The sequence below is a fragment of the Solanum stenotomum genome, chromosome 11, assembly GCF_019186545.1.
Source record: "Solanum stenotomum isolate F172 chromosome 11, ASM1918654v1, whole genome shotgun sequence".
NCBI classification, from domain to species: Eukaryota; Viridiplantae; Streptophyta; class Magnoliopsida; order Solanales; family Solanaceae; genus Solanum; species Solanum stenotomum.
The window spans coordinates 52,386,609-52,444,488 of NC_064292.1; the positions used below are offsets into that span (position 1 = coordinate 52,386,609).

At 32.8% G+C, this 57,880-nt stretch overlaps 7 protein-coding genes and 1 pseudogene across 8 annotated transcripts; 2 read left to right on the forward strand and 6 right to left on the reverse strand.

The window, feature by feature from the left end:
• Positions 1-913: 913 nt before the first annotated feature.
• Positions 914-10,989, reverse strand: LOC125844704 (glycerol-3-phosphate dehydrogenase SDP6, mitochondrial). 2 transcript variants are annotated; one of them, XM_049524032.1, is made up of 7 exons: positions 10,563-10,989; positions 6,701-7,174; positions 5,434-5,765; positions 3,690-3,850; positions 2,737-2,995; positions 1,304-1,599; positions 914-1,218 (listed from the first exon to the last, which is right to left on the reverse strand). In XM_049524032.1, coding segments are annotated over exons 1-7 (1,887 nt in total). In that variant the 5' UTR covers positions 10,927-10,989; the 3' UTR covers positions 914-1,217. The 2 variants fall into 2 exon arrangements, with proteins under 2 accessions (XP_049379989.1, XP_049379990.1); XM_049524033.1 differs by lacking the exon at positions 914-1,218 and having other exon boundaries at positions 1,303-1,599.
• A 3,108-nt stretch (positions 10,990-14,097) lies between these two features.
• LOC125844222 (U-box domain-containing protein 14) lies at positions 14,098-17,522 on the reverse strand. Its single transcript, XM_049523494.1, has 4 exons — positions 16,864-17,522; positions 16,162-16,278; positions 15,667-16,080; positions 14,098-15,552 (listed from the first exon to the last, which is right to left on the reverse strand). The coding sequence occupies exons 1-4, from the start codon at positions 17,134-17,136 to the stop codon at positions 14,482-14,484; spliced, it is 1,875 nt and encodes a 624-aa protein (XP_049379451.1). The 5' UTR covers positions 17,137-17,522; the 3' UTR covers positions 14,098-14,481.
• Positions 17,523-23,438: 5,916 nt separating this feature from the next.
• Positions 23,439-24,925, forward strand: LOC125844821 (SKP1-like protein 1). The gene is made up of 2 exons (XM_049524162.1): positions 23,439-23,721; positions 24,592-24,925. Exons 1-2 carry the CDS (start codon positions 23,457-23,459, stop codon positions 24,867-24,869), a joined length of 543 nt encoding a protein of 180 aa, XP_049380119.1. The 5' UTR covers positions 23,439-23,456; the 3' UTR covers positions 24,870-24,925.
• Positions 24,926-26,229: 1,304 nt separating this feature from the next.
• Positions 26,230-27,054, reverse strand: LOC125846061 (heat stress transcription factor A-6b-like). The gene is made up of 2 exons (XM_049525519.1): positions 26,788-27,054; positions 26,230-26,703 (listed from the first exon to the last, which is right to left on the reverse strand). The coding sequence occupies exons 1-2, from the start codon at positions 27,052-27,054 to the stop codon at positions 26,230-26,232; spliced, it is 741 nt and encodes a 246-aa protein (XP_049381476.1).
• Positions 27,055-29,566: 2,512 nt separating this feature from the next.
• LOC125844655 (SKP1-like protein 11) lies at positions 29,567-30,380 on the reverse strand. Its single transcript, XM_049523972.1, has one exon. The coding sequence runs from the start codon at positions 30,307-30,309 to the stop codon at positions 29,740-29,742; it is 570 nt and encodes a 189-aa protein (XP_049379929.1). The 5' UTR covers positions 30,310-30,380; the 3' UTR covers positions 29,567-29,739.
• A 1,671-nt stretch (positions 30,381-32,051) lies between these two features.
• Positions 32,052-32,526, reverse strand: LOC125846062 (SKP1-like protein 4; annotated as a pseudogene).
• A 1,545-nt stretch (positions 32,527-34,071) lies between these two features.
• Positions 34,072-41,125, reverse strand: LOC125845150 (ras-related protein RABF1). The gene is made up of 8 exons (XM_049524588.1): positions 40,925-41,125; positions 40,135-40,211; positions 37,914-37,997; positions 37,627-37,721; positions 37,336-37,441; positions 35,119-35,208; positions 34,945-35,031; positions 34,072-34,338 (listed from the first exon to the last, which is right to left on the reverse strand). The coding sequence occupies exons 1-8, from the start codon at positions 40,947-40,949 to the stop codon at positions 34,300-34,302; spliced, it is 603 nt and encodes a 200-aa protein (XP_049380545.1). The 5' UTR covers positions 40,950-41,125; the 3' UTR covers positions 34,072-34,299.
• Positions 41,126-49,151: 8,026 nt separating this feature from the next.
• Positions 49,152-50,853, forward strand: LOC125846063 (F-box protein CPR1-like). The gene is made up of 2 exons (XM_049525521.1): positions 49,152-49,358; positions 49,837-50,853. The coding sequence occupies exons 1-2, from the start codon at positions 49,152-49,154 to the stop codon at positions 50,851-50,853; spliced, it is 1,224 nt and encodes a 407-aa protein (XP_049381478.1).
• The last annotated feature ends 7,027 nt before the right edge of the window (positions 50,854-57,880 follow it).

Consider the following 57,880-nt stretch of genomic DNA (forward strand, 5'->3'; position numbering starts at 1 on the left):
TTTTTGTAGTTTAAATGCGATAGTATAATTGTTTTGTTTTGAAAAGATCATTGGATCAGAATCTTAATAAGACAACATTTCTCTTGTCCCAAGATGTAAAAGGATGTCATGTTCAAATGTCTTCTTCCAGTTGGTTGTTAAAAAATCAATTAAAAAAATAAACTCAATAAGCAAAATAAAATAAAATATTTAATTAAAAAAATTACAATATTCAAACCATAACTATCACAATTAAGTAAAAAATTACAACCATATTTTTTAGTGACTGAAAACTCTTTTTTTATTTACAATATCTTCTATTGTAGTTCTAAACACCAACTCTTCCTTTCCAAGTATTTTTACATTTTTATAACAAGCCAATTTTCTCTGCATCGTCTAATTGATTTTAAAGTGCGTTTCTCTTATCTTCTTCATCAAAATTTGTGTAATATCACTTGATAGTTTATCACTTATTGGATTTATTGAATTTTGTTGAAGTTGTTGACACAGTCATATGATTTTGCTTCGCCAGTCGCATCAGTAAGTGCCTTGAAACAAACTCCTCAGTCACCATATCATCCTAACTATGCTTTCTTCCATGCTTCTTTTTGTTGTTGCGTTATTGCATCGAAGAAATATCTGCATTTCTAGCTGCATTTGCAAAATAATAATCCAACATATCCTTCCTCTTCCTCACGTTCCTCAAAGATATCATCATCATCTAAGTTAGTAAATTTATTTGGGGACAAAGTACTACTACCATCAACTTGTAGTTGCAGTATAGAAAAAGAAAAATAATTCCATCTTCTTTGTTTTTTTATTGCTGAGTTTCCTCCTTATTTATGAAACTTGAAGACCATAGAGTAACAAAGTAGAGGAAGAACAACTATGCCTCAACGGCGGCTCAGTCCCAAACAAGTTGAGGTCACAAAAATAACATTAATCTATACTTAATTAAATTAATAATTATTACATCAGAGGGGCCAAATTTCAAGCCCTAGACATAATCCAATAACTATAAGATGATCAAGAGAAATGATCTTCGCAACGGATGAAAAGAAAAAATGAACTGTTCCTAAGAAACTTAAAAGCTTTGACAAAATAAGTCATTCTGCAGCTTTAATCCATATGAAATGCATACATGAAAAAGGTATGTGTGGTATTTTTGTCACTCTTTAACGCAGAAGAATGTAAAAGCAGAACTCCGCGCCTTGAAGATTGATATACAACGTTAAGAACCTAGAACAATGAGCGGGTAAATGTCAGAAACGGGAAATATGACTCTAGAAGAACATGTTTCGTATTGGATTGAATAACTTACTACTAGTGCTTCCCATCATGGAATTGTGCATTTTTTGATGACTTGAAAGTTTCTAAAAATTCTTTTCCCTTGTGCAGTTCTTGTTTCTGCCTAGACTTGTCCCATTTGTGCTCTGCAGCCAGTATCTCTATTATTCGTGGCAGTGCACGTTGTGCAGCATCAGTGTCAAGGAAGGCAAGACGACATCTTCTAGCTACAAAATCTACAGCGGATTCACAGTATTCTTCCCGAGCACAGTATGCAACCTCAGCTTCCAAGAAAGGGTATCCATGAGCCAGTCGTTTTCCCAGATTTTCGTTCTGCAATTCAGACCAATCAAATTAAGCTTGGAAACTCATAGTAGACATGAAAATGCCAAAAAAGAACTACCTCACTAAATGAGTTTGAAGTGAAGATTAAAGAGCTAATTGAACAACTTTGAGATAAACACTTAGAAAAAACTTCTTTTGGCAAAAAAATATGAAAATAGAAAACTGTGTTTGAAGATTTCTGAGCATTGTGAGTGTAGAGAAGAAACTTTTCTTTGGGACACAAATCACAGGTTTTTTAGAAAGGTAAGCATTCAAAGCACATTATCATAAAACAGTTTTTTTTCAATTTTTTTTGCAATAACTTTTTGGAACAACTTAAATGAACAAGTTCTCAGGAATTTATTTTTTCAAGGTTACAAAATATCTTCCATGATACACCTTGGAAAGATCCTGAAATCATATTGAGGGACAGAGACTTCGTGTACATTTTCATAAAGTATATTCAAAATGTGCTAGACAAATTATTGAGAAGCGTTTTTAAGCCAGCATGTTCAATCTATCTTGCATCCTATTCAACAAGTTCTGATTCATATTGACAGTACAGGCTTCTCAACTAGCAAAAGTTCTTACTCCAGAGTGTTACTCTTTCATAACATAGGAAGCTTTTATCAAAAATCAAAATCTACTCCTCATGCAAGTGTTAATGAGAATGAATGTTGATTCAAAGTTAAGATGCTCCTCTAAAATAATGAATTTCAAGTTTAGAGTGATTCAGATATTCCTCCTCAAATCCACATTCATGAATAGACACATCCCAGATTCTATTCTTGGAGACCCATACATATCAGTCAATGACAATAGAAATACTTGGTTCTTTATTGATTCCCAGAAACTGGAATTTCATGCAATCTACAATAACTAAGCAAAAAAAGATAGAAGAAGCTTGCATATACCAGAAATTGCAAAAACTACTTTAAACAAGTGTCTAAATCAGCAAGCATGTTCTGCAGAACGCATTTCTATGTTTGTTTTTGTTCTGTTCATGTATTATTATAGAGTAGATTGTATTAACAATGAGCTACCTTAAGAAGCACTTGACATAAAATGCATTAAGGTTAAGTATAAAGACATCTAGCCAAAGTACCAGAAGAAAAAGGAACAATTGTAACTAAGAAGGAAGCAAACCTGAGCAATAGAAGCCACTCGTTCAGCCAATGCACCATATGCATGAGATAGATGTTTAGCGGCAGCTGTGTCCATCGCTCCCGGAACAACCTTCCCTGCATGAGACCTTTTCATGCGGACATATTGTTGAGCAAGTACCGTAAAAGATGCAGGATCCCATCCATCTGCACCTACAAGTTGTAGGTTGTATGTCAAGCATTTATTTGCTGGGTTCAATTTTCCAGATTTTATAGCCACATCAACCGCATCTTCTGCCATGCTGAAATGAGACAACTTTAAAATGTTAATAAAGGAGACCAAAAAACTTTGGAGATGTTCCATTTTAAATTGTGTATGGATTTAGAACCTTTTTTTTTCGTCTTCGCAATAAATGTATTTATTTGCATTTTTTCAGAAAACACTTGTGTTTCAGATTCAGTTTTTTGGAAAATGCTTTTGGTTGTCTTTTAGAAGTATAATTATACTCGCAAAACTTTTTATGAGGCTTTCATATGGGTGGATATTTTTTATATAAAAAACAAATTGATATCATGGATTTTACAATTCACACCAATGAGTGAAAAACCATCATATTCAATAAAAAGTTGAATAAACCTACTAAACATCTTTCAATGTTACAAATTATATCTCCTAGTAGTCTTTTATTGAAGAAAAGAAACAAGTTTCCGAATTTAGAGGAGAAAAGACTATGGTTCAAATTGCAATTCACAAAAGCTGAAAAGAGGGCACCCAAAGGAAAAAAGGTTGACCCACTGTTTCTGAAACAAAAAGCACCCTCTCTGGTTCTTTTATATAAAGTAGCCCAAGCTTCTTTCCATATTCAACAGAATTGCACCTCTAAAAAACAACTTGGGGATGCTTTCTGAACAAACAGGCCTCTTTTCCATATAGAAACACCTCCTCGTCTCACAAGACAACTAGCATTACCCATTAGTTCAGATATTATAAGTTACCTTCTATATGTAGTCCATTTTCCACCAGTAATTGTTATCAAACCAGGATGATCTTCAGTGACAACATGATCTCTGGAGATGCTCGCCGTACTATTTGCCTTGGGATCAATTGCTAGAGGGCGGATACCACTCCAAGCAGATAGGACATCAGTACGCCGTACCTAAATTTGAAATCTAACATCATTCTCCATAGGCAAGAAGGACACTATAGGTGACATATAAAACAAGAAAAGCTGTTTAAACTGGTTTGGTTGCCTTCATGGAAGTAGGGAAATTAAACAGTCAAATACAGGATGTCGCGATCTTACAAATACTGAATGAAAAAATAAGTAAACTGTTATAGCAATAACTGTGTATGACAAGCATGCTCATTGTATTGACAACTTCGATGCTGCTCACTAAACAAGAAATAAATCCATAAGCCACTGAGACATTTAGATTCATGTATCGAGCATGCCTGTGTACGTAGGAATTGTATCCCCCTCATCATAGAGAGTGTCACCACAGACATATCTACTAACAAGCAAAGCTCCTATGACTCACGAACAAAAGGATGGAGCTTTCTAATTGTCAAGAAGTTCATGATATGCCTCTTAAATTCATGTTATTCATAAAGGCCTTTTTCTTCTCTCTTTTTTTGCTTTGACCTTTCTCTGCCCCATCTCTCTCAAATTTTCCTAGGGTCAAACATTCTCCTCGTAAGATTTCTGGGTTCTCACACAATTTGTTGGCAACTTTATCACTGGAGTTGTTGATATTAGTCACTAAGTTTTCCTCATTTTGTCAATACAATCTTTTAACACAAAAAAGTATGAATAACAAGCCTACACATTACTCCAAGGGACTTAAAGCACAGCTTCGAGGAAGAAGTTTAGGAATCAAACAATAAAATCAAGGGACACCATCATCCACTGTTGTAAGTTGAAATGCTTCACCGCATAAGTACAGTTTGACCACAGCAGTAGTACTAATACCATCTCACAGTAGTTCTGCAATCTACTTGTGAGATTAACAATTTGCCTCACATAAGAAAGAGCACATATATTTGTTTTATCAAATATGAATTTGGCACATAATTCTTTATGCAAATATAGTTTAGATAACAAAAAGACTTTTCAACGCTATTACATAATATACAACAAACATGTACAGTAAAAAAAGTCTACATATGGAACATGTTGGATAGCAGTGATGCAATACTAGACTCCTTATGGGAAATGGTCTGATCTATTTATGCACTTGATACAATATACATCAAACTCTTGACTTTTTTTATAAGAACAATTTACATCGAACTCTGACTTAACTGATTGTTTAGTCAATAATCCAATATATAACCTGGAAGCCACTAAATGGCTAAAAGACAGTATACTGAATATCTCCTACACATTTACTGGAATAGCTTAATAAATTTCACCTTAATCCAAAAACTTAAGAAATTTCAGCTTCTTTACATCGACTCCGTTCAATGAAAAAGCATAAAAACCAATTATGGGATAATAGTTAGCTCAGCTTAAAGTGACAGAGAAATATGCTATTGATCAGGATAGTAACATTTGAATTCGATATCAAGCCAAAACAGAGATCAAGAGGCAAAAAGTGGTCACAATGTAGATCCTTTTTCCAGATGCCTAATGAGGAATAATGATTATATAAATATTTGACTTACAGGGATTTATATTAGAGGCACTCTATGATATTAAGAGAAAAAAATAAAAATCAGGATTGCTAGTAATCAACACACCTTAATATTAAGATAATCAGAGATGGCATCCAAAATGAATTCGATCTCATTCTCATGAGGTTCTGGCAGCATCGTTATGCTGGTGTTTGAATCAGTGGTACCAGCTACTGTTCTGCCCAACCATGGAAGCATAAAGACCACTCGACCATCCTTAGTTTTAGGGACAATCAAGCCCATTCCGTCTGGAGAATAGTAATCAGGAAGTACAATATGTACACCACTACTGGGACAAATCATGGGTTTTGCATCTTTATCAGCTAACACCCGTACAGAATCACAAAAAGGCCCAGCAGCATTAACAACAACTTTTGCATATGCATCAAATTCCTTCCCTGTCAGAAAAGGAGTGAGAACTTAGAGGCAGATGAGTGAACATGAACAAAAGGAGCAAACCATTAAAGGAGAAATTAATAAATAGTACTAAAAGCATTTTCTAATCGCCTAAAAGTTGAACAGAGATTCATGCCAGAGTGACTTGCCTTTGTTGGATCAAATGCTTGTTTAAAATTGATATTTCCACCCAACTCGAAAAGATTTATGCCAATTTTGGAAATGTTTGTCAATAACACCTCTACACAAATATTTTGACTCCACAAAAATATGGCAAGAAAATTCACATATGACCAGATATATATTTTGAAACATGATAACTCTAAGCCAAGCAACTTGTAAAAATTATGTCCGAAGCATCTGCTTATGTGATTGGTAATTAATTACCAATCTTTGATACTAGAACAGCCTCTTCACTCATGAGTCCAGCTGTGGACCACAACAAAAATATTTTAAGAGAAAGTTCAAAATTCTCAAAACCTCAGAAATCACTACACTTAAACCATAGGAGAAAGAAGAGATCAATAGCATCACGATGATCCCGCATGACAAATATTTCGAAGAAATGACAGGTTCAAAGACAAGCATAATAGATAATTGTACATACATGGAGATATAAAATGGGACTTCTAGGAGCAAGTGATACAACACATGATATCTTTTATGGTCACCCGTCCCCTTTTTGTCGTCTTGAGTAACTTTCTGCCATGTTTAACTACAACTCTAGTCTAGGTCCAAGGAAATGGGAAGCTGAAGTGTCAGCACCTAATCTGTTCAAATGTTTATTGCTTTATGCACAGTGAAACTATAATTTTTTCACAAATCAAGATATTGGAACTCTATTTATCAACCTTAATCCTTCCACTAGGATTACAAGCTAATTTTAACCACGGAACTGAGTAGGAACACAAATTCTACAATAAAATTCATGAAGTACCTGACAAGTTATTCCGAATACGTGCACCAATTATTCTACCATCACCCTCATCTTTGAGAAGGGATACAACTTCTGCATGGTTAAGCACAGCTGCACCAGCCAAAGCAGCAGAGCATGCTAATGCAACATTGAGGCGTGAGTCATTCATTTGTCCATCGTAATATACCACAGTTCCCTTCAGAGTTTTATCTTTACCATTTCGTGCGAGGGTAGGAAACAATTCAACAGACTCTTGTGCAGAATAATACCTAGACAAATGCAGTAGGTGTCGCCCAGCGACCAAATCATACATTTTCAGGCCGGCCCAGTAGTAGATCGCGTCAAACCAATCAAAGCACGGAGTCATGCACGGTAAAGCACGACAAAGGTGTGGAGCATTGTCAATGACCTGTTTACGCTCCTCAAGGGCATGGAAAACTAGCTTTAACTGCCCGTAATCCAAGTTGAAAACTGCTTTCTCCAAATAGCGAACTCCTGAAACAAGAATCTTAGTATAAGCAGTTTGCACGTCTTAGATAAAAGAAGATAACTGTGACAAATGAAGGAAAGCTTCAAGCAAATATCTAACTACTCCCTCCATTTCAATTTGATTGTCTGTTTTGACTTGACACACAGTTTAAGAAAGTAAAGAAGACTTTCGAATCTTGTGGTCTTAAATGAAAGATATGTAGAATGTACCAAAAATTCCCTTTAATCCTGTGGTCTTAAACATGCCATATGTAAAATTAGAAAATTAGAATTAAAGAGTTACTAAAAATGGAAAGAGGCATTCTTTTTTAAAGGAATAAAAAGGGAAGTAAGACAAATAAATTGAAATGGAGGGAATATTAATTAAGAGGTGTCTCAATGAAGAAATCAAAAGGGATCCTCTAAAATTTCCCAGTGCAGTTCTTCACATCATCTTAAGGGTCAAGTGAAGTCCAAAGTCCATTCTCAACCACTAAGCATTTAAGGTAGTAGTTAGTACAAAGAATAACAATTCAGCCTGTCGAGCACTCACTGGATATAGCATTCAAATCTTAGGAGTGGTCTTATAGAAGACAAATAATATAATTTTATGTGAGAATCTTAACTTTCTTTTCTTTTTTTTTTTGCCTTTCCCAAATTCCCTGGTCGAGATGCAGACCTATTAATCTGCTAGTGTTAGGAGTTCTAAAGGGCTAATGGGTAATGACTAATGAAAATTGCGTGGAGACAAAGCGCCTATTGCAAAGGTTTTACAGACATTTTCCTGCAGCATCAATAAATGTTTGAAGCATCTTATACCAAGCAGTGTCATTTGAAAAGAGTCTTGACTGTTCTTTCATTGAACCTATCCCAAAGACAATCCAGAGCTAAGGATACATCGAGATTTTTGGCCTATTAGTTTGTTCTGGAGTACATACAAAGTAAAAGCAAATGTATTAGCAGGGAGACTTAAAGATGATGAATTATCCCATATTACATTTCAGAATGCCTTTGAAGAACGAAGATGAATCCTTGATGCTATACTGATAGCAAAATTATTATTTTTTTGATGAAGTAAGTAGATTCATTTAAAGGCATCAAGAAGATGCAAGCTTTACAAGGATAGATCAGTTAAGCTCACGAAAAAGGATTTGTAGCCTCTTTCTAAACTATAGAGCTAACAAAATCCAAGAAGAGTTCTAAATTATTTACAGAGGTCAATTTGGACCAACTAAAAAGGCAAACTAGACATCTGCCTCGCAAAAGATTTCTAGAAGTTGAAATTCCATCAAAACATCTTTTGTTCCTCTCTGTCCATAAACACCAAAAGATAGCACCAGGGATCATCATCGACATACTCTTGATGGCTTTGTCAACTTCCAGTGAACTCCAACTTTCAAGAGCATCCCTAACAGAGAAAGGCATGACCCAGGAAAGACCAAAAAAGCAACAAAACATATTTCAGAGGTCTGAGGCAGCTGGGGCAGTGCAGTAGCCAGTGGTTGACACTTTCTGTGTAGTTGTGGCTGAAATAGCATCAGTTAGCAGGCTGGAATTTCTTTTTGGAGAGATTATCCTGTGTGAGGCATGAGTTATGCAGTGCAGTTGAGACAGTGGGTTTAAGATTAAGAAGCCTAGAGTAAGGATTATCGTGCAACTTGGATACCTGGGAAGCTAACAGATCATTTATCTGGAAGTTTCTAATCTAGATATTTGTGAGAATGGAGCATCAACAAAGAGGGAGAGCATGGGAAAGGAACCATCATGGTGAAATATTTCATCCGGTACTATGAAATTTTCCATCTTATTGAATACTACTCCATGAGGTTTCTTTAGTAGTTAAGCTCCTTCAAGGGGGATAACTAGAGACCCTTTGTCTTGTCACTGTTTCTTTTCATACGAGAGGCATTCAGTAGACTCATATAGAGGATAGTTAAAGGGAATTTTATCCAAGGATTTAAGGGTAGGTGAGAAGGAAATGAAAGAAAAACTATATCACAATTATTTTTTGCTGTTTGCATTCTAAGTTTGGGCCATAGACTACATAGATTTGGTATCTCTCTAAAGCTCTAATATGGTTCGCTATCTGCAGATTAGCAGAAATCACACCATTGTGCATTTATTGGGGTAAAAAGTTTGATCCAGAACAGCAAAAGATCTTTTTGTTTCACTCATCTACTTTTCTGTGCGGATCCAGATGATTGCTATAGTTGTCCCGAATTAGCTTGGGATTGCAACATATTTGATTTCTTAAAAGAGGAAATGCCCTTGTGTATAGATGGTTGGGATAGTTCTGTAGATGATTGTGTTGATCCAGTTGCATACTAAGAACATAATTTTGCCACCGCCATGGTATGATATTGTTAAATTATTGACTATAAAAATTGGTGATGACTTTGATTTTGATAATATCTATGCAAGGAGCCCGAAAACAACAAGACTGATTCCCTTAGGAATGAAATGGGAGGCTTAATCACTTTGATTAAATATTAAGAAATCATCGCAAACAAGTAACTATTGAGCATACTAAATTGACGATTTTAGTTTTCCTTCTGCTAAAACTCTTGAGATTCTTAAATGATAAGAGAAGCTTTCTAATTCCTTCTTATGTACCCTGTTGATGAGAGATGCATGTGTATCCAAGATCCAAAATCAACATTACAAAACAAATTCAGTTGGATAATACTTTAATAATTCTCTCACAAGGCCTTTCTCTTCAATCCGAATTTGCTGTGACATTGCCAACTCAGTCACACACAAAAATAGTGCCTTGAGTAACAATGTTCCTAACATCAAGATCCCTCCTCATCAAGGCTCACTCCCAGAGTTGTTAGAAACATAGACAAAAAGATTTTTTTTAATGAGCAAGCAACAATAAACAAAAAGATTCTTAAGGAAAGTTTTTGTAAACCAGACTAAATCAATTTAAAGATTTCATTTTGAACTTGTCATTAGTGCCACAAACAAGCATATATAGGGTATGACACTGCATAAATACAGTGTCCCAAAACTAATGCTGCTACAAGATTCCCAATTTTAAAGTTCCATCTTGTATATTGTCCTGAAACTATGTCCACTTTCATAAAAGGGAAAATAATGCTCAACACACACCTCAATCCCTTTTAAATATCTTTTTTGATGAACGTGGTGTCCTCGACTACTTCCACGGGATACCTGCCACCTCCCACCACAATCCCTTATCGAAAAAGACAATTTGCTTACCTTACTACTACTGCACCTCAATCACAATTCAGTTCCAATCAACTATATCCATAAAAAAAATCCTCTAATTTGACTATTTCTCACAGCTGGATGTGATCATCCTCTTACTTCAACGCTTTAAATTAACATGAGGCCAGTATACCAAAACCACCTGTTATAACAAAACTGATGAAAAATTTAAATTCTAACTAACCTCCATGAATTAGCTTAGTAGACCTTGAAGAAGTACCAGATGCAAAATCCTCGCGCTCAACCAATCCAACTCGGAGTCCTCGCGTCGCAGCATCAAGAGCAACACCGCAACCCGTAGCACCGCCTCCAACAACGAGTATATCAAGAGGATTAACCAAACTAGACCCGATCAGAGCCGCTTCCTGAGTATTCCGTGGTGGTACGACGGCGTAAGGATCAGCAATTTTCCGGCGAAAAGTATCGAGTGCGGTAGACTTGTCGCCGCGATCGTTTGAGGAGAATGAAGGCTGCCGCACAATTGTGTATGCTCCGCCGGCTACGGTGGCGATAGCGCCGAGACGACGGAGGCGAATTGAGGTGGCCATACGGTGGTGTAGGTAGAAGAACGGAAGATGGAGGTAATAAGTTTTTTTGAAGATTGAATTGTTTTTGTTATTTCAAAAAAGATGCATTGGGAATCCAAAAATAGTATATGTACCCTCTCAAATGACTAAAACACCCTCATCTGTAAAGTTATACTCCTATATTTGTTAAATTTCACAATTTTGGTAATGTTAAGATTCTTTCTATTTTAATATAAATAAAATATAAACATAGAGAAATCTTTTAAAAGATTTTTGTCAATATTAGATTAATAATCTTAGGGGTGTTCAAAATTCAACCGAACTCACTAATTCGAATCGACAAAATGTTGCTATAAATTATTAATTTTGACGGTTTGATAATTGTTTCAATTTTATTTTTTATCAAGTTATCAACTTCGTAATGATTTATAATTATTTTAATGGATTGACCAATAATAGTTGAGGAAAATCTTGTAAGTTCATTATGTTTTAGTATTCAAATTAAGCAAGTAATACAAAACCGAGTTGGTTCCTTTTGTATCATATGTTATGTTTTTGTAAGTGATTTTCAACAAAGAAAATTTTTCATGCATAATCATAATGACGATCAATAATCTAATCGATGTCTTAAAGATTTCTTAACGATTTAGCATATCTATCCATTCATATCTGAATAGTTAAATCAATAATTTTTAAATCTAATCGACTTGACTTGATCAAACTATCAAAATATATTTTTAAGGAGAAGGTACACTTTTCAATTTTCATACTACTCAATATAACAATTTCTTTTTTTTAAAAAAAAGTTTCCAAAAATTTGATCAAACTTACTTATTTTGAAATCCTTTCCATTCTTTTATTTTACTCTACATAAATATAGTTTTATATTGTTACATATGATAATGTTAAAATAGGAAAATCAACAAATATTGTCCATGATGGACCAATTTTGTCATTACAGGGTATAATATAAGGACATAAAAGTAATTTAAAAATATATTATTGGAAGAGGATAGAGCATTAGTGGGTCAACACTCTCCAAGGCTGCCGCGCAGACGAAGCATGGGCTCGTGACACGCACACCCACTACCTTTAGTAGGATGACGTTCTATATTCGGTTCAGTATTTTTTAAAGAGAAATATATTGAAAATATCTTTAAATTTGACGTAAATTATTTGTTTCATTTTTGAATTATTGAAAGTCTTATAACACGCATTTACGTGATTAATTAAACTTATGTATACAGACTCCTAATTTGTCATATGACAAAGTAAGTAGTCTCAAATTCTTGTACTAGTACGAAGCTATTAATCGAAAGTCGGAGGAAGTGTTGAAAATACCACTATTAGTGAAAATTTAAGGGTGTATTTTAGTCATGTTGCAAGATTGAATGTGTATTTAAGTTCAATTAATCAAATAAATAAGTGTTTTTAAGACTGTCAAATAATTCAGAGAAGAAACTAATAATCTGCATCGAATTTAAAAATATTTTCCATACCTTTTTCTTTTAAAATTTAACTCCGAAAATTTAAAGATAGATAAATAATATTAAAATTTTAAATTTTGAATTGATATGATAAATTGAATTTTCATAAATATTTCGATTTTGTTCGATTTTCGATGATTTATGTTCACCTCTAATAACAAACGTCTTGCTAACTACTTCTCAAATACTTTAATACTTTTGAATTTTTCAACCTCGTAGTTTCCATTAATGCCTTTCCGCCCCCTTAACTCAAGTATCTTGTGATCCTTCAATCCCTTGTTTCAATCAAATTTGTACTTCTTTCAATTTATTTGTTTGGTCATGATATATGTGTTTAATTTATTTAGATCTAGTATTAAAATCATTGGGATATAATTTCAACAAAGGTGGTCTTTTACGATCACTCTATTAAGTATGCTATTCGTTGCTAATAACCATTACATAATCACTATTATAGACAGTTATCACGTAATTATTATAGTATAGTCATCTTCATACTTATAACTATCATGGACAAGCATTTTGGCAGACTCTGAGACTAGTTTTGTTTTTTCGATGATTTCTCAATCTATGTTTGGTGTTTGTTTTGGAGGTCTGACTAAATTCAAAATCGCACATTAACGGCTCCATTAGGAAAGAGGTGCTCTGAGCAAGATTTTCTCCATTTTCAGAACTCAAATCCGAGAGGGGGTGCTCACCTATACAACTACTATAATTAGCTTTTAGAGTGTATTTCATCCAACAAATAAATTTTCAGCATCATATTTATTTGGATTTTCTTAATATTTTTGGATATGATAATTAATTCTTATTCTTAGTATATAGAGTACTCATATAAGAAAGTGATGATCTCAGAGGGACCAAACAATAATTTACTTGTTTGTTTCAAAATTCAAAGTCCAAATAGATGTTCAGCAGCTGGAGCTTTTGAATTTTAGGGTCCTACTCTTGTGACTATTGGCTATTGATCTACTGTTACTTTCACTCCGACGAAAACAGTATTTAGCGGCAATAAATATATACAGTATTAAAAAGTGCTAAAATCTTTGCCGGCATTAGTTAATTGTTCATTAGATTCAATATTGCTATATGCTTTAGAAAAACATTTACAAAGAGTACTAATTACCTCTAAAAATACATATTTAACAACAATTAAGTTATTTCTATTAATTAATTGTCGTTAAAGATCATTTTTGATGTAGTGTTTCTCTACCATTCATCTACTCTGGTGTACATTTACTTCTTGTTGTAAGTAATCTTAATCCGATAGTGTAGTGTGCAACTTGGTATTATTTGGTAGGGTGCATAAGAATATTAATACTAAATAGGTTGTATTAGTAATGATAGCTTAATAATACATGAATTAGTTATACTGACATTATTTCTTATCGATAACTTGGTTTAATGTATTAAAAATAACACGCATCGCATAATTTCTAATTTTTTTAATTTATTTATAAAAACACCCTCTATATTCTTTACCTTTTTACACTATCAGAAGCAATTGTGTCTTTAATCATGCTACATACATTAATAACCTTGATTCTACTAATACCATAATACATCAGATAATATCAAATATAGTTTATAACTTTTACTTGCATTAGTTATATATAAGTCGAGAAAGTGTACCAAACAAGAGATTAGTAATACCAAAACTAAATACATGCATTATTTTCTCGAATACCTTCTGCCAAACAACCCCTAAGAACAACAAATTTTTTTCTTCATTTCATCATCAAAAGTGGAAGTGACATTGCTTCCATAATCAAACACTAAGATGAAAGTATAAACAACAACATTATACAGATTACAGCTATAAACACTAATTTGAAAAACAAGCCTTTGCTCCTGGACCAAGCTGTCAAAATGAAGTGAAAAATATACATATAGAGAAAAACATTGCTGACTTTATAAGGGATCTTTCTCCGTTCGCGTGTCAGAATCGCGGAACAGTTAAGTTACTGGATTGTCTGACCTCCATGAAGTTCTCAGGTGGAAATAATTCTTCAAGATTCATACATTCTACTTCAATATAGATATTCTTCTTGATAGCTGCAAAAGAGTCTCAGCACAGATTAATCTAGTGTCATGATTCAACTGGATCGACTCGTTGGAGAAGTTCCAAAACACTTCCGGCTTTTCTTTTAGCTCTATCTGTACCATTCTCCGATAGTTCCTTCAGTACCTCTTCTGCTCCAAGCTCCCTAACGACCTTCAAGCTCTGTACATCACCTGTACATAGAGACCACAAAATAGCTGCAGCATTCTCTCGGTTACGAGGAGAACCTGTCCTAATTACCTCAACTAAGACGGGGAGTGGCTCAGATTGAGCAATAGCTGCCTTACCCTCTTGATGACTTGCTAGTATTGCCAATATAGCAAGTGCTTCATCCATCATTCCACCCCCGGGATCCTTGAGTAATCTCACTAGTGGTGGTACAATTCCTGCTCGTACTGCCCTCACTTTGTTTCCTTGATAGATTGAGAGGTTGAATATAGCAGTGGCAGCGTCCTTTTTTCCCCTTGGGGTTCCATGACAGAGCAAATCGATAAGCGCTGGGATAGCACCGGCTGCTCCTATTGCCACTTTGTTTTCATCAACTACTGATAAACTGAAAAGGGTAGCGGCTGCATTTTCCCTTGCTTCCATGCTTCCATTTCTTAGTACATCTACTATATCAGGTATAGCACCAGCATTTACGATAGTTCCCTTGTTACCTTCATTTATGGATAGGTTAAGAAGTGCGGTGACAGCATGCTCCTGAGTACGAGAATCTGATGATGATAGTAGTTCAACAAGTAGAGGAATTGCCCCGGCTCCAGCAATGCAGACTCTGTTATCAGCATTTCTTTTTGCTAGCAAACGGAGCTCACCAGCAGCTGCTCTTTGCTGCTCCGGATTACCATTAGCAAGTTTTTGTAATAACGCATCAATAGCAGCACGATCACAGTCCGAACCACCAGCTCCAGATCTTTTATTCCTACAAGTTCCTTGTTTTTTAGGCAGCTCAACACCATTATTCTCACACCACAAGGCAATCAGGCTTTTCAAAACATAGTTTGGAGTCAATGCAGTATGCAACAGTGTCTGCTGAGTCTTAGGGCAGGTCTTGTGTCCTGCATCCAGCCATTTTTGGATGCACGACCTTTCATAGGTCTGCACATGAAAACAAATAGCAGACAGCAATTAATCTTAAGCCAGTAATACGAGGAGCAATTAATTTAATCCATCAAGGTAAAATGAAATATCAAGAAACCAAAGACAATCAACCTGTCCGGTAGATACAATAACAGGATCTTTCATCAACTCAAGTGATATTGGACAGCGGAAGTCATCCGGAATAACGGGAGATCTGTGCCTAATCAAACTCTTGTCACCCTCAAGGGCATCCAGTTCAGGATTCTCTGTCATTGCACAGTCCTTTAGCTTTCTTAGGAGGTATGCTATTGTTTCAAAACACTCTTCGGGATCTCCACCACTAGAAATGACCATGTCATGGATGGCAAGCGACTCCTTCTTTAGATCATTTATGGTCCTGAGATGCAGTTTCTCAGACAGCCGTTTGAAAATCATGGGGTCAGGATATTGTTCCCTTTGTGCCAAAGCTAAATCCTTTTCAAGTTGCTCATCAGGTGACTCCATCTTTCCTTTGGCTCTTTTGAATTGAGCATGCACAAGTTCAATCTAGAAAAAAACAAACAATGTGTTCAGTAAAAGAGAATGGACATCAGGTATAACCATTAAAAGGACTGTTAGATGACGTACTTGTTCTCGAACTTCCTCAGATAAATCAAGCTTATTGTAAGGAATGTGGCTTAGTGCATCTTCAATTTGCTCTGTCACATTTAGGAACCTTGATGATATGTTCTCGATCTGTAAAGCCTGCAAGACGAAAAACACAGGTGACCCTTAGAAAAGATGAAGTAAGAGACAATGTCATTCATGATGATAATTTTCAGCACAGAGGCACAACGAGCTTGATGATACTGTACAAAAGTTATCCTCCATGCAGAATGTAAAGCTAAAGCAGAGAGCAGCCGCATAAGATTCATTCGACCCCTTGAGTTGCGTCTAACTCAACCTCAAAAACTAGCTCAATAGGGAAGGATTGTCTTAAGTCCAAGTAAGCTAACCACCAATCCATTCCCGCAACCAATATAGGACTCAAACCCACTCTAACAACCCCCTCCACGCCCAAGGCCAACTGGAGCTTGGATCGAGAACCCAAACAGGGTTGGACTTAGCTATAACACCATATAAAGATATGACACATGAACCTAACTTAACCCCAAAATCTAGCTCGAGAGGAGAGAACTACCCAAGTCCATATAAGCAAACCACGAGTCCATTCCCCAAACCAATATGAGTCTCTAACTACAACCAAGATTGATTACTCCTAAGCAATTGGCATAAATCATTCAACAGTGACAAAAATCAAATCAAAAGCCAAAACTAGCAAAACAATACCTGAAGAATCTTACTGCCTTCATTTACAGATTTGAGAAGCTCCAAACCTGAAATAAGAGCAATTCTCAACAACTCAAGTCCATGAACAACATCATCTCCAACCTCAACACCATCACTATCTTTCAAATCCTCAACTAAAGGGCTCAAAAGCTTCACCCTTCTCACCAAATTACTGTACATCCTCTTAGACACCGACCGGCACTCCGGCAAACCAGAAACCCCATCGATCAACTCCGTCAGCTCATTGATTAAATCCTCTTTCTGATGACCCATATGCACAAAAATCGATTCTTTAACCAAATTGAGCAAAACCCAGTGGGAAAAATCTATTCTTTAACCAAATTGAGCAAAACCCAGTTGGGAAAGTGGAATTTTTTATCAAATTGAGACACACCCAGATGGAAAAATGGAATATTTAATCAAATTTGGAGAGACCCAGATGGAAAAACAGCAATGATTAGGCAAATCCTTGCTGGGTTGGCAGTTGGTTGATGAGTTGACTGAGAAAAAACATGAGTTTTTTGGGTTCTTGAGGTGATTTCAAGCTCAAAGAATTGATGAATTTGAGAATCAAAAGAGAGAAAATTCAAAGCTCTCTTGTATGTTCACACAAGGAAACTAAGCAGGTGAAGCAAAGATGAAATGAAAAAATTGATTTGTTGAGCTTCTATTAGTCAATTGTAATAAGAGTTTGTCTTAATTTATTTATTTTTTGGTAGATTTGACAGATTAATGATGATTAATAATGACAATAATACAATAATAAGAACCTACTTTCACACCATATTTTGTGTTTTGATTATTTCATTACTACTTTTTTGCTCTTCGTCCTTTCTGGTAGGATTTGCACGGCACTTTGTTAGTTGCTATTTTTTTTTACGATTTTATTTTATACTTAAATTTATTGCTCCTGAGTTGATGTCTTTCGAAAATAACTTTTCTACTTTCACGAGATAGTAATAAGGTCTACGTACACTGTACCCTCCCTGAAAGCACTAGATTTGTTGCACTTGAGTCGGTTTCTTTTGAAAACAACTTGTGAAATTTCACTTTGTTATTATCTACTAGTATTTCTTATAGTATAGAAATAAATAATTGGTGTTGGTAAATATATTTATTGAATAATAATGTATTTTTAGTGAACATTTATAAAATATAGTGGATTTTATTGTTATGTGTGAACAACTGAACATGTAATTCAAGAAGTGGGGGTAGAAATTAGAGGGGTTTACTTGCATATTGTATGGGTCAATTTCAACATGAAATAAATTTCTAGCTGCCTTTTTTGGAAAACAATGTCCTTCTAATTTGGATTATATATATAGTCTTTTTTCATACTATATTTTTTGGGGTTATAAGAAGTTGAAGTTGCATTAGGAATATGTTAGAATAGGTCCACATCAAACTATATCAAAATAAAAATAAAATAGTAAGTATATATTATGTTACTAATATATATTGTAACATACTATGGTTTTTAATAATTAATAAGTCCTAACTTTGTTACTTTTTATGTAATGTTCATGAATATTCTTTGATCTGTCTTTTTTGTCCCAAAACTTAGAAAAGTTGATTTGATCATATAGGTAGACAATTTACTATAGGAATAGAGGATTCGTTAGTAAATACAATGTGTTATCTGATATAAATAAGAAATGAAATTTAAATTTTATTTATATAAATTAATATTTTATTTTCTAACAAACGAACTATTAAAATTGATTGACTTGATTTTTATGTAACCTTAGAGTCAGTAGTTCAAACGCATGATTCAATCTAGACTACTATTGACATTTTCTTCTTCAAAGTTTCATAAATTATTTGACCATTAAGGATTTTAATAGGAGAGATTGATTTAGAGGCAGTAATAATTAAGGGACTAACTATTGTGTTTTAGTAGTATAGGATTTTTATATATTTTTTTTTTGTTTTTTCCCAAAAAAAAATTATCCTTTTATGGTGAGTCGAAATATATTATGATAAGACAAGCAAACAACAAAAAAGCATTTTAGTCAATTTTTATAATTATCAAAATAGACCATGAATTTTTTAAAATAAAACAATATATTATGTACTATATTTGTTTGCAAGGAAAATATTGTACTAAAATTTGATAACGATTGGGATGCAATTAAGTATCAAAACATTAATTTCACTGGATTATGCTTAAAATTAAGAAAAACCTTACACATTAATAACACTAAGCATCATTTGTTGACTCTCTCAAAAAGATTATAATAATAAAAAAAAAAAAATTCTTAGAGCATAGAAGAAGTCTAATATAGATACTCTCTAACTCACCATAATTTGGTAATCTATCTAAATTTTGACGTATTCAAAAGGATTTAAAAAGTCATATATATAATCTTTCTATTCCGAATTAATATTTATATTATGATCTCGACTAATTTGATTGTGTGTCATATAAGACACATTAAAGGGGAAGTTCAAAAGTGTCTAACATGATTTTATTTTTTTCATCCTTAAACTTGGATGAATGTTAAAAATAAATATTGGGTCAGATCCACCCATAAGAGGTGCTAATTAGCTCGTTAGATTGTCCTTCTCCTTAACCCTAACTCTTGATGTATAAATGCACCATTAAGGATGTAGAAGAAGTGTTTTTTTTGTAGGTCGTAGACAAAGGAAATTTATCGCTCCATTTTGTGAGAATTTTTGATGATCTATGACACAAGTTGTGCTAGCTACATATCCATTTTTACTGCGGAGAAACTCTCAAGTGTCCCAACAAGTATATTACTACTATATTAGAAAAATCTTAGTCATCCACCTCAACCCTCAGTAACAGGGAGGAGCTAGAACCTCAAATATGAATTCGATCGAATCTAGTAATTTTTGCTTGGATAATATAATTGTGTTAATTTTTTTTTTTACTAAATATGTATAGATATTGATTTAAAACCTAGTTATTGTTAAATAAGAAACATATAAAATTTTGACCAAAAAAAAAGAAGAAACGTATAAAATTAAAATGTTGGCTTTGTCATGACTAATAATATAATCATAATGTATTTCTTCCTTTAACTCAAACTTAGTATTTTTTTTTGATAAATTCAAACTTAGTATTACTTCTAAAGAAAGTAGGGTCTATTGCATTTTATCAAACCAAGAAATTAAAGAAAACATAATGAATTGCACAAGGAAATGAACTATTTAGACTTTCAGCCACTTAATGAAATCTTTGATTGAGTTTTGATATATAATTTTTTTTTTGTTTGTTAAGAAAATGCAAAAAAATGCTCAAACTTTAATTTGTGAACAATAATCTTTTGTAACCTACAACACCAATAATAACATACATACTCATAGGTGAAGTCTGAAGAACTGGATCTTGTGTGTACACAGTCTTTTCAGCTTTAATTTATATGTACCTTACAAACGTAAGATTGAGAAACTGTTTCCATATTTGTACCTTACGAACGTAAGATTGAGAAACTGTTTCCATATTTGAGAAAGTCAAGTTCATCTAATTTGATTGAAAAGTTGGTCAATATTGTCAGAGATTCATCAAATTTGATTGAAAAGTTAGTCAATATTGTTAGTTGAGTACCAAATTTAACATATTATGTTATTTAGTCAAATTTATTACAGTACTGTTAAAGATAGAAAATAAACTTTGAATTACTTAATATTATGTAGTATTATATATATTTGTACACAATATCTCTCATAATTAGTATCCATGGAAAGCAAATTACCAACATCTAATTAACTTAGCAAAAGGTGAAATAATACAAATATTTCATGATTTATACTTTTAATGTCAAACTAATGAATACATGATATGTATCATATGTATATTTTTATTCCTTCATCGTAACTTCTTTTCATACCACACATTGCCAGTATCGTCAAAACAAAAGAACTAGTAAATTATGTTCGTCAATTAAGTTTATTCAATAGAAGCATAATTTGATTGAAATGTTCAATATTGGTGCGCACTAAAATTAACTATATGTACATACTTAAATTAATTAATTTACTATAATTACCTAATTTAGTAAAACAATTATATATAATTAAGTGATAGAAGCTTACGTGCAAATGTTTGTCATACATCAACTTGCTTTGTGTAACCAAGTAACTAAAGTGAGTTTATAAGTAAAATTTTTATGTTTTTCTTTAAGATAAATGAAAAAATGTCATCTCTTGGCCATATATAAATCTATTTATTAAGATAAAAAATTATTTTTACCTTAATTTTCAACATAGTTCTACTAATAAATATAATATCAACAGAATCAAAAATTTCGTTAAGAAGATTCAACTTCTATTATATATACATAAAATGACATTAATTGTTATTTTGGATATACAATATAGTTTTTCATCGAAGAAGATTAGAGATGGACTCGTTACACCCACGTGTCTCCACCCCGTCTTATTGAATGACACAAGCTGGGAAAGGCTGACTTGGCATGGGAGAATTGGTCCAAAATGGGAGCATGAAAAATGATGTGTTTAAGACAGTTGTCATATATTTATATTGACATGTCTGCCGGCATGCATATTGCCTTTGATTACTCCTATTATTATATTGTTGTTATGTTATTGTCATTAATAATTATTATAGTCTTTTTTTAAAAATGTGGATTAGAGGAAATAATCCCTACCAACTATACTTTGAATAAGGACATTATAAAGATTGTGTTAATTTGGAGATGGACCTTTGAATCTAAAAGTTTCAAAGTTAAACAACGTTGGAAGAGATTTAGTAGCTGAAGTGTAAGTTTAGTGACGACTTAACATATAAAATGGAGATGGAAGTGAAGATCAATGCATGAGTCTTATCTAAGAGAGGAAGTTACAAATAGGCAGGTTGAATGAGTTATAATTTTATGGACTAATTTTGCCACCTCTAATTTTAAGTACCTTTAGTTTGCGTCACCAAGGAGATTATGGGGAAACTCATTGATGATGACATAACACATCATATTGGAGTGGAATCGGTAAAAGATGCTTGCCTTTGTGGTATTGTGCTATAAAAATGTGTTACCAAGGCTTAAAGGTAAGAACTAGAGAGTAGTGCTTAATTAGACGACCATCATGTTGTATGCAGTAGACTGTTGGACATTCACGAACGCACATGTTCAGTAGATTAAACTAAGAGAAAATAGTCAAATGCCCCCTTAACCTATTATCGAATTTTTGTAATTAATGAAAAAAGGGATAAAGAGAAAAAAATAAATATAAATAATAAAAAATAACAGTTGTAGCGAGTGTGCATCACTACATGTTGAGAATGTGGTTGTCTAGTTTTAGGGTGGTATATATTTTGTTTTTAAAAAGTTTAGGGGGGTAATAGGACCCCGCAAAGTATAAGTGTATAGTTGAAAATTCGATAATAGGTTAGGAAGGCATTTGTCTATTTTCTCATTAAACTAACGAAGATAAGAATACTTAGATGTGTGGACTTACTTATAAGAAATGAAATCTTTTAATAATTTTCATAAATCATCAGATTTTTATGTTTATGAAATTCATTTGTTTCATTAGATTTTATTTCCTTAATTTTATTTTTAGAAATTGATCATTTGACTCACATTTCTTCTTCTTATTTTTTTGTGGTCAAAAGTAGAAAAAAGTCACGGCTGACGCGTTTTTTCTGCTTGACCCACTCTTGACATATTTTATTTTACGATAATTAAATTATATGAATTTTGATCAATATTTTAGGATATACTTTTTCATTAGATTAATGATTTTATAACTATTTAACATGTCTATAAATCGATAAGTCAAATTACTTCACTTTAAAATCGAACCAACCGATATATATCCCTAGCTCCGAGCTTACAAGATATAAAATCATCTTTGTTAAGAAGAGTTTACCCCTAACATGAAACTTTCCGTAAGCAAATCTCAATTCAGAATTAGTCCTACCCTCCAATGTACATAACATAAACATGAGTAGATCAAATAGATATTAAATTTTAATTTTCTTTCTTCATTTTACTTGTCACGTTTCACCTTACGAAAATCAAATTACATGGACTTTGATCAATATTTTAGGATATACTTTTTTATTAGATTAATAGTTCTATAACATTGTAGTTATAGTCATGTCTATAAATCGATAAGTTGAACCACTTAACTTCAAAATCGAACCAAACTGACTGATACACATTCTAGCTTCGAGCCCTACACGATATAAATTTATCTTTGTTAAAAAGAGTTTACCCCTAAAATCTCAATTCAGAGTTACTCATACCTTTCAATGTAGATAACAGACAACGGTAGTAAAAAAATAAAAAAATCTTTCCTAATGTAGACAAAAATAGAAAATAGAAAGAAAAAAAAAAGACCTCTTGTATCCATTATTTACGATCCATTTTGACCCTAAAAAAGCTAGAAAAAATGACAAATGATTTTATTTATTTATTTTCAGACCAAAAAAGAATTAGTCTTTAGGGAAATTCGTTACATTTTCAATCCCAAATTTTAACATTGATCCATTTTTATCGGACCGTTTTAACCTCAATAAATACCCCTAATTAAAAAAAAATAACACAAATAAACTAAATCATTATTTCATTTATTTTAGGAAAAAAAAAATCTCAAAATTTTCATCGATGGCAGAATCTGAAGACACAAAGAAAATGTTGACATTAAAATCAAACGACGATAAAGAATTTGAAGTTGAAGAAGCAGCAATTATTCAATCGGAAATGATTAAAAATATGATCGAAGATGGATGTGCTACGGGTGTAATTCCATTACCAAATATCGATAGTAAAACGTTAACTAAAGTAATTGAGTATCTGAATAAGCACATTACTAAGGATGAGGACGAGGATGAGGACGAAGCCGATGATAAAGGAAAGGCTGTGGAAACAGGTGAGTAATAATAATGTGGTAAATGGGTGAGTGGGGTCAAATTGGGAAGGGCAAAATGGGTAAAGTTCATGAATAGTCACTTTTCTGTTATATATTTGAAAAAAAAAGTAATCATTAACTAATAATCATGTTATATAGAAAAACTAACTTATTTCAAGTACTAATAAAAGCATTCATTACAAACTCTTGTGCTCACTTATCTCAAGTATAGGATGTTTTCCCTGAGCCTGTCTGTATTGAATACGTTTTTTCCGTGTAGAATAGAGAGTCTCTCTAAGATTGATAGAATATACGTTTTCTTTCTCTGATTAAAGATTGTCCAAAGAGGACTAAGGGACAGATCTTGTGCTTGCAAGTAAGCTTCCTTTTCTGATGAATCGTATAGTTATACGATTATATCGACTGGTGGAGTTTCAGATTCCACTAGTGAAGTTTCACAAGGTGGAAAAATGATAGTCATAACTTGCTTAAAATTTGCATGGACCAATATTGGTTGGTTCAAATAATAGATCATAAATCAAGTCGCGCCACATGGCCAAATCTCTCTTGAGCTTTGGTTGGATTTTGACTTGTCGTATTATATGGTCTGACCTGATATTTTGACAGGTTCTTTTGTTGGAGTAATGTATGCAATGAGCCTATATAGGCTCATTACATTCGAGATTTGACTTTAAGTAATTGAGCATGAGAGGCAAACGTATCGAAGGATTCATGTTAAACTAAGTAATTTATCAGATAATCGAAAATAGAGGATCTTGAAACATAAGTACTAACGAAAATTGAGATGAACTTAACTCGATATCTGTTAGATCAAGTCATAACTCAACTCGACTTACACATAAATGGATTAATTTCTACTACCTCTCGTAGGTGAGGAAGACGATCTCAAGGAGTTCGATGAGCAATTCGTGAGTGTGGATTGGGAAGAGCTCTTCGATATCATAATGGCTGCGAATTATTTGAACATTCACGAGTTGATGGAGTTGTGTTGCCAATCTGCAGCTGATAGGCTGAAGAACAAGAGTGTTAGAGCTGTTCGCGAGATGTTAAAGATTACGAATGATCTTACTGAGGAAGAAGAGAAAGAGATTATCAACGATGCTCCGTGGGCATTTGAAGGTCCTGAGATTGATGATACCGTTAACTAGGTTATAGTAATCGTATAGTTTATTAATAAGTTAGATAGTCGAGGTGTGTCCAAGCTGATCCTGATACTATAGTTATCAAAGAAAAAGTAATAAGTAGTGGCTAAAGGGTCTATATGGATCTTTTAGATATAATGTTAGTTCTTTTACTTTGCTTGTTATTCATGGTGTTTTAGTGTATTTTGCACTGCTGAATAATTGAGTTATTTATTGTTATGATGCAATTTTAGCCTATGACATTGAGGATTATATGTATACATGGTCTAACGATGGCGGAATTGTGATTTTCATTAAGAGGATTCAAAATATAAAGAAGTAACGCATATGAAGAAGCTAAAGAAATTTAACATCAACTAGACGTACAAAAACATAATTTTGATCTTATATATACAGTTTACCCCCTAACTCCGTCCATTTCGTAAAAAAATTCTTCTTTCTTACTGATTTTTATTTTTTTGATAAAGAATCTCATGAAATTGCTCATGTATTAGTAGTGATGTTGCTCAGACTATTCGAAAATGTTATTTTTCGTGTATTAAATCCTTCAAAAATTATTGACTTTTTCGAAGATCCGACAATAATTTTGAAAAATTCTAACAATATTGATTAGAATAACATTTATGTACTAACTATCAAGTTATTTCAAAGTCCAGAAAGGAAAAAAGAATTAGCTTTAACTAACACACACACACATATATTATTATATATATAGAGTTGATAATAAAAGTTCAGTAATTACATGCATAAAATAAACATATAGCAAGATTAACTAAGTACTAAACCAAACAACAACATGACAACAATAACATATTGGTGTAATCCCACAAGTGGAATCTGGAGAAAGCCGAACAACAAAGGTGAAAAAAAGAAGTGACTCCCAAGAAAGGCAATATATATATATGTTATAGCTTCAATTCTTCTCCCTGCTACACAAGAAAACAAATAACTTCAAACACAAAAGTTAGTTATTACTACTATAAATTAAAATGCTGATGATAAAACACGCACATCTAAGTTACACTTTTCGCGAGTTTCATATCTCAATTATCCATTGTTATATTTACCTACCTAAACTCTCACTTTTTCGCGAGTTTCATAACTCAACCGTCACTCCTTTGTGTTAAAAACACACCTCGATGCTAAGTTGGCCTACACGCTCCTATTGTCAAATGAGAACAAATATTTGGCCTACTCAACATCGAGGTGTGTTTTCATACAAAGGGAATGATAGTTCAGGTAGGTAAAGTGAAAAATGGATTGTTAGTTAGGATATGAAACTTGCAAAAAAGTGATAGTTTATTACAGAAGGACAAGAATACCTTTACCATGTAGATCATACATTTCCTCCCTCAATCTTAGGCTTCTACACGATATCATATACTCGTTTAATCGCTGAAAAATCAGTCATCTTCTTCTTCTCCGAGCTTTTACTACTCCCCGTTACATCCTCAGCTCTACGTTTACTCGTAATTACATCTCTAACTTCCACATCACGTTTAGTTGCAACAACTTTTTTAACTGCTTTTGCTAAGAAACAGAGGAATTTCCTTGACTCTGCCTCTGATTTCTCCAAATATTCCTTTAAAGACGCGATTCCCTTAACCATATCATCTTGTCTCTCTTTCAACTTCTCGAATTCTGACTTCAACGTAACGTTGAGATCTCTCTGGCTCCTCATCTCTTCCTCCACTCCGTAAAAATAAGTTTCTTGATTAAAATCTCTATGAGCATTCAGATTTTTCATTCGCCTTTTTATGTTACATAACAAGTGTTTTTTCCCTGCTTGAAACCAATAATGTCCATATTCCCATTTCTGAAGTCCAATCTTCTTGAATCCCTAATGAATCATCGAATACATATTACTGTTCTATCGAAAAAAAATGCACATGATGATATCAAGAAAGTAAACGCGATAACTTACATAGTTATTGAGCTGATAAACGAAGCTTGACATATTAGTATGCTTGAAATATTTTGGTAGAACTTCGAAGCTAAATCTGTTATGATCCCAAATAATGAAACTAGTACCAGATGAACTCCAACAGATTATAGAGTTCGTATTCGGATCTTCCACCATATCATATGTTTTTGTTACGAAAGGGGCAATGCCTGGTTCGCGTTTTGCACCATCACTAACACCGTGTTTGATTTCTCCAGAAGAAAATTGATTCATATTGTTCATTGCCATGTTTTTTTATTTTATGAAAACTTTGGAAATGTGTTATGTTTGTTCTTTGTACAAAGTTATAAGCAGAAAAAAAGTTGTAACTAACTTTATTTGTTGTTGTTGTTGTTGTACGTTGCCACAATATTAAATTTGGACCTTTGATGAATAGTCCTATTTGATTCTAATTGACTTGTCCTTAGTAACATGCAAATTGAAACTATTCCTTCTTGTACTAGTGTTACTTGTTTCTTTTAAGTCTAATTTATTTATTTTCGGGTTTCACTCGATGTTCGATAGGGGCCAATCATTTTGGATTTCACCATAATAAGGACAATTAAAGGGGAAACGCTCTTTATCAACATTTTTTTTCTTCAATATTTAGGTATGAACAGTGACGGAGTTAGAAATTTCACGAAGGGTGTCCAGGAATTGGTTAAGTACATTTTTTTGGGACAAATGAGTGTACCTCCTCTTAAAATATGGAGAGAAAAAAAACGGAGCTAGAAATTTCATAAATAAGTGTATCTCTTCTTAAAAAGTGAAAAAAGAGCTATTAATAGTGAGATTTGACCACATGAACACTTAAAGTTTGTGCGTCTAGGCTCTCTTAAGGCGTCTTTGTTTATCATTTTACTTGTATATATATTATAATTTTTTGACAAAGGGTGTCCAAAGCTTCCCCGGGGTATGAACTTGTGACTTTTAGCTAATAATGGAAGAATCGATCATATCCATCTTGCCACGAGTCCACGACCCTCGGTGGTAAGTACAATTTTGTTTCTAGTGAGCAGGAAAAGGACAAAGAAAAGGCAACGAGGACTGGAATTTAGTTTTATTTCTTAATATTAACGTGGAATTAATGTTCCTTTTCAACAAAAATGAATAAGAATATTTCTTGACACTATCATCCATGTTCAGTTTTATCTTTCCTACCGACGAGGAAAACCAAACGATTAGTTTGACTTGTTTGAAATAATTCAACAATTTACCCAACATAATTAGTAATTTGTTTGCATATAAACTCAATAAATAAACACTTCCTTTCAATCAACCACCAGCTCGATACTCTAAAGAGGTGTAAACATTTCACTTGTTAGAATTGCGCATTCCTTAACCACTAACTCCACAGTCTAAATTGGCGTAAACACTTCACTCGCTAGGATTGCACATTCATTAACTACTAAACCCACACTATAAAAAGGAGTAAACATTTCACTCGCTAGGATTGTACATTCATTAACCAGTTAACCCACATACACTTCACTCACTAGAATTGTACATTCATTAACCACTAAACCCACAAACACTTCACTCACTGGGATTGTACATTCATTAACACTAAACCCACAGTCTAAAAAGGCGTAAAACACTTCACTCGCTAGGATTGTACTTCATTAACCACTAAGCCCACAAACACTTCACTCGCTAGGATTGTACATTCATTAACCACTAAACCCACAGTCTAAAAAGGCGTAAAACACTTCACTCGCTAGGATTGTACTTCATTAACCACTAAGCCCACAAACACTTCACTCGCTAGGATTGTGCATTCATTAACCACTAAACCCACAGTCTAAAAGGCGTAAAACACTTCACTCGCTAGGATTGTACTTCATTAACCACTAAGCCCACAAACACTTCACTCGCTAGGGTTGTACATTCATTAACCATTAAACCCACAGTCTAAAAAGGCGTAAAACACTTCACTCGCTAGGATTGTACTTCATTAACCCGTAAGCCCACAAACACTTTACTCGCTAGGATTGTACATTCATTAACCACTAAAGCTACCATCTAAGGTGTAACCTCTTCACTCGCTAGGATTGCACATTCACTGACTACTAAACCCACACTCTAATGAGGCATAAACACTTTACTAGCTATTATTACACATTTTCATTAACCACTAACCCACACTCTAAAAAGGTGAAAAAACTTCACTCGCTAGGATTGCACATTCATTAACCACTAACTCCACAGTTTAAGTGGTAGAAACACTTCACTCGCTAGAATTGCACATTCATTAACCACAAACTCCACAGTTTTAAGTGATGGAAACACTTCACTCGCTAGAACTGCACATTCATTAACCACCAACTCCACACTCTTAAAGAGGCGTAAACACTTCACTCGCTAAGATTGCACATTCATTAACCACTAACCCCCTCACTTCAAAAATGCATAAAAACTTAACTCGCTAGGATGACACATTTTCATTAACCACTAACCCCACACTCTAAAAGGACATAAAAACTTCACTCGCTAAAATTACAAATTCATTAACCACTAATCTCACACTCTAAAAATGCATAAAAACTTCACTTGCTAAGATTGCACATTCATAAAAACTTCACTCGCTAGGATTGCAACCACCAACTCCATGCTAAAGAGGGGTAAACACAGAGCGGCCCACCATTTCTGTGGAGCCTTTTATCGAGCACGTAGAGTTGAGTTTCCTGTTCACACGATCACGAGTCACAACGCACTCTACCCGCTCCAGAAGCAACAAAAAAGATTCAACAGATGAACAAATTCCAATTGAAAATAGAAAAACAACAGAAGCAAATCACAGGAACCCAATTCATCCATCAATGAAACAGAGTACCAGATTACAAGTTTCCAGAAACTAATCAAAATCCTCCAATTACTCCATTAATGAACAAGCTAAAACCATGAACACAAACTAAGTACTCAACAATGTCGTCATCAATTTTCACCTGTTTCTTCCTCTGATGTATCGTTGTCATCACTCTTTCCTTCATTTTCATCACGAACAACATCGTCCTCATCAGCAGTATCATCAAGCTCTCCTTCATGTGCCCAGTCATGTTCAGCACGAACCTCTGCTTCTTCCTCCGGTGTATAATCACCAGTAATATCAAAAATCCTCCGAACAGCATTCACCGATTTGTTCTTAATTTTATCAGCAATCGCCTGGCATAACAGGCTCGTCAAATCAGCAATGTGAAGGAAATTAGCAGCGTATACAAACAGAGACATTTTTTTGATGCTCATCTTAACGAATTCATCATCGAATTCTTTCAGTTCGTCTTCGCTACAACCAGACTTCTCCGCGTGCTTCGTCAGGTAATCGATAATTTTGATAAGGACTTCGCTACTGATGTTCACCAGCGGAATGTCTGTGTAACCGTCCTCTACCATGTTTTTGATGGCTATAGATTGAACGGCGATGGATGCTTCGACCTGAAATTCGTCGTTGTCGGCAGATTTCAAGGTCAGAATCTTGCTCTCCGGTGCCGATGATGACGACGCCATTGTTGATCAATTTGGGAGAAATGACTTAACCCTAAAAAGCTCCCCAAAAATGGAGATTTGTATTTATAGTTAGTGATTTTCTTTCACATTTCTAGAATCTTCTCATGAACTTGGAGAAAACAAATTTAGAAGAAAAAAGAATAATTAATAATATGATTAATATGGATATTCATATATTCGTTGAATTTATCCATTTTTTATTCATATAAAAAATATGAATCGAGTCAAAAAGTTTATTCATTTTCGCCTAACTTATTTCTGACCAATTCATATTTTACTCGATTCACCGTTTGTCACCCCTATCTACACTTAAAAAGGAAAATTAATTATTCTTCTAATATAAAAAATAAAAAATACACATTCTATATTAGTTTAAAATCCATATATTTTAGATTTAGAAGTCCTTATTAATTTAAGGGATAACTACTTCCCATATATAAATAACTAGGTAAATTATTCGTGTTTCGCATGAGAATGAACTCTTTTATCAAGCTTATTACATATGATTATTCAATAATATCTGTATTTCCAATACATACTCTACATTGTCAATAACATTTTATCTTAAGGCAAAGCATTCCTCCGAAATCTTAAAATGTTATATTAGTAACATACGCATAAACTAATGACTATGAAAAAACATACTAGAATCTATAACAATAGAATGAAACATAAAGGAAAAAATTGAGTCCACTGAATGCAAAGGATATTATTCCACTCTAATACCCGAGATTTAAAGGAATAGATCATCTCCGGATAAAACGATTCTATTCACCAATGTATTGATACAAATACAATGGTGTAGTAAGTCACTCAACAGGAGCAAAGTACACCAATATTTATTTGTGCAAAAGAAAAAGAAGTTCACAATTTTCGTTGTTTTCAATAAGAGGAAATCCCTCAATTTATAGACAACAAAGTGTAGTGTCAACAAATGTTTATTGTGCTTTATCGAAAATGTCACAACTCTAAGGTAACAATCTTTCGTAAAAGTCACAACTTTTCATAAAGATCGCAATCCTTCATAAAAGTCACAATGTTTCATGAAAGGAGAAGGCTAGTTTTGAAAATAAATAAATTTAAAAAAGCAATCTTGGTTTATGGTGACGCCACATAGGCGGGCCTATGATTCTCTTTTATATATATATGATTAATTCGAGGAAAATTATTTTAACGAAGAACAAAAAGGTTAATCTACATTTTTAAAGGACTTTAATATATGTTTGTATGCGCAGCTTGCGACAATCAATTAAAATATATATATATATATATATATATATATATATATATATATATATATANTATAGTTTGACGTTCTGATTTATTTATTATCATTGCAAATGACAAATATATTGAATTATGGTCGAGATTTTTTTTCACTTTCATGTTTAATAATGAAATATCAAATCTTAATTATTTATCAAGATTTAAAATAAATAGTTTATGTGATAAAACGAAAATTAAGCTCTATCCCATTGAAACACAATATATACCAAACAATTATCTCATATCAATGCAAAAATAATTTTGTGTAAGCCATTATGCATGCTACAAAAATGTTATAATATATATAAATGTTAATCTTAATGGACAATATAACCTTTTGATTATCAAAAGAAAAAAATAGGTACTCTAAATTAAAACACGAAATAATTAATAAAAATCCAAAATAGCTAAACCCTACGTAAAACTAAAAACCAAATCATAAATTATACTAAAACCTAAAAAAATCATAAATAAACTTAATCAAGAGATTCATCAATTTCTTCTCCTTCATGAGCCCACTTATGTTCTTCACGAATCTTTTCTTCTTCTTCTGGAGTCTGATCATTCGTAATATTAAATATCTTCCTAATAGCATTCACAGACTTATTCTTAGTTCTATCAGCTATCGCCATACACAACAAATTCATCAAAACGCTAATGTGAAGATAATTTGTGGCCAATACAATTTCAAACATCTTTGGATAGTTCTTATCTTTCACAAAATTCGTATCGAATTCTTTAATTTCTTCTTCGTTTGAATCCGTCTTCTCCGCATGCTTCTTCATGTACTCAATAATTACAATTAGGTTTTCAGTATTCACATTAGGCAATGGGATGAGGGTATAATCGTCCTCAACTATGTTTTTTATCGTTATACATCGATTCTTCAATCTCAAATTCATCACCATCCGATGATTTTAAGATCAACATTTTTTTCGATGATGATGCCATTGATTTCGAGAGAAATATTAAAAACTTAGGTTATCAGAGGTAGAGGTAGAGGTAGAGCGTTTCACTAAACCTTTACAAACTAAACTTTGTTTTATAGTAATATTTTTTTCTGTTTTAGTTTGGTTAGGAACGAGTTATTTTTGAGTTACAATAGGAAAAATAAATAATGACAAATTGTTCGTTTTAATTAGGGGTGTTCACGGTTTGGATAAAAACCGATCCAAACCGAAAAACCAAACCAAATCGATAAAATAAAACCGATTTTATTTGGGTTTGGTTTGGTTTGGTTTTAGATTTTTGAAAACCGATAGTAATTGGTTTGGTTATGGTTTTATTGAAAAAAAAACATAAGAAATAACCGAACCGAACCGATGAATTATATACATATATTTTATTAATATACATACTTAATATATTGTTTTTATAAACAATTTTAAAGATCTTATACATATTTTCATTAAAATTTCTTTATAATTTACTTATTGAAAGGGAAAATGTCCAAGATGAAACATTTATCTTATTGATTTCATGTATATGAGTGTCTATGACAATTCTTTGTGGGACTGAAAATGTTAGTCTCTTCCTCTAGGCCAATATAGTGAATTTTAAAGCTTTATTGATAGTAAATTTAGTGATCGAAAGTTCAGTAATTTAAGTCATTCTAACTGTTTTTTATTTTGAATGGATAGTTGTCACTTTTTTCACATTTTAAATGAATTGTTTCTTTTATTTTTGTGTATGGTTAATAACCTAACCAAACCAAACCGAAACCGATAATCACCAAACTGATAAATGTATATTATATTTAATTTGGTTTGGTTTTGATAACTTTAAAACCGATTAAGTTGGTTTGATTTTGGTTTTAACCAATAACCGATCCAAACCAACCCGTGAACACCCCTAGTTTTAATATTTAAGACTTTGAAATCAATTGAAAGTTTAGTTATTAAATATTTCCTTGTTGAACTAAAGTAGGAAATTTTTATATTTAGGACTCTAAAACCTAATTTTTAAAAGATTTTATTTTATTTAGATCTTTTCCTATTTAGGACTTAAAAGTTTTATTTGATTACGTGTCTTTCAAGAATGGGAGTTTTAATGAAATTTTATGTTTTTTGTTTTATGTATCTACACTAAATATTTATATCGAATTAATGAATAAAAGGCACATATTTTGTATACACACTTTTTATCACTTAATCATGATTAAATTTGATTTATTAACTTATAAAGCTACTTGTTTAATTAGATGTAGACACCCTATGCAAACACGTGATATTTTTTTTTTATTTCTCACCCGATGTCCATTACCCATATTTCAGGAGCAACACTCTCTAACAAGGATTTTTCCATTACCTAAAATTCAAACTCGAAACCTCAAAGAAGCTGCGTCACACAAATATTTATAAACCAAAGTGTCATAAAGCAGTTGTTTTTTCAAATTTTTGGAACCTTAGCATACATACTAACACTTAGTTTTTTTCTGTTTAATAAGGTATCACATGTTAGTTACAGATAGCTAAATTTCACTGAACTGGAAACATGTATATATGTCACTGAATCATTCAAATATTTCAAACTTTCACAAGTTGAAGTGAGCTTTTGGTCTCCTCAATTCTCACAGTTATATATATCAGGATGCCTCGTTGAAGAGGATCGCGATCACAAGATCAGAAATCGTAACAAGAGTACTACAGAGAAAAAGAGACTGAGAATGACTTCATATACATAGTATTACAGGCAGTACATTAGCAATTAGCATATTCTTGATGGTCAAGCAGCAGTCGGGCGTGGCAATCTCTTTGCGATTTCCTGCAAGCAAAGTCATCAACAAGTGAATATTACCTAGTGTTCGAGTTCAAATGCAGGCCTAGAGAAACATAACGCATAATGGAAGATAAGGATCTATATATTCGACTATAAGTAGTATGCTATACTTTCCGTTCTACTGTTCTCTAGGAGTCGTTTAGTCATGTCGGAGAGTTATATGCCAGTAGGGAATATAAAGAACTACTTGTACTTTTTCTTTTTAGTTTGTATCATATTGATATGAGATTAGTGCTAAATTGAACAAAACTAATCTCCGGGAACTCAAGATCCTCAGAAAACTCTCTTGATCTGACTAAAACTACTTGTGTTGTTCCCTCACTTCACCAAACTCCGACAATAAACAAGGAGGGCAAGAAAAGCAAGAGAAAACTAAAAAGCCCGATGAAGATGACTAAAATGAACAAACGATAGTCTCCCCACAACTGGATTAAGTTCTATCACGCGAAATCCAAATTTAGACAGTTGCAGAACCAATGTAGGTTAATTGCATTGGAATTCACTAAACTCACCTATATAAAGGTCCCAATTAAATTTATACACCTTAAAAAGTTGACGTTTCGCTTTTGAGAAATGACATGAGGAACATACCTCAAACAGCTGGTTGATATTATCAGCTGTCTTAGCAGATGTTTCTATAAAGAACATACCGTTCTTTTCAGCACAGTCAATTCCATCCTTCAAAAGTAAGTACCACAAAAAGATCAGTACGCCAGAAGTAAATTTCATGTCTAACAGCGTTGGTAAGACGTTGACGATACTCACTTGTGTCGTTACTTCTCTTTTTTCATCGAGATCAGCTTTGTTGCCAACCAGAGCCATGACTATATCAGGGCTCCCATGTTTTTGCAATTCCTACAAAATGGCTCTCATTTAGCAGCTATGATATAGAATATTCTACACAATACTGAACTTCAAAAACCACAAATCATTTAGCACAAGCCTGTCCGACAGGATGACTAGTCACATGGAAACTGGACATTCGTAAAGCATACCCACCTGCTCGGATTGAGATGTAATAGTTATTATTGTCGTGACAGACTGACTCATTTAGAAAATGAAGAAATACCAAATTAATTGGACACCAATCAACAAGAACCGGCAAACGTAACGTTATCCTTCATGCTGATCGACAAGTCTAAGATATGGATATCATGCATATTAATTCATGATAACAGTTGGTGAACTTAACCAACTTGTTGAGCACTGGGAATGGCAAAAATCCTGTTGGGAGCATCACCCCCAGAAATGGGCCCTACAATGCACGAATCCAGATTAGTCGGCTCCCATTCGGGTACTAGACACCAGATGGGAAACCAAAAAAAAGTAGGTAAACTTGAAATCCTGTCCCTAAATAAACCTTGAAAGGATCTTCTGGAGATGTTTATCAATCAATTAGAGCAAGTTAGTTTGTGGCCCCCCACCACTGTGGTTCTTGATTCATATCAAAAACACTTGACACACAGGATAATCTACATTGCACATGAACCCCCCGGGGAAACTAGCTGGTGAAACTATTCTTTTAGGGGAAACAAATTTAACCGTTCTAGATACAGGGGTATTGACAATTACATTTTTGAGATTCTCATTGATCTTGTTTTAGCTTGTGAATATTCATTGCTTCCATAGAAACAATGAAAAGAGAATCTTAAATAAGTAATGAACTTGAGAAAGAACGATCTTTGACCAAGTTGTTTCATAAATTATGATGCTCTAATGAACTATTATCAACATCTTATTGCAATTTAAATTGCTTCAATGTAAGTATGTTCACAGATCCATCAAAAATCTCTGCTGCATCTGTGAGATACAGAAAGGATTTGGTCAATTTACCCAGGGTGCTTTGACTACAATTACGGCCGAGAAACATAAGCTGGGTGGATTTTCTCTTGCGGTTTTTTGTTTTGGATATACACACAAGTACTTTAGTATCTTTATTATTTCAGCTGTCAATACTTTTCATTTCTTCAATATTTTCATCACAGATTTTTTACCCTTGTATTTTTCAAACATATTTTTGAAAAACGCTTTTCTTGAGCCGAGTGTCTATAGAAAACAGTCTCTCTACCCCACACACCCCACCCTCCCCAGCCCCCACTTGTGGGATCACAACAAGTATGTTGTTGTTGTTGTTACTAGTATACACACAAGTACTTGGAAACCTTTTTGATCAAGCACAGGTACTATAAAATTTTGCTATCATATAACTTATGTTTATGAACAAAATATTATATATTTCAAAAAATATTTACTAAGACTTGTTTTGGTTCAACGACTTCTCGTCTTTCTTACTGTGGCATTTTTGTTGAAACAATTACTTGACATTTATTCCCCATGTCTTAACACCTGTTAACATCGCCCATCCATGTCCCTGAATCTTACGATTTAAGTGATGATAAATCTGACTTCTAGATCCTCACCCCTTATCGAGTACCCTCACGCGCATCCATGTAAAAGAAAAAAAAGATTACTTTTTGCTTTTAGTAAATGATGATGGAATGACTGAATGACCATATAAGGGGATTGGATTCTTTCATGGATAAACATTCGGCTCTACTCAAACAGAGAAAATCCCCTGCCATATCAAGTCACAAGAAAAGGAGCAATCTCTAAAGATATAAATAAAGCAATCCCCTGCTATGGACAAGTATTGAAAAGGAAGGCAGCAATGGGTAATCATTAACACATTCATAATTCAGCACAGCAGAAAAAACATCCCTTGTCCCCCCTACCCCCTCGAGAAGAGGGGAAGAGAAAGAAAAAAAGAAGTGGATAAATAGAGAATTAAAATGGAATTGTCACTTAACACAAGCCGGCAAGCAAATTATTTCCACAGAAGAAAAAGAAAAGATCGAGAAAAGACAAGAAGAAATGAAAATCAGATCAAATGGCAGACTGCTACATAGTTGCTATCATCTCATGCAAACACGAATATCAAACAAAAGGGACAGAAGACTCTATTCCATTCTTTAAGAGAAATACCTTGACCCAGTATTGTGCTTTGGCAAAAGACTCAGGACTAGTAATATCATACACAACCACTGCAACTGCAGCACCTCGGTAGTATAATGGTGCAAGAGCTGCATACCTGAAACCAAGGCAGGCAGCACAACTTGAAGGTCTTCTTTACAATTATTTTTTGTCAACCATTAGGGACTTCTCATTTTTACTCCGAGCCAAGGGTTGGGTCAGCTAATTCACAGGGAATTTCTCGGTTATTGGAAAAAATTACTTAGAGTGAAGAGCAGAAGAAGGAAACTTGGTTCGCAATACCTCTCTTGACCAGCTGTGTCCCATATTTCAAATTTAACTGTAGTTGAGTCCTGCAAGGCTATTGTTTGAGACAGAAAAGAAGCTCCTACAGTCACCTAAAATCATCAAAGCAACAATTATAAATTATCTTTTGAATAACATGATATACATAGCATACACCAACACAGTTCACTGAAACTGTGAAACACACACCAGAAGGGACAGAAAAAGGTGGGAGGTTGGAACCGAATACGATAGGCAAATGTCACACGATATGACACATTCATTTTACAATAACATACTCATACCTTAGATGTTGGATCAAATTGACCACGTACAAAACGCAGAACTATACAGCTTTTACCAACACCAGAATCACCCAAGAGTACCAGCTGCAAATGAAGTTTGGAGGAAAAGGCAATATCAGTATCACAAATAGGGTGCAAGACCCTTATAAGCACACTTTTGAATGCGTGAAAAAAAAACATACAAAGCTGCAGGCCACACCTGTGCAGAAAAGTGCATTTAAGAAATCTCTGTAATTCAGGAGAACATATATACTCCAACCAAGAGACTGATTGAACATAAATAGTCATAATCTAAAAGTTCCAGAAGCACCAACCTTCATAAACACGACATACAATACTGGAAGTTTATTCCAGCAAGAACATAAGTCGGCTAAAGCCTAGCAGTAGATCAAATTCACACTCTTACTTGACAGACTCTAATCTAGTAAACAATGGCATGACCCAACAAATGCTCATTGAGACGTTCCCACCCAATTTCCATAACAGCCATTCAGGCCTATGTCTCCAAGCCACTACACTTTCTAAAGTTTGTCAATAAGACAGTCTGATCATCAAATTAACTTCAGATAGAGATTTAAAAGGTCACTGATGAACATGAAAGAGTATATTCCTATTTGTCGTTTTGATAAGTAAGATTATTATGAGGAATATATTCGCCATTTAGCTCAAACTATTATATTGACTCAAAAATTGACCTTCAACAATATCCAGTTAACCATCTAATTAAACTAGTATCCGTTCCTCATCAGAGATAAGGAATGACAAAAAGAATGAGTGGAAGTCATCATGATAATCAAGAACCTTCGTTCTTTGATGTATATCTATTAGACAGAGTATGATATTAGAAGAAAATAAACTATGCTTCACATAGAACTGAGGTCCTCAAAGATTGACTATAATGTCTAAGCAAGAAACTGTGTACTAATCAGATTCGTTAGCCTATGAACCAAGAAACCTCACCACTGACAGTTCACTTCTAAATAAACAGTACGAACTGAAAAGGTCACACTCCCTCTCAGGTGCGGGCTTAATTCTTTTTTATGGAAAAGCAATTTGATTTTCTAATGAACAGTGGCAGTGTCTCTTGAACCCACAACTTCTCCATGCTCTAATACCATGGTTGAATTGTGTCAGCCGCCCTACTGAAAAGTTTAAACCGTTGGAGAGAACATATTTTTTACTTAATCATGTCCTCAATATATGCAACTATAAAATGTGAAATTAAAATATCAAAATGAGAATAAATGTAATTTAAAGTGGAAAACGCAAAAGGCCTAATGAATCTTTTACCAATTGAGGAATTTGCCCTACAAACACTGTAGAAGATGCACAAAAACATGCAGGTTTTCTCCAAGTTCATTCAGGAAATGTCTCTTATTGACCTATCATTGCAGGAAGCCAGATTGACATAGGAAAGAGGAGACGATAGCATAAAAGCTTCTTGAATTGATAGATTCTCAATATCCACATAGCAGGACGAGGCTGTTAGAACAATTTAATTGATTGCGTTTTCTGATCATAAACCAATATTAGTAGAGTGTGGGTTGTGTGGTGAAAAGTGAGCGCTTCATCGCTTAAAGCGGTGAAGCGAAGCGAAGTGAGGTATAGCGCTTCTTCAGCATGAAGCGAAGCAAGGTTGAAGAAGCGACCTCTTTAGTTGGAGAAGTGTGAAGAGACCAAACCCTCATCTTTTTGAAGTGACGAAGCGGGTGGAAGATGTAATAACTAATACAATGATTAGCAATTGTAGAAAGATCTTTCTGATTATATGGTAATATCTTCACATTAATTAAACTACTTACTTTATCAAAAGATCTATAGTATAAGCAATGTCATATGGACACTAATAGTCTACTACTATCATAATATTCTAGGTATTAGGATCGAAGAAACAACTCCCTCGTCCCAATTTAGGTGACACCATCTGTTGAGCATGGACTTTAAGATACTTAATTGACGAACATACAGTATAGGCAACTGGAGAAACAACTACTAATGTTATAGTTATATAAACAGTTTGCTGAAACCCATCGCATCAAAATTAAAACTTGATTAGTTAAATGAATTTGAGAACTCTAGAAATTTGTACAAAATAACATTTGCTAGAATGGTGTCAAACATATCAAACTGTCAAAAATAGAAAGAGTGACATAAATTGGAGCATATGGACTAATACTCTGCCATAACATGAAAGGGCTCAGCTCAAAGTCTCAAACTTTACCTTCACTTTAAGATTTTTAGGGTCAATTGCTCCACCATTATCAGGATTAAGTCCAGCAGCCCGTCCCGAATTCCTATCTGCATAGACAAAAAGGAAGCATTAAACACAACATTAGCTAGTATAACCTTCCCCATCCTACTCCCAACCATAACTCAATAAACAACAACAACAAATACACTTCTATCCCAAACAAGTTACGGTCAGCTATATTCCCCATTTCTTCATTTAAATTCATCTCATATCATCATCATACTAACCACAACTCAGTATAGATACAAAACGATAAGAATAAACATAAATCACAGATACTCCCAACAGTGTGAACTAGTGGTCAATGAAGTAGATTGACAACCCTGAGGTCTCGGGTTCAAATCCTAGCATAGACCAAAAAAAATACTAAGTGATTTCTTCCCATTTGTTCTCGTCTTAGTGTGAACAAAGTTATCTCGTACCTACCTGTTGCATAGATATCCGTGGAATTAGTCAAGGTGCTCCCAAACCATCCCAGACACCACAGTCAACATCAAAAACAAAATAATGTCCCCTAGTAGTCATGGCATGGTTAAGAACTACGAGGTCTCAGGTTCAAATACTAGTTAATTAATACACATAGTAACCCAATACCCATGTAATTAATCGAGGTACGTGCAAAGTGATCCAAACAGCAATATAATTTCAACAGTCAATAAGAATCAATTAATTCAATTTTTACTCAATTCATATCCAAAATCAAGCAAAAATTTAACAAACCCAGATAAAATAAAAGCTTTTTGAACCTAAAAAAAAATACCTGCAGCTGAAGATGCGCAACCCATAATCTAACAAGATCAATCTGCTATATATATAGAAAAAAAATATTTGTAAAATTGTATCAAAATGGTCTGTTAAATCTTTCTGTATATTCTAAGCTTCGAGGGAGAGGAGAGAGAAAGAAGAGAGAGAGAATTTTTAGAATTTCTATTTCTAAAATGACACGTTTATGTGTCTTTCTTTAATAACACATTTTTATTTCAATTTATTATCTCAAACTTATTTGGGTCAAGCGTCTATTAAAATTCGTCATTTTACCTCATAAAGATCTTAGAAGGTTCGTGTATATTTTACTTTTGGAGAAAATATTACCAATATTGGTAGTGTGGAATGTTATTATTATTGTTATTCGATTGATTGGATATCGAATTTAATAAAAATAATAGTTGTATAGCTATAGAAGTTTGAAATTTTAAATATACAATAACGTTTATGTAATAGATCTGAGCATTTTCTTACTCTAGACTCTGGGTCATAAGGGTGGAATTCATTTATTTTGACTTTTAACTCGTAAGGAAGTTGTGTTTTGGGTACTGATCAAAATATCATTAGTTATTGTCAAATTTGGATATACTAAACAATGATCCAATTAAAATTGTTGCCATACTTTGATAAAATTGCGATGATGTGGTCAACTCTGAATACGTGGCTCTTCGATAGGGGAAGGACAGTGTATTTAAATTCACTTGATATGAGATTAGGGGGGTAAAGAATTACCCGTAAAGTTAAAGTACTAAAGTAAGTTCTCCTGCCAAGTTCAGAGTTTTTTTTTTACTGTATTTTCTCTAATTTTTTAATACTATTTACGTATATACGTTACTATCTTTTGCTCTACATCTGAATTCGAGAGCGAGATCTAATAATCCTCTTTCATTTTCTTATTTTCACTCGCATACAATTTTCAAGTTATAGCGTACAAGTAAAAAATAAATAACCGAAAGAAATAATTTAAAATAAACATATATCCTTTTAGTGGATTAAAGACATTAACGTTAAAGTAATTCAATTCACTTAAAAAATAAAAGAGTTCCAAATAATCCCTAACTTTAGCTTTAGATCGCTGACATGGCAAGTGAAAAAAATACAAGCGCGTTTGGCAAAAAATTTAAAAGAAAAAAGATATACGGGTCCCCTTTTTTTTCGTTTCAGCCATCATTTTTCATTCTTCATCTTCCTCACACCCCACCACCCCACCCTTAGTTACTAGCAACCCCACACTTTCTTCTTCCCCACAGCCCACCACCCCCCTGCCGCCTTCAACCACCCTTGCACCACCCCATTCTTCTTACTCGAAACACCCCCCTCCCCCTCTCTTTGTCCTTCTTCAAAACTCCCCACCCGATTTCTCCTTCTTCGAACCCCACACCCCCACCCTCTTTCTCCTACTCCAAACCTCCCCTCTTTCAACCGTCATCTTTCTTTTCTTTTTCTCCTTCATCGTTGAACCCCCACCATTTTTTTTCTTTACTTCTGATCTTTCACTCATATTAATTTTCGATTTTAAGAAGAGGGTCTTCTTTTTTTCAAGATATGAATCTAAATTGATATCACTAATTTTGAAAATTGAAAAAAGAAGATTGTTGCCAAGTTTAGGGTTTTTTTATGTATTTTCCCAAAAAATTATACTATTTTACATGTAACTTTCCATAAAATGAAACTAGATAACTTTAGATATATGTTTCCTAAAAAGAGACTCATGTTGGTATACACGTTCGATATTCAATACTCATAGGGGGCTTGATTAATTCAAAAAATTGTCTATGTATAATCTATTAAAGAGAAAAACGCTTCCTATTAGACAGATTTTTCCCAACACCAAAGCTCCATGTGACACCGTTTGGACCTGTGGTGGTGATTTTTACTTGTTCAATATACTAATCAAAAAGAATTCTCGCAAAATCACTCCTCTATTTATTATTTCTTAAAGGTTGTGTCAAGTAAAACATGAACAAGTAAAAATGGACGAGGAGGAGATTAATTGCTTACCATTTTTTGTTGGACCATATAAACCGTTATTTTGCTTTAGTTGTTTCACAGCCTAGTCAAATTATTCAAATTCACGAGCTATACAAAAATAGAATTAAGCAGATTGATATACATATTATGTATAATATGTATATGTTATGTATATATTATGTATAATATGTATATTTAATAGGCATAATATACTTAAATTTACACAACCTATATATTTTCTAGCTATTTTGTAAGCTAATTCATCCAAACACATTGAACTGTAATCCTAACAATAACATATTCAATTCAATTCAATCTCACATATAAAACTCGGAGAAGATATGATTTACACAAACTTTACGCCTGGCTTTATGGGGCCAACTCTTTATTTTTCCCCTTTCTCTTTAATATTGACTTTTTTTTTTGCATGGTTCTTGCTCTTCAAATAGTGATAATTAAAGTAATGGCTTGAACTTAAAGTGAAAGGAGATGCAGTATTTACATTACTTAAAAGATATAACAAGCTAGTATATTATACTTAATACTATATTAATTTATTTATTTTTCATTTTGCAACATAAGTATTATACATAACACACTATATATATATATATATATATATATATATATATATATATATATATATATTTAAAAAGTGAAAGAAATACATGTATATTACATATCTCTATTGTATATTTCATCTATAATTGAAGTAATTTGATCAAACATCATGGTTTATTCACCTTCTTGATTGATGAACAAGTTGATGTACCTAAAGTTTGATCGTTTATGTATCGACTAGGAGCAGACGATCGTCGAATACCCTTTGGTAAACAATCATCCACACCTTGATCACCATGAAAATTACCTTCTTTTCTTCCATTGATTTTAGGTTTAAATCTTGTTGAAGCTTCATTATATTTGGTAGCAAGAATAGTTGTAGGAGATAAGAAGATGAGAAAATAAATAATAATAACTAGTATTATGGAAAGTGAATTAGGACTTGACATTTTTTGAGAAGTAATATTAATAATACTTGTGTTTAAGGCAATATAATATAATATTTGTGTGTTTTTTGAGATGTGAGAAAATGAGAAGAGAAATGACACTATATATAGAAGTTTTATAATATAATATTTGTTTGACCAATTAATTAATTCTTTGAAGGTTGTTGAAACTTACTTTTTGGAAAATGTAAGTGAGGAAGCTCGTGTACTAGTACTTCGTTGCTAGTTGGCAAATTTAATTTCATTTTGGAAAAGTCAAATTCCTTAATTTGATGAGCTTATTAATCAGATATTTAAAATTTGTATCCTGCTAAATATGAAATTATTTTTAGGAGGTGTTTTACTTCTAAAGATTTAAAAATTTTCAATGAGATTGTAAATTTAGTTGAATCTCAATATAGAAGTACTAGGCACTGAACGAGAAATAAAAGAGAAATTAATGTTCTTTATAACTATATAAACAACGTAGGTAATTAATACCTTCTTGACAAAGCCAACATTATATTGTAGACACATAAAAATTAAAATTAAAAAAATGAAGTTAAAAAAAAGAAAATATTTTAGAAACTTGTAATTCAAAATACGTCATACATACTTAAATTTAGTTTCTATATATTGACCATGCAAATAGAATGGTGGAACAAAACTTAGTTATTAGTGTATGTTTAGTTTATAGTAAGTGTATGATCAATGTATATTTCATATCCGTTCATTATACGATAGCTAATATATACTTTTATATATTTTTAAAAAAAGGTATATTAATTGTTTCCTTCTTTATTTGTGTTGATGTTTTGATTCACCAATTTATTTCAAACAACTCAGCTAAGTTGAAAAAAGATGTGGATCACAATATTGCAAGTTTGTACTTCTTAAATTCATGGGATTTTAATAAATGCCCCTCCATTCTAGTGTTGTCTTCTTTTTTTTTCACCTGATATTTTTGTTATGGAGTTTGATTAATTTGAATTCATATTGAGAGAGGCTGTTTTGAGAGTAAAATATCCCTCCCTAAAGTTATTTCATATTCAGAACTCAAACCCAAAATCTTTAAATAAGAATAAAGAAATACATAATATTTCACTCGTCTAAAATTAAAAGTAGAAAACGAGTTGCGTAAATAAGCTTATCCACATAAAATGCAAAAATATTAATATTTTGTGGTATTTAGAGTATAGTTATAACGGTTAAGTTTCAATATTCTTTGGTATATCTGAGATTATCCATTGAAGGTATGTTGTGATGGCTTCTTAAGTAAAGATTTCGACTTTCATGGTCAAAGTTTTGTGAATGATAAAGTTATTTTTAATAGAAAATATTTTACCAAAAATAAAATTTCTCGACATTTGGAAATAAAAAGTCAAGGACATTAAAAATTTATCTTGTTCTTAAAATTGTTGTTTTAAAAGTAGAAATATATTCTTTACGTGGAAAAGAGTTAATAAAAAATATTTTTCATTCATAGTTTCTTAAATGACATGTAAAAAAAAATATGATAACTAATATAAGTCGGAGGGAGTATAGGTAAGACCATGACCATCACAAAAGGGTAAAGAATTATTATTCTGTCAAATAAATGGAGTCTACCTCACCAATCATAAGTAGAAATTTGGATATGTGTAATTGGTGCCACATGTCATTTAGTAGCTTACCTATTTGCCAACATTATCGGCGCCACGTGTAATCTTTAAATTGTTGCCACGTAGTAAACCTGTCCAAGATTTGCCAAGTAGGATAGAATCCAAGTCATGCCCAAGGATATTGGAAGATCCCAACTACCATAAAATTAAAGAAAAATCTCCCTTTTTGGATAACTAACCACCTATGCAAATCTTGTGGATAATTGGCACATCAAAACATATAACAAAATAAATCAAAGAGAACATTAGAGAGGGGTCGGTGGGAGTGGGGGTGGGTGTAGAACGACAGAGCTAGAAGCGCAAAGGGTTCCTGCTAACTCTCTTGTTTTAAAAATTTGATTTCGCAAATGGTGTGGATTTTATCAAATAATTATAACTTCTTTCCTCGTATAAGGATAACATTAAATCGAAAAGAATGAATTTAAATGAATCCCCAAAATTATAAATGAGATTTGCAAATTTTTATTGCTTTATTTGACTTATTTTATGCCCAAGCTGAAGTTCCCATGCTTGTTCCTTATTTTGAATCTAAGGATAATTTTATATGACATTTGTATCATACTTATTGGTGGTTTACGAAGTTAAATCAAATTGTTGTAGTGGTTTGGTCAAAATTTAATTTTTATAAAATTGTTTAGTTGATGGGACAAGAACAGCAATCTCGAGATAAAATAAAAAATTGTTTAGTTAGGAATATCAATTAATCTTAAGATTAACTCATGCTTGTGATGTCTTTGTGTTATCTCATTTGCACACCAAACTACCCCTATAGATTCTAAATTCTAGGTTGACCTCGTGTGTCACATTCATACCCTAAATATTTTTGAAATAGTAGAACATTATTTCAGATGTCATTCATTTCTTTTAATTTTTTTTAAAAAATTTAGTTAAAAGATATATAGTAGAACATTGTTTGATATTTAGAACTTTAAATTAAAGTACTTATTATCTACTAATGAGATTTTTAGAACAAAAACTAATGTATTGTATTATAACAAATGGCTAACATTTTATTAGTTTGAGACCTTCACTCTTCAAAGACTAAGATATATCTATCTATGAAGAAAATAAAATTACCAAACTAATAATATATGCATAAGTAAAAGATCCATGACTATATAGAAGAAATGTATCAATCTACAGAGAAGGGATAAATAACTTTATTCAATAACCCTAAAAACTCTTGTATCTCTCTAATTAAAATATGTAATAAGTTTTCCCTATTTATAATACTAACCGTCATGTTCATCCCGATGTGTGTAATAGCAGAAAACAAACGTTTGGAGAGCCCGTCGTGTTATATCCTTAGAATCCCTTTCAAGACCGATAAAAGTTGCCATCAATAAAATAAGCCCAAACAAAGCATACATCCACCGTTGTTTTTCAAATATGAATAGAGATTTCTAGGTTAAGTCAAAAGGGTAAATGGTAAATTTGAAGGTTAATATAACGCTCTGTTTGAAAATGTGGATTGAATTATGTTTTAAATCCTTTTATCGTTAATATGAAGAGAGTAATTTCGTGTATACTATGTGTGTGATCAAGAAAATGCTTTTAAAAAGTCTTGCTAATTTGCTTGCATTGTTGTTTTATAGATGATATATTTGATATGTCAATTTGGAAAATTTGAAAGGGATACTTAAGTGAGTTCGATATTAATTATATGTTTTTTTATAGCTCCTAATTTCACTTAGGGATGGATCTCGAAACTACTTAGATTTTTTGTGCTACGGCTGTGGGTCGGGCCCTGCTGTTGTGGGCCCGATCCTACTGTTGTGGGTCTGGTCCTATTGTTGTGAGCAATGCTGCTACTGTTGCTGGTTCGGGTGCTATTGGGTCGGGTTCTACTGTTGTGGGCATGAGTCCTGTTGTTGTGGGCCCTGTTGTTGGTTCGGATGTTGCATGATGTTGTTGTTGCTAAGTTGTTCAATCATTCTCAAGGTGGAGTTCATTAAGAATCATTGGAATTAAGTCTACCTATTGTTGAAACTCATCATAAATAATATAGAAAACTTGATGTAAAGCACATTGTTCATTGGAATTTAGTCTACCTACTTTTGAGACTCATCATAAACAATATAGATAATTTGATGTAAGAACACATTGAGACTCATCATAAACAATATAGAGAACTTAATGTAAGAACACATTGATTTTACTTGATGCATGTAAGAATATATTGATTTTACAATATATTGCATTTAAGAAATCTCTACAATCAGGAAAGCAAAGTTGACACACACTTGGCTAGCTTTAGACTTCTAACACACACTCAACTAACAGACTTCTAACACACTTGGCTAACTTTAGCCTCAAACACAAACATATTTATGTCTCTTTCTTAACACGTTTTTATTTCAACTTACCTGGAACTTATCTAAGTTTGTTTATCAGAAATCGTTATTTTACCTTTATAAAAATCTTATATAATTCACGTACAATTTATTTTGGTGAAAATATTTATATTGATAGTGTGGAATGTTATTGTTATTCGATTGATTGGATATTGAATTTAATAAAAATGATATTTGCATAGCTATAAAAGTTTAAAATTTGTAATTTTGGATATACAATAGCGTTTATGTGATAGACATGAACGCTTTCTTGCTCTCAACGTTTATGTGATAGACATGAATACTTTCTTGCTCTAGTCCATTAGGGTGGACTTGGCTTTCAACTTAAAAGGGAGTTGCGTTTTGGAAGATTCAAAATATCAACAACTATTTCTAAGTTTGGGAGATTCATAATATAAAGTTTAGTCAATTCAAGGGGATATTGGACAACATCATAAATTTTTAATAGTGTTATATCTTGACAATTTAGTCTATAGTTCTGCTTACACTATTATATATACTTATCTATCTCTTTATCGTGACAATTTAAGATGTCACATATTATTTTTCAATGACTCGTCACGCGATGATAGTGTGTGACGAGTATGGACTCATTCACTAGTTTGGGCTCAGAAATTTAAGGGAACAATGAGTTGTCTCTATCAAAACCTTTAATGGGCTTAATTTTACTTCTCAACCAAATAGTTGCTTAATTGCTTTCATTTTTTTTCTTAAAACATGAGACATTTTATTGTTGGCCTAATTAATGAATGTTATAAGTTGTCTATTATATACTCTTGCTAACAATTATACCTTTTAATTAGAAACTTCACAAGTGTTTTTGATCGTTTTCATAGATATTAAAAAATCGATGTTGCTTATGCAACCATTTAGACATGTCCAAGCAAGTGAACGGCGGTGATTAATCAATACAGTGTTAAATAACCGTTCATATAACGTTATATCTTTAATTAGAGATTTCACAAGTATTTTCTAACGTTTTCACAAATACTAAAAAACTAAAATAATTCAAATATATCTAAATGAAAACGTCAATAAACAAAACACGTTATACAAAAAATATATATTTATTAGCTAATTGATGTTTTACAAAAATAAATAAGAAAAGGAAAATATGAAACCAAATCAAATTGGGAATGTTGAGTAATCAGATCCGATCCGACCCGACCCGAGACCAAGTCAAATTGGGAATAGAATGAATGAATATAAGCAGTGATCAGAAACCCTAGAAAATCAAATTGAGTGTTGCAATGGCGCAGAAAAGGAAGAATAATGGAGAAATAGCAAATAGTTTTGCTACGAAGAAACATAAAACGATGAAAAAAGCTAATTTTATGCTCTCTGCTCTGTTATCTCCTCTATTCTCCTTGCTAACCAACAACAATTTTTTAAGTAAATTATTAGGGAAGAAGACGCCATTGAAGCCCTCAATTGATCAGCTGGATGTTCATGATCGGGTATTTTAATCTTACTTTCTTACTATTTGTTGATCAGATATTTTAATCTTACTTTTTTAGTATGTGTTCTTGCGCATTCAGAATTTCCATTAAGAATGTTCGAAAAATCAAAATATAGTATTGAAATTTGAACCCCTAACTACTGAGTCAACCTCTAGTCCTACCTTATATCCTCTAGTCCTACCTTATATATATATATAATTGTTGACGAGGTTCGGGTGAACACCTTCCTACCCACCTAGATCCGTGCCTCGATACAAGGTGAACCATAGGTGCGTGTTTTCTGGTAAATAGGAATAATGTATGCCATCTCTGTAATTTTTATATTCTTTTGAGTGCATTGCTCTGTTTATTTGGTACCATTGTCAATTGATAAGTAATTTCATAATCAATTCTATTATTTGTTAGTAAATACTCGATTTGTCTTTTCGTTGAAATGTTGAATACTTTATAAAAATTGTGTGACTGCTCTTTCTAGGTCATGGTTTGCGTTCCAGAGGAAATACTTGTCAACATTCTCAGCAGGTTATCTGTGCGGTTTCTTCTTCGATTTAAATGCGTTTCCAAATTTTGCTCAACATTGATATCTGATCCTTACTTTACAATGAAGCATCTCAATCGTGCCAAGAATGACCAAGATTCCCAAAAGCTTCTTATCAACCAACGGTGCCCTGAGGATTCTATATTCTCTCTATATTGTTGTCCTTTATCGCCTATTCAACAGGTTAAGGATGTACAAAAACTTAAACTTGATTCCCCTTCAACCCTTAAACCAAGGCATTGCATGATCCATTGTTGTTACAATGGCTTAGCTATTATCGAGATTCGTGATAAAGATCGCATCAAATATTTGTTGTGGAACCCCTCAATAAGAGAATCAATAGTACTTCCCCCTTTAGAATGTCCTCGGGACGGAGGTTCTCGTTTTGGTTTGGGTTATGACTCAAACAGTTGTGATTATAAGATCCTTCATATGCACCAGAACGTACCTGGTCTCGAATATCCTAATGAAATTCTCGCGTTGAAAGATGGCTCTTGGAGAAGCATTGATGAACATCCTCGTGCCAATCGCCGTTGGTTTTATGCCATGGATTATTTGCCATTTATACATGCGGCATTTCATTGGCTCGAGGTTTCAATAAATTTTTTTGTGGTGTTTTCATTTGATATTTCAAATGAAGTGTACAGAGAGATACCTTTGTCAGAGGAAATATTAAGCTTGAGGTCAGGCCCTAACAATGTTGGTGTTTCTGCGTTGGAAGGAATGCTTTGTGTTCATTCTAATCCCTTTTTCACGGGAAAGGCTACTTTTAAGGTATGGATATTAAAAGAGTATGGTGTCAAGGAATCTTGGATGTCATTGTTAACTATAGTGATAAATACTCCATATTTTAATTCCTCACCGAGATATAGGTTTGCGGATGGTGAAGTCCTATTCTGGTGCGTGAATCTTGAAACTAGAGGGCACGCATTTAGGACGGTCAGTAGCATTTAGATCATGGCCTCAATGGGTAACTAGAGGGCACACATTTTGGATGGTCAATAGACCATTTCGATCATGGCCTCGATGTGATACCATTCAAGGTGGACAGACTCTTACAGAAAGTTTGATATCTCCAAAATCACTTAGTTATTAGTTTCTTAATGCATATGACAGAGGAACTTTTTTTATTTTTTTTTATCACCATGTTATAACCTTTAGTCCTATTAGTTTATCTATTGCTCATTCAATATTTATTACTAAATTAAAGAAATCCTAATTATAATAATACATATGGTAAGATAAGAATTAAAGAGTTAAAAATATTTACCTTTTTCGTGTGTATTTGAAAATATAGGATAATATTGCTACCCCATTTTTTTGCCAAATAAGATATTATGACAGTAACATCAAAAGATTAAATGCTACAAATACTATTGAAATATTATAAATAAATGCAGTTAATTGATAAATAAATATTTAATTGAAGTTAGATAATTACAAAAACATTGATGTTGTAAAATAGACTTTGCTTTTTAAGAGTTAATGGGTCATAAAATATGAATTCAGAGTCATATCAATTTTTATTTTTTATTTTTGTAAATGATACTCATTATTTTCTATTGACGATATCATTTTGTTGGGTTTTATGAGTCATGAAACAAAAATTTAAAATTATCTTCTTTTATTTTGTGTGTTAATTAATATATTTATCAAAATATGTGTGAATGATTATGTTTGAGCTCAAATTTTATGGGTTCATTCATAATGACATATGTGCCGAAATTTCACGAGACTTTTAATATTTTTAAACGAAGAATTTTATAGTTCTTGAGATATCATATGGCGTGTGATACATATGTGTCTATAGATTCGAGTCCGGAGTCAAAAGGGCAAAAAAAATTGCCAAAACTTCCAAAAGGGCACATTATAATTTTTTAAAACCAAAACGGCAAAATCGCTCCTACCGGAGCGATTTTCTTCTGACACATATTAACGCTGTGTACTCCGTTAAAATAAAATCGCTGCCAGGACAGCTATTTTACAAAAAAAAAAAAAAATCTTTTTTTTCCACTAAAATCGCTGGCACCCTCCACCTAATATCGCTGCTATGACAGTGTTTTCATAGAAAAAAAAAATTGTAAAAACTTTTTTTTGGAAAATCGCTGCCCTGGCAGCGTTTTCTTTAAAAAAAAAAATTCGAAAATCTTTTCTTAATTAGACTGCCTTTTCAGCGATTTTTGTTAAAAAAATTATTTTTTAATAAAAACACTGCCTTATTTTCAAAACGAAAAACAATTTTAAAAAAATAAAAATTGAAGAGAAACGAATTAAAAAAAAATAAAAATTTAACTAAAAAGCTGTCAAGGCAGCAATTTTCAGCCTTTTGACAGCTTTTTTACAAAAAAAAAATATATATATATATATATCTTGAAATCGCTGCCTTGGCAGCGATTTTGGTACAACTAGTTTTCTATAAAAAAAAAAATCTCTGCCTTGGCAGCGATTTTTGTAGAAATATTTTTTTATTTTATTTTATTTTTTGAAATTTCTGTCAACTAGTCAATATCTGATGGTAAATTTCTTTTATTTTTTTTTAAATCGCTGCCCGTGCAGCGTTTTTGCGATTTTGTTTTAAAAAAAAAATCACTACCCTTGTTGACTAGTTGATAGAAATTTTAAAAAAAAAAAATAGTTCCACCAAAAGCACTGCCAAGGCAGTGATTTCTAAAAAAAAAAACTTTTTTCCACAAAATTTATAATAACGCTGCAACAACAGCAATTTAAAAACAAATAATTAACGCTAAAAAAATAAAATAAATTTGCTTTTATAATAACGCTGTAATAGCAGTGATTTTAATTTTAATTTTTTTAAATAGCAAAAACGCTGCACGGGCAGCGATTTAAACAAAAAATAAAATAAAATTTACCATCAGATGTTGACTATTTGACAGAAATTTCAAAAAATAAAATAAAATAAAAGAATATTTCTACAAAAATCGCTGCCAAGGCAGCGATTTTTTTTTTATAGAAAACTAGTTCCACCAAAATCGCTGCCAAGGCAGCGATTTCAAGATATATATATATATATATTTTTGTAAAAAAGCTGTCAAAAGGCTGAAAATTGTTGCCTTGACAGCTTTTTAGTTAAATTTTTTTCTTTTTTTTTTAAATTCGTTTCTCTTCAATTTTTATTTTTTTTAAATTGTTTTTCATTTTGAAAACAAGGCAGTGTTTTTATTAAAAAATAATTTTTTTAACAAAAATTGCTGAAAAGGCAGTCTAATTAAGAAAAGATTTTCGAAAAAAAAACTTTAAGGAAAACACTGCCAGGGCAGCAATTTTCCAAAAAAAAGTGTTACGACCCGATCTCGAAAACTAAGATTTCGAAACCAATTTCGCAACTTTGGCAACTTTGTACATGTTTTGGAGAAAATCATAATTTGGAAGTCGCCACTTAATTCTTTAGGAAAAATTAAGAAAACCATTTTAAAAGGAATTTTTTGAAAGAAAATATTTTAGATAAAACCAGAGTCGGGTAAGGGTTCAAATGATTCTCTAAGGAAGAGTTTAGGCATCTTAGAGAATCCGCTAACACGCAGTTAACCAACAGATTTAAAGGTTAGCTAATTTTAAAAGAGAACTTAAATTACTTGAAAAATCTTATTTTATATATATATATATATATATTATTTTTTTATTATTATTATTATTTTTATTTTGATAAATGAGAAATCTTTTGATACTTGTACATTCATATTATCCCAATTAAAGAAATAATTCAAATGTTGAAGTGCCAAATTAATAATTTAACTTAACAATTTATCCGAGTCAAGTTTTTGAGTCGAAAAATCAACACAATAACTTAAGCGTGGATTTGAAAGCTAAATACTAACTACGAAAGAATATAGATAATTCTCAAGTTAGTCTTGAAGCTTGGAGTGACTTAGCTAAAACGGGTTTTGAAAATTTAGATATTTGAAGTAAATAGCTAACGAAATAGAATAGTTATTTTAAAAAACTCCCAAGGGTTCATCTAAATTAGATAAAGAGTTAATTCGCGATCAATCAATAAACAAATAATAAGACAAATAAAGGAAATAAAGCATGTCTCCAAATCAAGCCATGGGACTTAATGCTCGGACCACTTTTGTCGCTTATACTCAAATTGGACCTTTAAATCCTAAATCCCAAAATCTTTAGCCCTTTGCGGGCTGCTGCTACTGCTGCAAATTGGACTAACTAACGTCCAAAATTTTCCAATTTTAGTCCATTTGGGACTGCTGCTGCTACTGATGCAATTGAATTGGATTCTAAAATCCAAAATTCAATTTTCGGCCATTTGGGATTGCCATTACAATGCTACTTAGTTGCTGCCACTGATTTGGAATTTAACCCATTAATATTAGCCTCCCTTTCATGATTCCGATGAGGTTGACTCAAGAAGAGAAAATGCGAGAGAGGGGAGTCGGTTGGACTCATTCGGAGAAAGTTCATGCGCAAGAAAAGGGAGGAAAACAAAGATTAGCAAGATAAACAAGCAAAAATCAATATGAAATGATGATCAGCAAGTGATATAATTCAATCCAATATTAAGAATTGTATCCAGAAAATAAAAACAACACACAATGGTACTAAAGCTCGCCAAGAAAGATTTCTGACTTAATCATATGACTTTAACATGAATTGGTTAACTATATTTGCAAACTTAGCACTTCTATAATACAGAATGGACAAGAGGATGCAACCTTTTATTCGCCAACTTTGATCTAAGCGATTCAACAAAGAGAAAATAATCAAGACTCCAACCAATAATTCTCATTTCAAAATAAGAAGGTGACAGAGAAACAAAAGTTTTTCCATAAATAATAAAAAAAAGCAATTAGACGAAGAGAAACACAACATCACTGATAAATAACAAAACAGTAGCCTAATGTACGCAATTTAGGACCTATAGCTCGAAGGAGTGACATGAGGATCTAAGGCATTTAGGAGCAACCAAAGAGAAGTTGAATTAAAATTCAACTTCATCTAGAGCTTGACTAGACCTAGGATCAACTCATGATTCCCGAACAAATAAGATCCTCAACATATCATTTCAGATCATTCAAAATAAAACAAACATATAGCTAGTGATCATCTCATCTTAAACAGTCGATTTGGCCAAAAAAAGGGCCCATTCAAGATGTTAAACTAAGATGAGAAAAGCTCTACTCAAAGCATGAGAATTCATCAAATCTTTATACCAACGAATTGATTAATTATACCTCAGTACCATCAACCACAATGACATCAAATAGTGACAACAAAATAGAGGGGGCATCTGGAAAGAGGCTGGCAGTACATAGCCTTTAAGAACAGTGGACAAATGAGCTATTGCATCTTGATAAAGCAACCAACATATTGGGTTAAGGAATAAATGAATAAAAAATCTCTACATGACAACTTAAATATAAAGGTATAGAGATATTATTAAACAAGCTAAATTATCTAAGAAAAATCAGTAAGGCATATTACTTAAAGGATCCAACATGACAAAGCAAAATGACGGAAATAGGATTGGCCTAGGCTTGACAATAAACACATTTATATAGGCAAAACGAAGCTTCAAATAAACAGCAGGGCGGGACTTGATTCAGATGGCAACACAAATAGAACACCAAAGAAAGCTAAGGAGATTTATAACCACAAAATATTAACAATAAGCCCAAAAGTAATATTATTAGCTACTTAAATATCAAACCAAAGTCTAACCCATGAAAACTGAAACAAAACTGAGAACACATAAATATAACTCAAAGAAAAGCTGGTAATTAAACAAAAAATAGCTAAGAAAGAATTCACCTCTTTCCGGGCAGCGAACTGAACGACGAGTTTGAGGGAAGCGATTTCACCACCTCTTTAAACACGAACAACCACAAGAAGCCACAAAATTTTAAACTATGGAACCAAGAATTCCCAAAAAAAACTTTTAGGGTACTCTTTTGGCCTCCCAAAAATCGTCCCTTTGAACAGTGAATGGGGTGGGTTTATATAGAAACCCAAGAATCCCAAAAATGGACGAAATATCGATGTGGGACTAATGCAAAATCCAAAATTCCGTAGCAGATAAGATTTGTGAGTCGGAGGAGGTACAAATTCGTACCAAATCAAACGGTTGAAAAGAAGAATTTGAGAATGGATGGATAAGAGCCGCGTGGCTCGTCTAGAAGCTTCTTGGAACGCTATCTCGTGCTGGGCACGCACATCGTACGAACGAGACGAGGGAGAAGATGAAATTAAGGGGCGATTTGGGGAATTTGGAGCTCATGTTTGCTGTTCACGTTTTGATTGTAGTTGGAGTTGTGTTTGTATGCTGGGTCGGTGGAATAATAAGATTGTGGGCTAAAATGGGTCTTTTGGGCTGAAATGTTGAGGTACCAATTGGATTTCAAAGAATTTCAAGAGGTCACAAGTGTTAATAGAAATTGATAGAGATGGGGAACAAAATGAATCACATATTTAATTAACTATTAAACTTCTTAATCATAACAATATAAAACAATTATTTCAAAATAAGACCAATACGTTGATTAAGTCTATTATTTAGAAAAATAAGGATATACTTGATTAAAACATATTTTTGGCATAACGATTTTCCTAACCTTTAATAAGTAGTAAATATATAAATCTAAATATTTATACTCATATATAGAGATATGTAAAAAAAATGATTTGAAGATGATTATCAAAGTATTTTTTATTTTCAAAAACAATTGTTTCAAATTGTTTGAAATTGAAGAAGCTTGAAAATTAATTATAATTGTGGAGGGCTAAAATTGGATGTCAACAAAAAGTTTTTACAAAAAAAAAATTTTTCTATGAAAACGCTGCCATAGCAGCGATATTAGGTGGAGGAAAAAAATTAGAGTTAAAAAATCGTTGTTGTGCCAGCGACTTTAGTGGAAAAAAAAGAAAAAAAAATTAGATAAACATCGCTGCCCTGGCAGCGATTTTATTTTAACGGAGTACACGGCGTTAATATGTGTCAGAGGAAAATCGCTCCGGCAGGAGCGATTTTGCCGTTTTGGTTTTAAAAAAATATGATGTGCCCTTTTGGAATTTTTGGCAATTTTTTTTGCCCTTTTGGCTCCGGACTCCTATAGATTCATACCTCTTTATCAACAACAACAAAATTATTTGGATGTATATGGCGTGATTCGTATGTATTTGAGATATCAAAGAGAGACAAGTGAAATTTATTATGTATCTCAGATTTATATATAAATCTGAATTCACTTGGATTCAATATATCTAGAACAAATTACACTTAATTTTGACCTCATGTATTCGTATATACATGTATCTAGACGTCTCACACTAAAAATGGTAAGATATGTAATATTGCAAACTATAGTGTATCTAAGTAATTAACTCCTAAACTAGTAGGATTTATGTAAATTCTCAAAAAATAATTCATGTTGCAACACTATTATATATGTTAAGTCAGATATTTAATTGATCATGACATTATAAATTTCAACTAATTAACGTAACATATAACTTAGAATTTAACGTTTGTCCAATTTAAATGTTTAGTAATTACACCTTAGACTAAATATTACTTTATTGCTATTTCTTTTTTTTCTTTTTCATCGTTTAAAATTTAGATTTTTAATTCCATTATTTTCCGACATTACACGTACTACAAATTGGAATATATCACATGAAAATTCTAAAAGATGCATGTCTATTACATAAAATAAAGTTAAATAAAAAAAAAAGAAAAGAAAAAACGTCATTGGGTCCATAAATTAAAGAAAAAGTTACATATATATACCGTTCAGTCAATTAATTTAGGCGGAATGACCTGGAACACCCTTGTACTTGGCTCCGTTTGTCACCTAGATCCTTCTACTCACAACTTTACCAACTGAATACTTAAAGTTATTAAAACACACTATTTTAAACCCCTTTGACCGTTGACTAAGCTTATGTAGTGTTTTTTTGCTGACTCGAATCAAGAGAGTGGTTACACACGTTTAAAAGCAAGTGAAGACAA

Bases quoted from the DNA above. Each gene is read 5' to 3' on its own strand.
- LOC125844655 (XM_049523972.1), bottom strand. From the start codon at position 30,309: ATGGCGTCGTCATCATCGGCACCGGAGAGCAAGATTCTGACCTTGAAA.
- LOC125845150 (XM_049524588.1), bottom strand. From the start codon at position 40,949: ATGGGTTGCGCATCTTCAGCTGCAG. The intron at 35,209-37,335 runs GTATTTCTCTTA...GCCATTTTGTAG, and splicing joins AAGCACAATACTGGGTCAAG to GAATTGCAAAAACATGGGAG. The intron at 35,032-35,118 runs GTGAGTATCGTC...TTACTTTTGAAG, and splicing joins AAAGAGAAGTAACGACACAA to GATGGAATTGACTGTGCTGA.
- LOC125844821 (XM_049524162.1), top strand. From the start codon at position 23,457: ATGGCAGAATCTGAAGACACAAAGAAAATGTTGACATTAAAATCAAAC. The intron at 23,722-24,591 runs GTGAGTAATAAT...TACCTCTCGTAG, and splicing joins AGGAAAGGCTGTGGAAACAG to GTGAGGAAGACGATCTCAAG.
- LOC125846061 (XM_049525519.1), bottom strand. From the start codon at position 27,054: ATGGCAATGAACAATATGAATCAATTTTCTTCTGGAGAAATCAAACAC. The intron at 26,704-26,787 runs GTAAGTTATCGC...ATGATTCATTAG, and splicing joins TTTATCAGCTCAATAACTAT to GGATTCAAGAAGATTGGACT.
- LOC125844704 (XM_049524032.1), bottom strand. From the start codon at position 10,926: ATGGCCACCTCAATTCGCCTCCGTCGTCTCGGCGCTATCGCCACCGTA. The intron at 5,766-6,700 runs GTACTTCATGAA...CTTTTCTGACAG, and splicing joins TATTCGGAATAACTTGTCAG to GGAAGGAATTTGATGCATAT. The intron at 3,851-5,433 runs GTGTGTTGATTA...TTTCAAATTTAG, and splicing joins CTGATTATCTTAATATTAAG to GTACGGCGTACTGATGTCCT.
- LOC125844222 (XM_049523494.1), bottom strand. From the start codon at position 17,136: ATGGGTCATCAGAAAGAGGATTTAATCAATGAGCTGACGGAGTTGATC. The intron at 16,279-16,863 runs GTATTGTTTTGC...TTCGTCTTGCAG, and splicing joins AAGGCAGTAAGATTCTTCAG to GCTTTACAGATCGAGAACAT. The intron at 15,553-15,666 runs GTTGATTGTCTT...TTTCATGTGCAG, and splicing joins TTATTGTATCTACCGGACAG to ACCTATGAAAGGTCGTGCAT.
- LOC125846063 (XM_049525521.1), top strand. From the start codon at position 49,152: ATGGCGCAGAAAAGGAAGAATAATGGAGAAATAGCAAATAGTTTTGCT. The intron at 49,359-49,836 runs GTATTTTAATCT...TGCTCTTTCTAG, and splicing joins AGCTGGATGTTCATGATCGG to GTCATGGTTTGCGTTCCAGA.